Source organism: Musca autumnalis, unplaced genomic scaffold, assembly GCF_047663935.1.
Source record: "Musca autumnalis isolate F117 unplaced genomic scaffold, ASM4766393v1 scaffold_1, whole genome shotgun sequence".
In the NCBI taxonomy this organism is placed as follows: domain Eukaryota; kingdom Metazoa; phylum Arthropoda; class Insecta; order Diptera; family Muscidae; genus Musca; species Musca autumnalis.
The window spans coordinates 69,384,060-69,456,148 of NW_027411644.1; positions in this window are offsets into that span (position 1 = coordinate 69,384,060).

Consider the following 72,089-nt stretch of genomic DNA (forward strand, 5'->3'; position numbering starts at 1 on the left):
CAGAATTAATAAGCAGCACTCTAAGTAAATTTGAACCAAGAAATTATGATTTGTATCTGTGGTCCGACTCCACGATAGTATTGGCGTGGCTCAAAAAGCCTCCCTGTAATTGGAAGACCTTTGTGGCCAACAGAGTAGCGAGTATTCTAGAAATGGTAGGAAATAGGAATTGGTCGCACGTCGTTTCGAATCAAAATCCTGATGATCTAGCAACCTGGGGGCTGACTCCTGCGGATCTGGAGGGCAATAAATTATGGTGGCATGGTCCTGATTGGCTTGTTAAAGACAAATCTATGTGGCCCATGTCAACCCAACACTATGAAACGAGAGAAGAAGAAAAACAAGTCCATGTTCATGTTGCTAGATCGAAGAAAAGGTTAAACATTAAAAGGTCTAAAAATAAAAGCACAATACATAAAACATCAGCACATAAGAAGTTGCAATCTAAATGTTTCACCACTAGAAAAATAAAAAGTAAACCCTCGATCAAAAAGACTGATGTTAAACCGTTTGATATTTTTGAAAGATTTTCTTCGCTCTCAATGACCATCCATGTATTGGCTTACATCTTTAGATTCTTTCATCGCCTAAAGAAGGTAGGATCTAGTGGCTCCAAAGGAATGAGGCTATCAGCTGAAGAACTTACCTTTGCCCGAAATCGTCTTTTCTATCTATCACAAGTTCGACATTTTCCTGAGGAAATGAAATGCCTCACACAAAAGAAGAAGCTCCCACCTAGTAGTCCTTTATTGACATTAACTCCTTTTTTGGACAAAAATGGCATACTTAGGGCAAATGGGCGACTTGGTTCCACTACCAGTATAAGTTACAGTGAAAGACTCCCTATTATACTCCCATATAATAGCAAACTGGCGTTTTTGTATGTAGATTTTATCCACAAAATGGTCTTGCATGGTGGACTTAAATTAGTGTTAAACACTATAAGACTTGAATGCTGGATACTTAAAGCAAAGAACTTAGTTAAGTTCTATATAAGAAATTGTAAGGAGTGTGTCTTATATAATAAGAAGTTCCAAGGACAGATAATGGCTCCTCTGCCTGAAGAGCGAACTCGATTCAGTCGCCCGTTTACTAATACGGGTATTGACTTCGCAGGACCGTTTGAGTTGAAAAGTTTCACTGGAAGGTACTGTCGTATCACAAAAGGGTACGTATGTCTCTTTGTATGCTTCGCTACAAAGGCCATACATTTAGAAGCGGTTTCAGATCTGTCCACAACAGCATTTATGGCAGCGTTAGCTCGCTTTGTGTCTCGCCGAGGTTGTCCAAGTTAAATTTTCTCCGACAATGGCAGAAACTTTGTAGGCGCTGCAAGGCAAATTGATGCGAGTTTTCTAGCCTTAACCAAAGAAGTGAGAGAAGATGTGATAGCAAAATATGGTTATCAGAAACTTTCGTGGCACTTTATCCCCGCCGCTGCGCCTCATATGGGAGGACTATGGGAGGCGGGAGTTAAAAGTTTTAAGATGCACTTAAAGAAGGTTAGCGGTCAAATAAAGCATACGTTTGAAGAATTCTCGACTCTACTTGCCAACATTGAGGCGTGTCTTAATTCGCGGCCTTTGGCTGCTCTCTCGGACGAAGTTGAAGATTTATCGGTCCTGACTCCCGGGCATTTTCTAATAGGAGCCCCAATTTTAACTCCCGCAGAACCAGAAGAAGTGGCTCCGGTCGATAGTATTTTGAACCGTTGGCGAAAACTCAAGGCCCTTCAGCACGAGTTTTGTCGTCGATGGAAAGAGGAATACCTTAGAGAACTTAACAAAAGGAATAAATGGAAATGTCTTAAAAATGACGTACAAGAAAATGATCTAGTCGTCATTAAAAATGAGCCATTACATCCCAATGAATGGCGTCTAGGCAGAGTTATGAAGGTATTTCGTGGCTCGGATGACCGAGTAAGAGTTGCGGAGCTTAAGACGCAAAATGGTCAAATTACAGGCCCGTTCACAAGATGGTTCTACTACCACGCGATTCTTCTAATAAAAAGCAACTTTCTGACCACTAATCTACTATTTCATACCTTCATTTCCTTCACTTCATTCACAAGCTGATTCCACCCCTTTTTTATTCCACTAATAGATGTCAAATTTCAATGAACGGTATCCCTGCCCTGTATGTACCAGATTCTATGCCATACGGGACTGTACCCGTTTCTTGGTGTTAGACATTGGATGTCGACGATGGAAGGTCGAGCAACTGCGCTTATGCGTAAATTGTCTGGCGCAATCCCACCAACGCAATGCGTGTTAAAATGAGTCACGGTGCACCAGATGCCTCAGCGACCACAATTCTCTTTTGCACCCAGTCGCTCCTGGAAATATTTGGTTCCCGATGACAGCGTTGGTTCGCCTTTACCCTGACGAAACCGATTATAATAAAAGCATCAGAGTGGTCATTGATCCAACCCGGAAGACTTCGGCAATAACCCTAGATGCCGCAGAAAAATATAAATGTGAAATAAGCAGAGGCTACACATCAATCCGCCTACGTCATCGCATGTATGACCGCGATTTCGTGCATGTCCCTTGCGCCATCGAGGACACCAAATATTCCGAGACTCCAAAGGCTTCGTTGGACACCGACTGGACCAGATGCCATCCAGTTTTCCAATCGACTCTGGCTGATCCACGTTGGCATATACCGTTCCCATATAATTTGGTACTTGGATCGGAAGTGGGTTCGCAAGTGTTCAAGGGCAACGTGATTGGCCATGCCGGTCAGGTGTTGATACACCACACAGCATTTGGGCCAGTGTTCTTTGGAGAAGGTCAATGCGAACAGAATCCCCGCAAGAAAAAACAGGACAAGTAAAGGAAAAGATGAGTTGACTATTCAGTAGCCCTTAAGTTTCTGTGGCCAAATATTTATGAATTAACATTAAAATTTGTTTTTATTAATCATTGATCTCATACTTGAAGTATTTGTTTAAGTTAATATACTTTGATTAAAGTTCCTTTTTATCACATTAAAAACCATGAAATAATTTGTATTAAAAACAAAACAAAAACAAAAAAACTTGCTCATTCTAATACATTCCATTATCTAATATGTAGCTTATAGTTCTAATTGAAGTCACATTGTAGAACTTTATCTCTTAGTTTTCTACTTTTATCTTTTTATAATTTTCAATCATCAATTATCTCTTGAAGATGCACATACATATGTGCATGGGCGGCGATATGGTAGCGCGAGCTACCGTTTATAAATTACATTTGTCAACTTGAACAGTGGCCATGCGTAATCGGTTTACGCACACACCACATTAATCATGCCGGCGTCACGTAATTGGTGAACCGACAGAGTAATCTGCTTTTGAGAAAATAACTTTGGTTTTTTCATTTCTATCACTTTCTCAAAAGTTTTGGTAAGAAGAAGTTGAACGCAGCAATCGCTCCATACTGTCGCCCAAAAATATTGTTTGAAAAAAGTGTAGTGTACTAAAAGTATAAATAAACTTGTCAAATCTTTTAATATATAAAAGGCAATGTGTGTATGTTAGTATGTTTGTTTGTTTGTTTGTATGTTTGTATGTTCCGAATAGACTCAAAAACGGCTGAATAGATTTTCTTGAAAATTTCAGATAATGTACTGGGAACACCTGTGGTGAAAATAGGCTATATATTTTTTTGAATGGTCGTCGCGGAAATGAAATATCGCGGTCATGCCAAATTATTCAAAAATGTATTATTTCAGATAATATACCTAATTTTAGTAAGCGTGACTACAAAACCGCTATAACACTGGCTTCAATATGTGGGATAACGCGGTCAACGCCATATTTTGGAATACAGTAAAATCCCGATAACTTGAGATGTCACTATATAGAAATTCCGAAAAATCGATTGGGAAATCTTATGAAATTTTGTATGTGGAGTTTTTAGGTCTGAGAATATGTCGTAATCTATTTTTTTATCCCGCTAAGTGTAGTGACCGGTGGTCCTCCCCACAATTTTTTTAAGAAAACCGCGAAATTCAAGTTGCTTTTTAATATATTGTTTACAAATTGTTTGCAATGCTATGGTAATTACAGTCTTGACCCTGAATGGTCGTCGCGGAAGTGAAATATCGCGGTCATCCCAAAATTTTCAAAAATGTATTATTTCAATAAATTAGAACTGTCGTAGGCTGTTTTTATACGGCTAAGAGTAGTGACCGGTGGTCATCCCCCAAAATGTTTTTAAGAAAATCTGAAATCTTAGGTATTTTTGAACGTATTGTTTACAGATTGTTTTCCCTGAATGATCGCGGTCATCACAAAGTTTTCAAAAATGTATTATTTCAATTAATATACATAATTTTAGTAAGCGTGACACAAAAATGATATAAACACTAGCTTGAACAAGTGGGATAGCGCGGTCGTGAGCTATTTTAATACGGCTAAGTGTAGTGACCGGAGGTTCTCCTTCAAAAACATTTCTTTTTAAAAAATCTGAAGTCCATAATAGTTTTGAACGTATTGTTTACAGATTGTTTGCAATACTACTGTAATTACTGTCTTGACCCTGAATGAAATATCGCGGTCATCACAAAATTTGCAAACATTTATTATTTCAGATAATATACATAATTTTGTAAGCGTGCCTAAAAAACACTATAAACACTGAACACTAAACAATAAGTGGGATAGCGCGATCAACTCCACATTTTGGAATACAGTAAAATCCCGATAACTTGAGATGTCACAAGATCGAAATTCCAGAAAGATCGATTGGAAATCAGACAAAGTTATTGATATACAATACAATATCATCATTGAATCAGAATACCGCGATCGTGTTCGATTTTTGAAAATATTATAATTACGGATAAAATCTCAAAATGTGGGAAGTGAAACTTCATGAGCATTGATTTTAATCATTGGAATAGCTAGATAAAGATACATTTTTTAAATACAGCAAAATCTCGATAATAACAACTAAAATTTATAGAAGTACCTTTTTTATGAATTATATAAATGTTGCCATACATATCCTGAAGGAACATACATTTCGCTGAGGGGTATTTTACCACTATTGCATATAGAGCGCGAAGAAAAAGGTGTTACGTTCGATCGGGCTGAATGAGGTTAAATCCACCAAAAATAGCGAAAATCAGGCGCCACCGTTCTATGGGAGCTATATCAAAACGAGGACGTATACTGAAAATTCTCTCTGAACTATCGAAAATCGGGAGGTACTGTTTTATGGGAGCTATATCAAAACGTGAACCTATAACTGTTACATACCGAGCGCAAATAAAAAGGCGAGTCTTTTGGTCGATCCGAATATTTATGCTCTCCTCTTTAAAATATATTAAAACCAGATTTCAGCCACTTCGGTGTGATAATGATGTTAAATCCTCAAAAATAGCGAAAATCAGCCGGTACAGTTCTATGGGAGCTATATCAAAACGTGGACCTATACTAACAATTCTCTGCAGTAATAATTACGACCACAACCGAGACCAACAATCCAATATATAGCAATGCTAATTGACGTGCACCGACCATTATATGTGGGTCACAAAGTGCTTTAAACTGTCGATTTATGGTGAAGGGTATAATAAAAGAGATTTTATATCTTAAATTTGGGGCATACCATTACAATTTATGTCAAAACATTGATTTATATTATGAAGTTTCAAGAGGGATGCCTAATTATGGGTGTATTAATACTGGATAGATAACTAAAGTTTACACGGAGAACCGAAACAACGGGCCAGCAACGCGGACCGGGTCAGCTAGTAAACTAATAAAAAGGACAAAGTGTTTGTGGTCATTTTATTTCTATCGGCATTATAACAAAACCCAACGAGGTAAAGTGAAAAAGAAAAAACAAACTGGTCGTCAAACAATTACAAAAAAAGGGAAACACCGCACTGTGGTCCCAGCCCGCGACAAAAATACAAAAATCGATGTCTACAAATTATGATTGTAACTATTCAAATCTATCGTAGACACATCAAATTTTAGTATTCCGACTTTCTTTTTACAATTTCTAACGGTACTTGCTAAAGCAGAGCCACATAAGTGAGCATTTCCATTTCAGGAAATTGAGACATTGACATTTCCATTAACGTAGTGACATGTTACAAGTGATATCACAAAAAAGTAATGTGTAAAATTGCTATAGTAAGAAATGGAAGTTAAAGTTAATGGTATTGTTATTGTTTTTAATTGATAACATCATATGGATGTATATTTATTTTGTAGTTAAATTGATCTCTTTTGAAATGTATTTTTGTGAGCGTTTTTTATTTAATATTGTGAAAAGAAATAGATTTTAGTACCTTGGAACCTCGCGGATCCTCACGTTATTTTTATTTAAATGTTCGTGGAAGTGTCCAGAATTAGAAACAAATTATCTCGTCTGCCGAAAGTTGCCGAGCGGTATTCAGTTTTCATTATACTGAATATGATCGGAGTTTTGTGAATGTTTAGTATAGGATTTTTAGCGTTTTCAAGCAATCGGTGTTGTTGTTTTCCATTTTGCTTCGATCTTATTTTATAAAAAATTATGTTTTTAGGATTACAGTGTGAATGTGTGTCTTCACATTTGTATGTTTTTGAAATATGGTGTTCAAAAAACTTTGTCAATGCCAGCATGGGACGACGGTATTCGAAGAAATTATAGCAAACCTTCAGGTGGATGTTACGGGATATGCTTTCTCTAAGTTGTCAGATCGTATACACTACCTCTGCAAAGGAATTTCAAAAATCTGGATACAGAACAAGAGAAAAAAACGATAAACGTCATGATAAACGAAAGGCCAGCCGTAGATTTAAACTCCACCCAGAAAACTAAACAACGTAGGATTATTAAATTGGCAAACACGACCACCTGTGTTGTCTTGTTTACTGTTTATATATCCTGGTGCATTTTTAATCGATTTGGGAACTCTCCTAATCGAAACATCCTGTAGCTAGTATTTATTGTAATAGATGCCAACCCATCCTCGCGAACTAAAAATCTCATAAAACATCTTAGTTTCCAGATATTCCCCGTTTGAGACCTATAGGACATTGTTTACATCTAATATAATCTGGTACGCCCTTGGTCCATATGTTAACCCTCCTAGTAAGAATATTCTGTGCCTCATATTGTTGATACTTGTTACCAGTTAATTCTTGTTAAGAATAAAATTCATAAAATGTCATGATTTTCACAAAAGTTTTTTGTAAAAAATAGGCCAAATACTTAAATAAGGCAAATATCGGGAGTTAACATGATAAAGGACTATACTAAAATGTGTACATATATTGATGAATTTTTGCAAGTCTGTTTGATACAGATTATAAAATCGAAATGTCAAATTGTAGCACTTTCAGTTGGAAAAGATGGCCAAAATCGTGAAATTGTAAAGAAACGGGAGGTACGTCTGTATGGGGGATATACCAAAACATGGACCTCTATCGACGATGGACCTACGCAAGATGTTTAATACAGTATTTTTTGCTTACCTGCACAATCAAAAATTGCACGACTTCTTGTGCAGCAATCCCCAAAATGCAGGAAGCTTAAATTCGCTTACCTGCCCAACAAGGCCGATATCTTCAATATTACTTAGGTGCATATGATGCGCAGCTATAAGCAATGTAGAAATAATAAAGTGAGAGACATTTCATGTTCGGGAGAGAAAACGTTACAATTTATTATCTTTTCTTGTGTTGTATTTGTTTTGCACACTTCTTATCAATACAAAATCAGAGTAGTCGAATTTTATTCTTGTTTTAAGTTCGCAAAAAATTTAAAATTTTTTCTTGTGCAGATATATGTAAATTTTACAACCAAATTGAAGTAAAATCACCAAAATTTTGATGCAGCTATGCCGAAAATGCAGCTATTGAATGTGCACTAAAACATAATATCTTGAACGGGAACTAGAGAACAGTTGCGTATAAACAGATTTTTGGTCAGGTAACGCCAAAATGCAGCTATGAATGATGCAGGTAACCAGAAATTACTGTACCACCAAAGAACGCAAAATGTCAAATTACAGAGAATTTACTTTGAAAATATAGACAAAATCTTGAGATTAATAAAAAACTGGAAGTACTGTTATGGGGGGTCTATACCTAAAAGTGGACCAATCCTGAAGATTTTTGGGGAAAATTATCTTCTAGTCACTACGAGTTTACGGTATAATTTTCAGATCGATATCTTGATTAGAAATATTTTTGTCGCTCTCTCCCATACAAGCTAAACCACAGTGCACCGCATCGAGCTTAACAATTATTCAGGAAGTCTAATATTGTCCATAAAATTCTCTCAAACTTTAGCTCGATACCACTTTGAATATCTTACCTATTCTCTAGGTTTAAAAGTTTTTTTATTATTCTCCATCATACCTTGCTTCTAATCTACAGAGAAAAAAACAAGTTTCTACATACTCCATAGTATCTGCATGTTGCTATAATACTTAATTTTTTATATTTTTTGTTATTTACATTTCTCTGCACACACACACTCTTAATTCAAGAGTAATTATTTTTCCAACTCCCTTCACAACGGCCAGCCGCCTCTGAATATGTTGAACTCTTAAAATAGTCCGGTCAAAATAGACATGCGTATAAGGGGGAAATAGCAAAAATTCCCACAAAGCTGAATTTTGGTGGAGAGCTAGGGTTGGCCATTAGAAGCAACGTCCTAAAAGTCCCTATCGATCCCATGTGTGCAAAAAAAGTTATTCGGGGTCAAAGGTCAAATTTTGTGACTTTTTTTTGGTTTTTTGGTCATAACTCAGAAACTATATGCTTTTTCATTTCGATTCAAAGAAGAGATTTGTAGACTACTAAATTTTCTATGAAAATGATCTGTGAACCATTGACCTAGGACCTACGGTTCTTGAGATATGAGTCACGCAATATAGAAACTTTAAGTGAATTTACGGCACCTGTGTGTTAGTTGACCTGTCGCGATTATTTTACACTTATTTCGAAAACGGTAGAACCTACTAAGAAGTGTTTAAAGAAAAAGTTTTTTATTACAATATTTCCTATAAGTTTGCTCAGCACGATGTCCGCATATGAGTCACCATTCCAAAGATACAAGCCAATCAATACACAATATGCACACATTACTACGGCACCTAAGAGGAAATTGACATGAGACAGTTGTTTTTCATTTGTTTCGAAAACGCTTGGTTCGATTAAAAAGTGACTAAAGAAAAAGTTGTAGAATAGAAAATTCTCTACAATTATGGTCTTTACAGATTCTACATAAAATCTATTATTCTTGAGATACGAGTCAATCAAATCATGATATGCACACATTTCCACACCACCTGTGAGGTAGTGCACTCGGCGCGTTTTTTCAATGTGGTTTCCTCTATAGGCCTACTCCACTATCTTTCGTGACAATTTTAAAGTTTAGTATATATATTTTAGTTCTAATCATATCCTTCTACGATAAACTCTTCTTCTATTTCTTCTTCCTCTTAGAGATTTATACCACTATGCAACCAAATGGAGGTGAACATCTGGGGAAGAGATATTCCTTTTGGTGATGAAAGCCCTTGGCGAGTATATTAAGAACCACGAAGGACAGATCCGCCGTGAGTCGAACTTCCGCGTTATGGCGTGATGAAGTTTTTGCTGTCAATGAGAGCCATGCCTAAAATTTTCTGAGCGACATTTTTGCAGAATATTTCGAAGCTGAAAAAGTCATCTTGTGGTACTTTTATAGCGGCTCTTAGAATAAAGAACGAAAAGGACATTGAAGGAAGCGAGTTTGAAGATCGAAGTGCTTTACGAAAATAATCCTCATTGGATTTGTCTGCAGACATGTCATCTCAAAAATAAGCTAAAGCAACAGTGAACAAAGATATAACGCCAATTCCTGATGCCTTACAGGGTCTCTAGCAAAAACTTCATCACGCCATAACGCGGAAGTTCGACTCACGGCGGATCTGTCCTTCGTGGTTCTTAATATACTCGCCAAGGGCTTTCATCACCAAAAGGAATATCTCTTCCCCAGATGTTCACCTCCATTTTGTTGCATAGTGGTATAAATCTCCAAGAGGAAGAAGAAATAGAAGAAGAGTTTATCGTAGAAGGATATGATTAGAACTAAAATATATATACTAAACTTTAAAATTGTCACAAAAGATAGTGGAGTAGGCCTATAGAGGAAACCACATTAAAAAAACGCGCCGAGTGCACTACCTCACAGGTGGTGTGGAAATGTGTGCATATCATGATTTGATTGACTCGTGTCTCAAGAATAATAGATTTTATGTAGAATCTGTAAAGACCATAATTGTAGAGAATTTTCTATTCTACAACTTTTTCTTTAGTCACTTTTTAATCGAACCAAGCGTTTTCGAAACAAATGAAAAACAACTGTCTCATGTCAATTTCCTCTTAGGTGCCGTAGTAATGTGTGCATATTGTGTATTGATTGGCTTGTATCTTTGGAACGGTGACTCATATGCGGACATCGTGCGGAGCAAACTTATAGGAAATATTGTAATAAAAAACTTTTTCTTTAGACACTTTTTGGTGGGTTCTACCGTTTTCGAAATAAGTGTAAAATAATCGCGACAGGTCAACTAACACACAGGTGCCGTAAATTCACTTAAAGTTTCTATATTGCGTGACTCATATCTCAAGAACCGTAGGTCCTAGGTCAATGGTTCAGAGATCATTTTCATAGAAAATTTAGTAGTCTACAAATCTCTTCTTGGCATCGAAATGAAAAAACATATAGTTTCTGAGTTATGACCAAAAAACCAAAAAAAGTCCCGAAATTTGACCTTTGACCCCGAATAACTTTTTTTGCACACATGGGATCGATGGGGACTTTTAGGACGTTGCTTCTAATGGCCAACCCTAGCTCTCCACCAAAATTCAGCTTTGTGGGAATTTTTGCTATTTCAATGTCTATTTTGACCGGACTAAAAGGGTATCATTCACTCACACCCTCTTGGTCTTCTTGCAAACGATGTGTGGCGGCAATACTTAGGGTTTTGCCATCACCAGGTCATGCAGTTCTAATTTGTTTTTCTATAACTTTAACAGAAGTTATTTGTTTAGTCATTAACAAATACATGTGTGCACATACAGCTAAAAACTTGGAAGTTGTTGGCCAAGTAGGGAATTTAAAATGAAATAAATGAAGGAAGGTGGATTTTAAATGTGGTAGAATTTAATGGAAGTTAATCTGAAACATTTTGCAATTTTATGAAAATCATTATACCTAAAACAAATGTGTATACGTATTGACAGCTGTCACATGTACCAATGTTCATCAATATAGAAACATTTCTCCGATATATAGGAGACAATTGTTTCCTCCAAAAATCGTTGATATTGAGGACACAGACTTTTTGGACTGCATAAAGACAGTCTGGTTCTGGATCCCTAAATGTATTTTGGCCTTTTATATGAATAAGTATTGGTATACATACATACAGTGTCGGCCAAAACTAAGGCACCCCCTCATAATTAATTTTCGGGAAATGTAGCTTCGATCCTCGAAATACTTAAAATCGGGAGGTACCGTTATATGGGGGCAATACACAAACGTGGACCCAGGTCCACAATTTTTGGTGGAAAAGTTTTGTGACCACTAGGAGCTATAAGTTCCAAATTACAGCTAATTTAATAGGAAAATGTGGCTTAAATCCTCAAAATCCCGAAAATCGGGAGGTACCGCTATAAGGGGGCTATAAACATTAGCCGATATTGCTCATATTCATCAAAAAATTATGCAATAACTTCTGGTCAAATACAAAGTTGCTTAGATTTTAAAATTAGCAAAATAACAATTTACAGAAGAGCGGTAGGGGCGGGGTTATGTTGTCGACGACCAGCAAAAAAACCGTTCACATCGACAACAAATGTAAACGCCAGCCTTGAACTCGCCGAGTCCCATCTGTCTGTAGTGTTAAAAAATTGAAGGACTGTGCTGTTTTCTGATGAATTTAACACAAGGAAAAAAGTGTTGTCACGGCTTGTTAGTGTTCAGAGCCAAACTCATAGCTTTCCAAGACTAGGCTAAGCGTTTGTCATGAAAGCCACACAATGATTAAAAAATATTCAGCATTGTAAAAAACAAATTGCATTTGCAAGAGAAAAATTTAGATGATAGCGAAGCCGTCTCACATCCAATATGTCTGAGGCGAAACATGTCCTGTCACATAGTGTGTGGGTTCAAATCGTCGGCTTTCCTTTTTCAGTTGCATTATTGACCAACGAGAAATTAATTAGAAAATTAAAGTTTAATTTTAATGATGCAGATGGCATAATGCGCCTAATCCTAAATATTGCAAAGGCACTGTAAAACATGGGGGCTAAACATAATGGTCTGAGATTTTTTCTCGGGGCAAGGGATTGGAATTATGGATCGTTTCTTATGCTGAAGAAGAGATGCCACTTAGCTGGATATTCCAGGAATATAACGAGCCAAAACATGCATAGAAAGTGGCTAAGGAGTGATTCCAAAACAATTCGACAGAAGTTCTGCATTGGCCTGCCCTTGTGATAGACCGTTTGCTTTTGTTTTGTCCGCTTACGTTTGCGACCTAAAATGATTTTTGAATTTTAACATTTGTTTATTAAATTCTAAATTCCTTATATTTATATAATAAAGATATATATATTTAATATATAAAGATATATTTCAACAATAAACATATAAATAAATAAAAAGAAAAATACAAAAAAATTTTAACTTTGTTTACTTTAGTTTTGGCCGACACTGTATATGCATAGGGGGTGGTCTGTAGCAACCCTCCCATTCTTCATTAGTTGTCATCATTCATTTCCACATTTTCGAGAAAACATTAAAAACAATGTTTTCTCTGACACTGACCCCTTAACTTTTCATTTTCCCATGCTCTCATTTGGTAATATTCCATAATGTTACTTGACCAAAAACATCTCCACTCACGCACAAGCTGATGAGGCACATTTTAAACATTTTGTTGGAAAACGGATGTTTTTTTTTCATTTACTCTAAAAACATGACATGGACTAGATTATGCATCCTAAATTACTTATTTGGAAATAGATATAAGATTGGGGCCGCTAAATTGAAAAAATCATGTTTGATGCATGCTTCTAGGCACACCAAAGCAATTCGAAAAAATTTAGGGCCTGTTTATATACAAGGTGGCGCAAAAGTAATCTTCCTATCAGAAAATGCTATAATTTTTGCGATTGGCCCCTAATGTCAGTTCTGTTTTGACATTTGTGTAGTAAACATATGCGAAATACACGTTAATAAACAATGTTACGCTACACTGCGCCAGAACGCGGAATATTGACAAATAATCGGTCGGTGATTTTGGCACAACGTGAATTTCGTCACAGACGTTTAGCCGCTCGATTCGAAGAGACTGGCACAACACGAGATGCTGCCAGGCATGGCAGACCCCAGAGTATCCGTTCTGCAGAGAATATTGCTGCTGTAGCCGAGGATGTCACGAAAGCACCGTCGACATAGACCAGACGACGTGCCACGCAAATGGGTATCAGTTGACGGTCTTTACAGCGAATTTTGGTACAATATTTGAAGATGTTTCCGTACAAAGTCCAGACGGTGCATCAGCTGTTAAATGCTGACCGCCAATAGCGTCTAACATACGATTAATCAATCCTTAATCACCACCAAGAGGAAGATGATTTTTCATCAAAAATAATCATGAGTGATGAGGCGCTCCAGACTTCTTTTTGTGGGGCTTTTTGAAGTCGCGGGTTTATGTCAACAAGCCTCAGACTCTTTCAGCTCTTAAAGACAATATCCGCCAAGAATGATAGGACCTATCGCCGGAAGTTTTGGTCAAAGTGATGTAAAATGCCATAAAAAGGGATCAAATGACAGTAAACTGTGGCGGGGGCCATTTATCCAAAATAATAATCTCGACTTGATGTAAAAAAAATTAAAAGACCAAATAAAAATAATCCACAAGAAAAATCAAAGTTTTTCATTTTTTTTTTTAATTACAGCCAAAAAACTTCGGAAGATTACTTTTGCGCCACCTTGTATGTCGATAAGAAAAAGAATGCATAAGAAAAAAACTACCAAATTTGATTGTGTTTTTCAAATTTGTTTTTTGTGTTGAAGCAAAATCAAAGCAAATAATATTTCCAAAACTAAAGTTTCGGTGTGTTTCATGCGCACAAATTTTCGTTTCGAAATACATAAACAGGGGGTTAATATTCAAAAAGTTCTTTCAGTTCTAATGAATATGCATATAACTCTACTTTCAGGAACTCTTTCATAAACGAGATCTTCTTATGAAAAACCATTAGGTATTCCACAAGAAGACAATTAGGACTTCTCATAAAAAATTAGAAGATCTTTACAGGAGTCCAATCGGTCTTTTCAGAGAATATCACAACGGCTTTTCATTGAAACCCACTGCGTCACCTCTTAGAATATCACTTGGTCTTCCCATTGAGCAGCACGTCTTCTCAAATAAAACCACAAGGTGTTTTCATAGAAAACTACTGGGCCTCCCCATAAAAAACCTTTGGGCCTTCTTAAGGCAGATTATTAGGTTTTCTCATAGAAGATTCATAAGTCCTTCATAGAAGAGTACCAGTTCTTTTCATAGAAGATGACTGGTCTTTTCATAAAAGATCATTGGTTGTTACTATAAAACATACAAAGGTCTCCTCATAGAAGATAACTAAGTCGTCTCGTATAAAAACATTAGATGTTTTCAAAGAAGGTCTTCTCATTGAAAGACACTGGGTTTGCCCATAGAAGGATAATAGCTACTTTTATAGCATATTACTATGGCACCGCATAGGAGATCACTGGGTCTTATCACAGAATATCACAAGATCATCTCACGGAAGATCAGTAGGTCTCCTAATAGAAGATCGCGAAGTCTATTTATGGAAGATCATTGGGTCTTATCATAGAAAACCAGTTCATCTGCACAAAAGTTCATTAGTTCTTCTTAAAGAAGTCCAGTGGGTCTAATCATAGATCAAATTCATCTCAAAGAGGGCCGGTTGGTCTTCACAAAGAAGATCAGTAATTCTAGGTCTTTTCACTGAAGACCAGTAGGTTTTTTACTGAAGATCTGTAGGTCTTCTCAAGAGGACCACTTGGTCTTCTCATAGAAAATTGGTAAGTCTTTACATAGAAGATCCGTAGGTCATTTGATAGAAGATTAGTGAATCTTTTCATAGAAGATCAATAGGTTTTATCAAAGAAGACCAGTGGCTTTCTCAAAAGGACCAGTAGGTATTCTCAAAGAAGACCAATAGGTCTTTTTTTATACAAAGAAAATAAAAAGCACTAATAACTTCATTTGTCCTGTATTTTCATTTGTTCTGTTCGGACGTGTTTGAAATTCGCTCTAAAAAGTTCCTAAATATTTTGCTTTTTAAGCAATTATAAAATCAGTGAAATAAAATAATCATTCGTTGTATACACATACTGACGGCAAACGCAGTGAATTTGTGAAAAATACCTACGACAATTGGCTGTAAATTTGCATTATATTTGTTTTTGTGAGTAAACAAAACAAACCCAGCAAACCAAATGTCTGATGTCAGACACGTCTGAACAATTTCGGAATCAAAGTCGTTCAGATTTCGTTCCGATTTCTAAACGATTTTTCGGAGAGGAAATAGTTCAGATTTTGTACCGATTTCTTTCCGATTTCGGAACGAATGTCGGAAAGAGATTTCCTTTCCGAATTTCCCAAGGATTTTCTTCAGATTTCGTTACAAAATCGGACCGAAATCGATCCGATGTCGCTCCGACATTTCGTTCCGAAATTATGTCAACCACTTCATACAACTTTCGTTAAGATATCGTTACAATTTCAGATCAGATATCGGACGTATCGTCCGAATTTTGTTCCGATTTCGTTACGATGTCTGTACGATTGGTTTGCTGGGAAGTTAACAAAACTACTCCTATACACACACACAAATAAACGTCACTCTGTCACCTGTTATTGCTGTGTTATCATTACCGTCATTACTCAATCTGCTTCTTTCACCTGGTTGTTGAATTAGATAAACGCTTCTCACCACAATAGTTACCATCCATTTGTCCACATCAATTCACAGCGGGTCAAAAAAAAAAAAATAAAAATAAACAAGTGAGCCAAGGCTATAGTCGGGTCTGGGCCGACTATGTGATACCCTAAACCACTACCCCTGTTCACAGGTCAATTTTTTTGAAACGCATTTAAGTGCATCGACAGTACAACCCAAATAAAAAATGGAAAAGTGGGATGTATGCCAACCATCAATAGACTTCTTTCTCTGTTAGACCATCATCAACCCCCAAAATTTCGTGAGGATCCGATCAAATATATTACTACTTTCCTTGCCAGGTTTTGTTTTCGATATACCTCCTACAGAAGAGAGATATTAACTTTGAAATAAAACGTTGGCCTTTTTTCCAAATATTTTTTTTCACATTCCGAACCCTGAATAATATCCGAATTATCAAAAACCAAAAGGTCTTTTCCTCTGTGGGACCCCCAATAACACCCAAAATTTCGTGACGATCCAATTAAAATTGCGTCCTGTAGCGTGATTTCCAAAAAAGTGGAAAAATGGGATGTATTACCGACTATTGCGATATCTCCGTTATTTGGTCACCTACGCCGACCTAGTTTACATCATTGTAAAGATGGGATCTTCTACTTTCATAGCCAGGCTTTGCTTTTGGAAAGTCCCCAACCAAAGCTGTGATATTCGTCATTATAATTAAAATCGCAAAAATGAAAATTTGGGTTTTATTTGCGACTATTGTGATATCTTCGTTGTTTGATCACTTACGAGAACCTACTTTACATCATTAGAAAGGTGATATTTTCTACTTTTATTGTCAGATTTTGCTTTTGGTATACCCCGCATAGAAGCTGAGATATTCGCTTTGGTAAAAAACCTTGTCTTTTTATCCACATAAATTTTTTGCCCATTCCGACCCCTAAATATTATCCGACCATCACAAAAATCAATAGGCTTCTTCCCCTCCGAGACCCTCATCAACATCCAAAATTTTGTGACGATGCGATCAAAAGTGCGACCTGTAGCGTGATTACAAGGTTTAGATGGACAGACGGACAGACGGACGGACACACATAGCCAGATCAACGCAGCTCGTCGAGACATTCATTTTGGTATATATAAGTATGGGTCTACGACCATTATTTCGATGCGTTACAAACTTTTTGGCCAAAACCAACTTATAATACCCTCCCCACATAGTGGTGTAGGGTATAATAAAATAAAATAAATAATATAATACATTTTCAACAATTCAATTTGAATAATTTTACCAAGACAAAAAATACGAATATGTTTTGTTCAAAGCCTAACTGTAAAATTGATCCTGCCGATTTCAAAGAGCCGATGGTGAGATGTTGGATCTGTATTTCCTGCTATCATGCTAATTGTGTGGAACTTGCAGCTCGAACAGCGGACAACCTAAGAGAAGATAAAGGGCTTCATTGGTGCTGTAGACAATGTAAAATTTATGATGTGGAATTTTATTTATTCTTTAGGAAAACACGTACCGAATTTACCTCATTACGAAATGATCTGATATCTCTTACCAAAAAGTTTTCCAAGTATAAGGAGTTTTTCGACAAATCATCATGTTTAGAACAATTTCTTCAATCTCCTTCGGATACTCGTAAGAGAGAAAAACCATCTGATGTTTCTATGAGTGATCCTGTTTCAACTCCTCAAATTATTATTCAACTCCTTCAAAAACACAATTATTAAATGGCAATAAATTCGCAATATCTCAGTCTACACAACTTGAAAATGTATCTCAAACTCCATCGAGACCAAGTGATGCTATACCTTCTGGATCAAATCAAATACCTGAACCAACTGCAACAAAAACGCCACCGAAACAAAGGCAACTCCTCCCGCCATCCACTACTCCATATTTTACTTCTTCAAAATCGTTGAATAACACATTAAAAGTCGTACCTAATATGAAAACAATTTTTGCCGAACGTTTTGCTTCGGAAACCATGCCTGAGCAACTAACTGAGTATGTTAAATCCAAATTGAACCGTGATGTCGATGTCCAAGTTTTTAAATTCAATTATGCAATGAAGAGAAGAAAAGTATCATTTAGGGTAATTGTCCCTGCAGAAGTATTTGAAACTGTCGTGAATCCTGAATGCTGGCCATCGAAAGCAATAATTCTAGAGTATATCTACAAAGATCGCCCTATTACTGATGCCGCCGTTTTACCTCCGCAATCAAACCCTTCAAAAAACTAATTAACTTTCCATCTTTGAAACACTTAAATGTAATCTATCAAAATGTAAGAGGATTGAATACTAAATTAACTTCATTATTTATTGATAGTTTTGATTTCAATTATAATATTTTTGTATTCACCGCAACATGGCTTAAGAAAAACCTTTTTAATTCCGAAATATTGTGTAAAAAATATAATATTTTCTGACGCGATCGATCCGACACTTTAAAGAAAACTGGTGGTGGTGTACTCATTGCAGTTTCTTCTGATTTTGCTGCAGAAAAAATAAATTTATCCTTAGTTTCCGACATTGAATTTGTTGCAGTAAAAATTCGAATTGGTAACGCTTCCATATTTCTAACATGTTCGTACATTTCTCCCAATTCCAATATTGATGTTTATTTGAAACACGCAACTGCTATTAGATTAGCTTTTAGCTCGTCGAAAGCATGTGATACTTTGATTGCCCTCGGTGATTTTAATAGCCCTACAATTCAGTGGGACATTGTTACTGATATCAATTGTTTTATTCCATGTACATCAAGTAGTTCTTCAAAAGATTTCGTTGATTCTATGAATTGAGAATTATAATGTCTATTATGTCGCGTAGAACAAATTCAATGCCAAATCGTCAGTACTGCTTTGCGAACACCGATTATTGCAAGTTGAATTCCTTACTCTCAACTGTTGACTGGTCTAATATTTTATCTCAACAAGATTTTGACACCCAAATAAATACATTTTACTCAATACTTTACGATTGTATTGCTAAATCCGTTCCCAAAACTTTACCCCAACGTTCCCCATTGCCACCCTGGAATTCCATTACTTTGGCCAAATTGAAAAACAAAAAGAATAGATTCCCAGCAAAATAAATTGGAAGTAGTGCAATGTAGACTGCTTCTATCACGGCATGTTTTGATGCCGTTCAAACGGAGTCGTGAAAAAGGCACTCCAATCCTCACATTTTAACCGCATTTGGATGCAATCCAAAGAATCACATCCATTTGTCACATTTTAACAACATCCGGATGCAGTTCAATGGAGTCGTGAAAAATGCACTCCAATTCTCACATTTTAACCGCATACGGATGCGATCCAGGGATTGACATCAATTTCTCACATATTAACAGCATCCGGATGCAGTTCAAACGGAGTCATGAAAAAGGCACTCCACTACATACATTTAAAAATCAATTAAATTGCATGAAAAAAGAAAAAGGATGATTTACCAATTTTAAATATACAGGTACAGACCAATGATTTTCGGTTCCTGAACGTGGTAGAATTTACAAATTTTAATAAATAAATAAAAATAAAAATTAGTATTCCTTCGCTCTGGAACAGATCATTAATAGTGGACAAATGGTACAAATAAAAACATTTTGAACATTTATAATAATGCCTAAAATGGTAGTTATATGAATTCGTATGCTTGAATTCAAATTTTAATAGCCAGTTAAAGCAAATTCTATAGGAAATATTTATTTTATTTTAATTGAAGCCCTATTATAACACATAGGCCAGTTAAAAGATAATTACAAAGATACCACAATATATGATAGCTACTCAGAATATCGTCACCATAAATCCCCAAAGACGTAACCCACATGAAAATCAAAATTCGTTTTTTGATCGAATCTCATACGTACAGCTAAAATACACGTTCTGGCAAAATTGCATGGTTCAACGTTCAAAAATAACGATCATATTCGAGAAATTGCATTTCGGCAAATGGGATAAAATTGCAGATTTTGTGGTAATGACGGATCACAAAACGAAGTTTTTGGGTTTATTACTAACTTCCATTCATACATAATTGATAAAACCCAAAATACTCCGCCTCATAAGATTGTTATTCTATTAAACAGTTTTTCATTTTTTAACGTTTTTGCTTCTCCTGTAAAATTTTGTTTTTGTGGGTTACGTCTTCGTCTATGTATCGGTAAAACAATATGCCTAACATTCAAAATACAGAAATTCCAGAGGTACTGTACTATGGTAGCTATATCAAAACCTCGATCTATATTGACAAATTTCTGGCGAAAGTTTTTAAACTCAAAGAAGACTAATTACCAAATTTCCTATATTTCGGTAAGATAATGTGGATAAAACGTTAAAAAAACGAAAATCAAGAGGTACGCTTCTATGGGGGATATAGGAAGACGTGGACCTATACTGATAATTCTCTTCTGGAATATTTTATAACCTCATGGAAGACTTACTTAGCTGGTCCCATTACAGAACATTTATTCCATATGTGACGTAGGGATGTAAGATACAAACGGTCCTGACCGACTTTAACATGGCAAAGTCCAGGATTTGGTCCCTCTCTCATTTCAAGTGACCTCCCCGTGGTGTCACCTGGGGTAGCTTCTTTTAACGCCCGTTGAAGGTAGTGAGCTGAAATGTGTCGCGCGTTCACCCATAAGAATATTAAAAACTTGGGTTTGGCGGTCGGGCTAGTAACCCACCCCTAGAAAAAAGCAGCCTACTATGAAAAACCAAAAAAAAGACAAACAAACCGCATGGAAGACTAAATATCAAATTTCCGTCATTTCGGTGGAATAGTGACGTCACAACCTTCAGCATTACGCAAATCGGGAGGTACCGTTCTATGGGGGCTATATCGAAACGTGAGCCTCTCCCGAGAATTTCAGTCGCTATATGAAGGCGTGGACCTTTACCTTTACATTTCAGGTGGAATCTTTTGTACCCCGAATGCTGGCTAAATACCAAATTTCAGCAATTTCGATGGATTATTGTGGCCATAACCTTCAAAATACCGAAAATCGGGAAGTGCCGTTATATGGGGGCTATATGAAGGCGTGGACCTATACCGACAAATTTTATATGGCAATTTTTTTACGAAGGCGAATTGTAGCCATTTCGGATGATAATTGTGGGTACAATCTTGAAAATACCGAAAATCGGGAGGTACCGTTCTATGGGAGCTATATGAAGGCTTGGACCTATCCTGAGAAAATTCTGGGGTAAAGTTGTATACCCCCAACGAAGACAAAGTAGCAAATTTTAGCCATTTCGGTGCGAAAATGAAGCTTAAACCTTCAAAATAGCGAAAATCGGGTGGTACCGTTCTATGGGGGCTATATCAAAACGTGGACCGATATAGCCCATTTGCAATACCAAACATCCTACGAGTAATAGAAACTTCTATGCCAAATTACAAAGCTCTATCTTAATAATTGCGAGCTGTATATTTATTTTAACAGACAGACAGACGGTCATTGTTAAATCGACTTAGAATTTTACCCTGTTCAAAAATATATATACTTTATAGGGTCTCCGATGAATATTTCGATGTGTTACAAACGGAATGACAAATTTAATTATACCCTCCATACAATGGTGGAGGGTATAAAAACCTATGAATGTTTTGTCTCCCCAGCCAATAAAAATTAAATAAATGAAAAAGTTAAACCCATAGTAGTATTGACAACTATTTAATGTAAAATTACATCATAATAAGACACAATCAGTCTGTTCCAGAACTGCAAGAATCTATTAATTTTTACTATTTTTTCCGATAACATAAAGGAAAAAACGTTATCGTAGTAAAAAATAGTAGCTTCTTGCAGGTTCTGGAACAGAGCAAATATTTTCCATCTTATTTTGAATGAATTACAGCCTGTTCATGTATTTCGAAACGAAAGTGTGTGCGCAAGAAACACACTCAAAATTCAGTTTTTAAAGTATTTTATCTTTGCTTTTTGCCTGAAAACAAATTTGAAAAACACACTCAAGTTTGGCAGTATTTCTTGCGCATTCATTTTTTTATCGACATACATAAACAGGCCCAAATTATATACTTTGACCATGATACAATAAGAAGGTAGCATTATCAGCCCAGCTGATGGTAACATAATGTGTCAATTGCATTGAATTTATGTCAATTTTTGACATTTTATGTTACCAAAAACGGCAGATGCTTCTACCTTCTTTTTGTATCATGACTTTGACTATAAATTTGGTCTCAGAGTAGTGGAATTAGTGTGCAATATTTTTGAGATCATCGTGTGGAAAAGATTTCTACCGATTATTTTATGAAAGTAGAGATGGCTTTTGTTTTCAGAACCAGGATGGATTAATTAATATTAATTAAAAAAATTACAACCCACTTGTATGTAACAACTCGAAGAACTGCATATATTGTTTCAAACAGTATAATATATCTAAAAATTCGACGATTTGTATATACTTATACTGAGAATATGGACTGAGATATACCCTTTAGCCCCGGACCTAAAGAAAATAAATAACACACAATATTTCTGACGTCTATATACACAGCACCCCGGTTAACTACCTTTCATAAAATTCCAAAAATTGGGGTAGTTATGCGGGAAAGGCAGTTACGGAAATCTCGCATATCTACCTCATGTGGGTAGTTACAAAAATCTCAGCTGAACCTTACAAAAAATTACAACAATTAAAAAAATAATAAGTCAAAAAATAAAACCAAGTCTAAGAGTATAATGTAAGTTATATTATTTAATCAATAAGAAGTTTATTCATCTGTGATCATAACACCATAACATAACACTGGACATCTTCATCACAATTCACGTAGTCAGCGAAACTGTTTCAGAAATATACCATTGCGTGTAATAAACCGGGAAAAGTATTAATAAATGTTCTGTTTGGGAAAATATTTGACAGGTAAATATCCGAATTGGGTAGTTATAGAAAAGTAATTAACCGGGACAGTTTGAACTCATTTATATGAACAACTTTTGGGGATTTAGATTATGAGGCAATTAAACGGGAAAGGCAGTTAAGCAGAGAGGTAAATAACCGGGGTGAAGTGTAATATGATGTAAAACGTTCCAACTTGGTTCCTCCCTTCGAGAGTTATATTATGTACTACTCAGTTTAGTTTGTGTCTGCAGGATTTTTTGGAGCTTTTGGCCCATTGTCTCAAGAAGTAAGGACATGCCGCAGCGAATACAAGTTGTTACGAAAATAAGTAAAACGATTCGAGAACAGGCCTTAAATTGTATTTATCCCAAATTTTGTGTGAGGTATTCGAAGGAGTGGACCTATGTAATCCATATTCGAACCGTATCTATTTTTTGTAGAGATTTTACAATATGAATAATGGACCAAATCGTTTCTAGAGTTATCGGGCGCAACATTTTAGAGAAGAATTTTGAACTTTTTAGGGGGGAAGTATCTAAAGGATTGGACCGATATGGCCCTTCAAACTAAGTTTGGACAAAATAGTACGAAAGCCAAATCGGTTCGTTCGATTATTTGGATGAGGCACATTTTTGTCGTATGAATGTGTATATACCCTCGTTAGCATAAATGGGCCGGTTCCGAAACGTCAGTTGCTTTGCAGTCGTGCATGAAACTAGGGTTTTTTCGTGCATGGCTGCAAAGCAACTGACGATACGGAAGTCAGCCATGCTGAAGGTATAAAACATTTAATACACAACTATTGATAACATCACGTCATTTTAGGTATATTCTTCAACGACCATTTAATATTTTATCGATTTTTATGCGCAAGATGCAGTTTACCCTAGTTTTTCTAACACATAAACTCTAATTCTTTAGAGCTACAATATTGCTAACGAATTCAAAGCCAAATTCCATACTCGTCTCTGAGATAGAGCTTGGATCAGAAAAGAATAGTTTAGTCGTAATTATATATAAATGCATCCTAGAAATTGTTTGCATTTTCAGTGCCGCCGAGCGTTATTGGTACTTTGTCTAAGTTGCACGAATTAAAATTAAATGCATCTTTAAAAATGTGTAGGTTTCTTTAGAGTTTTACTAAAAGTCATTTATTGATTTCTTGCAATCAGTAGCTGTTCTGACAGTAAATGACAAGAGTCCAAATCAACTCGAACGTAGTCAGTCCATGGTGCTTGGTATAGTCGAAGCTGAAAAATATAACTTTTAGTTTGTGACTGCCATGCCACAAACAATGCAAACAACATCTGCTGTGAAAGAGAAGAATAATACTGGTTAATATTGGCTACACTATAAGAAATATTGATACTGACCGTGATGTTTGTTACACCGCTCAAAAATCGCTTTACAAATCTTGAGATTTTGCTCCATATCATTCATTGTTATGACTACAAGAATGTATTTTCGTTCCGAGGATTATATACCCCATAAATGTACAGATTCATTTACAATGAGATCTCATTGTCTTAGTTTTTCCAAAACGAACATATGTATCTGTCAATCAAAAAATTGTCAGAAGCCAAATGTAGTGTAGTTTTAGACACCTAAGAAGAAGAAAACAATTAAAGCACATCAGTTTTTGAAAATAAATTGTAAAAACTTACTTTTTTCATTTCAAATTCTTCTTGAATCCACTAATATTTATTTTGTTATTCTGCAACCGATTTTTTTCTTTGACATATGACATGAAATAGACAAATACTCACCCATATAATAACCACGTAACCATCATGATTACCAAGTAGTGGTTAAAGCTTTATAATAAGGTTACCTTATTTGCATACCATTAATAAGGTAACAAATTGCAGAAAATAAATGTGTAAATAAATTTATTTTTTAAGTTCGTCAAACATCACCTCTTATACAATTTGTGTTGTAAAACGGTATAAATTAATTTACTTTGGAATTTCATTTTAATATGATCGTTTTTTTTTTTTTTGCTGCGAACATTTTTGTTGCAGCTACCTTATTAATGTTTTTGTATTTGGGTACACATATGTATTTGGTTACTCGAAAAGATTTCTATTTGCATCTTTGCATCACAAAAAAATAAAAGCGCGGATTTAGTAACACAAAAGTGCAAACAAATTTATTAAAATTTCAATTTAATTTAATAAAGGTAAATATGAGTTCCAAAAGCACATATAGAAGAAATGTGAAAAAAGAGAAGGAAAGAATTGCTCAAATACTGCAAAAATCGAGGGAAAACAATCCACATGCTGAAATTGAAAATTCAATTCAATATGACGAACCAATGCAGGAGGAATTGGAACAGCTTCCGGAACCATGTACTATCCCTTTACAAGAAAAATTAAGGGAATGGTACACAGTCTTTTAAAAATATTCAAAGAAGAAAATTTGAATGTCCCTGCCAGCGTTAATGGCTTACTGGAGCAAAACGAGAAATGTGTAAAAAGGACAGTGGCTCCTGGTGAATACGTACACATAGGTCTGCAAAATCAGCTGGACAAGGTGGCAAGTGTTCTGCAAGGCAATTCTATTGAATTGGATGTGGGAGTTGACGGCTTGCCCCTCTATAAAAGCTCAGCCGTAGGTTTGTGGCCAATTTTATGTAAAATTGTAAATGAACCACAGGTTGGAGTTTTTTTAGTCGGTACATACGTTGGAAAAAAGAAACCTTTGAGTGTTGATTGCTATATGCACGATTTTATTGAAGAAATTCGGAGTATTAATGCTGAAGGCAAGTACTCGGTTTCCATTCATGCTTTTATATGTGACACTCCAGCAAAATCATTTATATGTGGAACAAAAGGACATAATGCCTTAAATGGATGTCATCGATGCCATCAAAGAGGAGTACGTGTGAGAAATCGAACTGCATTTTCTTCATCCGTAGGCCCAGCAAGAACCGACGAAGAGTTCAAATTGAGAAGGGACGTCGATTTCCACAATCCTGTCAGTTTGCAGTGTGAATCCAAAATTGAGTCACTGGGTATAAAAATGGTTACTCAGTTTCCATTGGATTCTATGCATCTATTAGATCTGGGTGTCACTAAAAAGATACTTTCATTACTGAGAACTAATAATTGTAATCAAAATATTGATGCTATAAAGAAATCCGCTATGTCCAGAGCTCTGGTATCGTTTGCTCCATACATAACATCAGATTTTTGTAGGAAACCAAGGTCGCTTGACGAACTAGGAAGATGGAAGGCAGCGGAGTTCCGACAACTAGCGCTTTATACAGGCATTGTTCTTTTAAAAGATTACGTAGATGTGGAATTTTATGAGCATTTCTGTTTGCTTTCTGTTGGATACAGAATATTCACCGAATCGAGAAAAAGAGCATCAATATCCTCAACAAACGCTGCACAAATGTTTCAGAAATTTGTGGAGGACTTTCATATATTCTACGGGGAGGAATACTTGTCATACAATGTGCACAATATGCTCCACATTGCGGAATGTTTTAACGAATACGGAAACCTAATGAATTTTGCTGCGTATGACTTCGAAAATTTTCTGAACTCCTTAAAGAAAAGCGTCAAAGTACCGAAACATATCCCGCAGCAAATTTTTAACAAATATTGCAACAAGAGTACAATTATATCATCTCCAGAAAACGAGTTTATTGTTAAAAAAGGCCAAGTCAGGTCCATGTACTTAAATGGATTTCTTTATAAAACAACGTCACCGGACAACTTGTGTTGTGTGAACAATTCCTCATATGTTGTTATTACAAAAATATACGAAAACGGTTACATTGAAGGAAAGGTGTTTTTGAATTTAAAGCCCTTTTTTGATATACCAATAAACTCATTGAATGTTGGCATATCCTTAAGCGAAAACCTTGAAACTACCAGCAATGAGCAGTCCTTTGATGGTACAAATATTTCCAAGATAATGATGATTCCTTACAGTAATGGAGGCGTTTTTTTCCAATACTTCATTAATTTTTTGTATATCGTCTAGGAACATGAGTCAATCAAATCAAAAAGTACAATCGAAAACAACAAGTCAAATGCTTCAAACCCTATCGGAAAAGCTCGACATATTAACAGGTGAATAATCTCATCATTATCGTATACCAATGTTAATAAAATGTATAATTGTTTCATTCCAGAAACTGTAAATACGTTACACAAAAAAGTAGACGAGTTACGTGCGGAAAATAATAGAACATTCCAGAAAGAAATTAAAGGTAAATTTGATATATCTAAAAGTTTAAAAATAGTTTAATTTATGTAAAACGGCACATTCAAGGCTTACAGGTTGAAAATTTTGAAGACAAATAGTACGGAACACAACGCATGTATCTCCCCATAACAATTTATTTTGCGAAGTTCTGGAACACATCTCATGTATTTCAATACATAGTCCCAATTTACATTAGGCGAGTTTACTTGCGGCAATTGCCAGTTTGTGGGTGAGAGAGGGTGTTGAGAGGCAAAGGGTTACCATATACCTCACCTCTCTCTCCATCAAACTGACAATTGCCGCAAGTAAACTCGCCTAATGTAAATTGGGACATAAGGCCATGTTTGTATTATAGCCTTTTGCAGGGTTAACATTCTTAATGAGGATTTATTTGACGTATACGCAAAGGAGTTGACATTTGAAACAGAGTGGGTTTGTTAAATCCGGTTATATAAACGTACTATAACTTGGCGTTTACACCAGACCATGACACAATTACCCAGGTTGTGGTATCGTGAAATTTTGAATATGTTATGTCAACATTTTCTTTATGTTGTTGGGGAAACTGCAACAAAAATAATTATTTTATAAAGGGTTTTGACATTTCGTATTCGAATAGCTGGTGTGATACCACCATGGTACAATTACCAGGTAGCCGCATCGGCAATTGTTGGTAACATAATGGGTACTTTGCACGATATGTTTTTTACATATGAGTTGTCACTTCTCCCATACACAATGTATATGCAAAGACAACTCATATGTAAAAAAACATATCGTGTAAAGTACCCATAAGATGTCAAAATTTGACATCTATTCAATGCAATTGACAGATTATATTACCATCAGCTGACATGATAATGCTACCTGTATTATTGTACCATGGATACCACTACCTTGCTAATTGTGCCATGCACCAGACATTTTGTCAAATACAACTCTTGCCAAACACAACTCTATTTTACTAAGGCATAAATCTGTCTGCTGAAGTGGTATGTTGTCTAAGAAGGTGAAAAACTGACAACCATGTTGTCTAACAAAGTGAAAACTGCACAGTGACATATTGGCTGACTTCAATATCGTCAGCTGGTTTTCGAATGACTGCAAATGTTTGAAGTAATATGTTTCTTGAAGCCGTAGTACTTAACAACTGCGAAGTTACGTGTTTCAAAACGTCAAAAATATTCATTTTTACCGCAGGTAAAAGGGAAACATGTATCATTTTAATTTGTCATACATTTAGTTGTGCATTTTCGTGAAACAATGCATGAGTGTGCAACTGAAATATTTTGACAAAGTTTAAAGAACACAAAGCAACTGACGATACGGAAGTCAGCCAATTTTTGAATGGAAACATTTTTTATTTGAAAGTCATGTTTGTCTATACACTGACCTTTAAACTCTTTATAAAATGTACAGTTTGTCAGACAAATGTTTTCAAGCCTCATAAACGGTCAGTTTTCTTTTTCTGCAAAAATTTGTTGGTTGATTGATCGCATATATAAATTAAAAACTCAAGTAGTACTTATTTATTTACATTTGGTCTGTTCCAGCATTGCAATAGAGGCGAATTTAGGAAGGCGATCCAAAAGGCGAATTCGACCTTCATTTGCTGCCAAAACATATTTTGTAATAAAATTAAATAACAAATATTTTTTTTTTTTAAGTTCGTGAAGAATATTTATCGTTTTCTTCATTCTTTGGTGGATTCCAAGGCATGTTTAAGAATATGATCCAAAAGACGAATTCATGCCGTAGTCCTCATTTTCTGTCAAAAGTTTTTGCGCTTAGACTCCACAAAACTGAAAAGAAAACGTTTAAATATTCTTCACGACATTGTACGCATATTCTTGATAGAAGGAAATGTTTGTTATTTATTTTTGATTAAAATAATATGTACCATGATGGATTCCTCGCAAGAACATTTTTGACAGTAAATGAACAGTAAGATCCGAATTCGCCTTCGGGCTAACTTTACTAAATGAACGAGACTGCAACATAAAGGAAATATTATCGTATTCACAATACTCACTACTTTGATAAATATTCTTAAAATACTTTTGTTGTTAGTACTAACAATCGCTTAGGAAAATATGCCAGAGTGGGGAGTACGCGGTTATGGGTAAATGGAAATTCTATTTTGCTAATAATTTCGATAGGTAACGACATTTTTCGGTAAGCTACCACCAAAATTAAGTTGTCGCTAACCGCTACAAATGCCTCAAGCGTTTTCAACTTTTATTTCAACTTTTCATTTATAATTTTGCGCTTTAATTTTACCGATTTTTGTCGGTAACGGCAAAAACAGTCACAGAATTCCACAAGAGATTTGAGACCTAGGTGCCCTTGTTTACTATTAATATAAAAATACGTATACCTATATATTTTTTATTGCAGATGTAAAAGCCCAGACGTCAGTAGTTTTGGATGTTTTAGCAGAAAACACAACCGCAATTAAAAATAATTTAAAAAATGCATCACCTTCGTTTTCTACTGTGTTTCCCATAAAAACATTGGAACAATTTACATCGCTGGAAAAAGCCATAGACGAAGGAAACGAAAAAGAATACGTACGATTTTTATTTGAAGCATATCGTCACCATAAATGCCCGAAGACGTAAACGACATGAAAATCGAAATTCGTTTTTTGACGTAATCTGATACATAAAGCTAAAACACATGCTCTGGCAAAATTTCAAGCTTCTACGTTCAAAAACAACGATGCTATTCAAGAAATGGCATTTCGGAAAATGGTATAATATTGCAGATTTTGTTGTAATGGAGGATCTCAAAACTAAGCACTTCAGCGGTTTTGGTTTCACTACTAATTCCCCTTCGTATATGATCGATAATATCCCATATACTCGCCTTCATAAGATTAATATTCCATAAAACAGTTTTTAATTTCATACCGTTTTTTGCTTCTCCTGTAAAGTTTTGATTTTGTGGGTTACGTCTTCGGGCATTTATGGTGACGATATGTACTCCAATATTATATTTAATACAATTTTTCGTATTTCAGATTGCGTCTGTACGAGCTGTTTGTGGAACCAGAGGTTTAAAAAGGACCATAACAGACTTAGTGATTCCAGAAGTTCTTGTGAAATTTAACGTCGATGGAACACACAACAAAATGCGGCTATTAAATTTTCCAAAGATTATGCGTATCTTCTTTGGTAAGGAACTTTTAATCCAAAAATTTTTTTGTTCCGAAAAATATTTTTTTCAAATTTTAGCTGGTTCATATGTTAATGGAAATTCTGATAAGTCCTTCAAGGAACAATTAAGAATTGGGCTTCGCCTTGCTAAAAACAAATTTAGCAAGGATAAATGCAAGTCCAAAAGACCGGAAAGAGAACCAGGAAACGAAGTCGAAAACGATCATTTAGATGCTGTTGACGAATCTGACGATTTTTTTCAATCTCAGTACTTACGCTTAATAAATTCAAAATAAATTAGTTAAGAGTGAATAATGAACATTTAAAAATATTTCTTATATACGCTTTGATCTCCAAACAAAGGCTGTTAATTCATAATGAAACCATCATAGATGACTCTGTTTTTATAGATATATAAGTACTTTTGTTTTTATAGATAAAACATTCGACATATTTACCAAGTTAATCATACTATTTCATTAATTAATCCGATTAAATTAATAATAAATGAATTCTAATAAATTAATTTTACGTTTTATATATTCCAAAAAATTCGTGAAAATTTCATGCCTAACAGGTAATTAAAATGCAGTTCCAAAGAGCTAGTTAAAATGCGCTTCCAAAGAGGTAGAGGTAGAGATAATGCAGTGCCAAAGGGTTAGTTAAAATGCAGTGCAAAAGGGTCAGTTAAAATGCAGTGCCAAAGGGGTAGTTAAAATGCAGTGCAAAAGGGTTAGTTAAAATGCAATGCCAAAGGGTCAGTTAAAATGCAGTGCTAAAGGGGTAGTTAAAATGCAGTGCAAAAGGGTCAGTTAAAATGCAGTGCCAAAGGGGTAGTTAAAATGCAGTGCAAAAGGGTTAGTTAAAATGCAATGCCAAAGGGTCAGTTAAAATGCAGAGCCAAAGGGTTAGTTAAAATGCAGTGCTTTGGAGTGCATCTTTCAGTAGTCACGCTCTTGTAAAAATCATCAGTGAAAATGCATAATTTGATGCACATCCAGATCACTTGTACATATCATTTAACTGCATCTTTGGAGGCAAAAATTTTGCTGGGTTATTTAAGAAATATAAAAAATCTGGATCATCCGTTAATTTTTCTGGCTATTCCGTCGCAAGATCTGAATAAAATATTAAAAATAAAAGAGCGTATGAAATGTATATCTTATCAATGAAAGAAAAATTGAAACGAAATCCAAAATCCTTTTATAACTTTATAAACTCTAAAAGACGATCCGGTACATACCCAAATTCCTATAAATATTCATCTGTAGTTGCAGATGATGATGTCACAATGAGTAATGTGTTCGCTGATTTCTTTGCTACAACATACTCAAAAAAGATATATGACCAATCTACTAATTATCGTTACAAAATCAACGAATATTCTGTAATAAATGTGTCTACATTTAGTACAGCTACTGTTTTACAAAATCTAAAAAACCATAAAAAATACATATAGTCCGGGGCCGGATGGAATAAAAGCAAATATACTTAAGCACTGTGCAAATAATCTTGCCATTCCACTTTCTAAATTGTTTAATAAAACGTTACATCTAGGTTATTTACCACCTGTTTGGAAGGAGTCGTATATAATACCATTATTTAAATCCGGCAGTAAGAGCAACGTATCAAATTATAGAGGTATCGCTAAACTTAGTGCCATACCGAAACTTCTAGAAAAAATTATTACTGACACTTTGTCCGTGTGGAGTTATTTTTTTCCTTTTCTCTCCCATCGGACGCCTCCCCAGGTGGTGGATAGGGGAACGCTCATCAGATATGGCGGGTACCGCAAAAATAAAATATGCGGGGCGAACCAAAAGAAAAAAAGGCAGCGTCTGATCAACAGTTGGCGGCGGCAAACAGCGTCTGAACTCCAGGAGGAGCGGCTGAATATGTAGAAGGAAAACTATAAACCCTCCAGATGGCAAGGGGAACCCGCTGAAGTACCTCTCTCCCTAAAAACTATACAATTATCAATTATGAATGATGAAATAAATACGCGGCCCTTAGTCTCCGGCAACACAAGGGTGCTAAGAATCCCCGGAGGTAAAAAACAACATTTAAGAATTGCTACATGGAATGTAAGGAGTCTCTATGAAGCAGGAAAACTAGCCAACACTATTATGGAAATGAACAGATTAAACATCGATATACTCGGAATAAGTGAGACCTGGTGGCCACAAAGCGGCGAATTTAGCTCCCAAAACATGAAAATATACTTCTCTGGCAACTCCAGCGAAAATCACAGAAACGGTGTCGGGATTATAGTAAAAAGTAACATAGCGCAATGCGTAAAGGGATCTATCTTCAAATCGGATCGGACTATGCTACTTAAAATTAAATGTAAATTAATTGACATGAACATAATCCAAGTATACGCACCTACTGCGGACAAAGGTAATCATGAAATTGAAGCTTTTTACGAGGAAATTGAAGACTTACTAAGAATGACAAAGAGGCACGAAATTACAATAATTCAAGGCGATTTTAACGCTAAAATAGGAGCAGAAAAGTGCCAAGGCGTAACAGGAAACTATGGCCTAGGCGAAAGAAATGACAGGGGTGATAGACTAATTCAGTTCTGTCAAGAACATAAAATGATGGTAACAAACACAATGTTCTGCCTTCCCCCAAGACGACTATACACATGGAAATCGCCACAGGATAGAAGGGACAATATTGTGAGAAACCAAATAGATTTTATATTAATTAATGCCAGATTCGGATCCTCGGTTAAGAAATGCTCAACAAATCCAGGCGCTGATGTTCCTTCAGATCACAATCTTCTGATGATGCAGTTGCGCACAAAAATTGTTGCAAATACAAAAAAGAATATCCGTCGTAAACTCAATGTGGCAAAACTTGAAAATACCACCTTGAAAGCAAATCTTCGAGATAATATAAATCGAGAACTAAGAAATATAAATACTGAAAACATTGACGACTTGTGGAACGCACTAAGGACAACGCTCAAACCCCTAGCAGATAATGCCCTCGGATACGGCAAAAAATCTACACAGAAGGAATGGATGACACAGGATATTCTCAACATGATGGAAGAGAGACGAAACCATAAAAACAAGAACTTTGAACTGTATTGGGAACTAAACAGGGAAATTCAAGTCGCTATACGCATGGCAAAAATCAATCATATAAATAAGCAATGTCAGGAGATTGAACGATTGAAAAGCCTTCACGACGACTTTAATCTCCATAAAAAGTTAAAAGAAATGGCTGGTGTATACCGCAAAACTCATTCAAAAGTACTATATAATGATAATAATGATCCTGTGTTTGATACAGAAGAAAAGAAGACTATTTGGAGAGATTATATAAAACAAATTTTTACAGATGAAAATCGAACAACTCTTGAACAACGGACTCAACAATCTCTTACAGGAAATCCCATCAGTCGAAGAGAAGTTGAAACAGCAATAAATACTCTGAGAGATAGGAAAGCTTGTGGCCCTGACGAGATTCCCTCGGAAATCCTTAAATTAATAGATGACGAAAACATCGCACTTTTAACAAAATTATTTAACCATGTATATGATACAGGTCGATACCCACAAGACTGGTTAAAATCTACATTTATTACCATTCCGAAAAAATGCAACGCAAAATATTGTAACGAACACAGACTTATAAGTCTCATGAGCCATGCCCTAAAAATTTTTCTACGGATAATTCACTCTAGAATATACTCAAAGTGCGAAAAAGCCATGGGAACATCTCAGTTTGGATTTAAGGAAGGTATGGGAACCCGAGAAGCACTTTTTTCTATACAAACGTTGGTCCAGAAATGTAAAAACGCACAAAAAGACGTATTACTATGCTTCATAGATTACGAAAAAGCTTTTGATACAGTGTTACACGATAAGTTGATTGACATCCTCATCTCCATTGGCCTAGACCAGAAAGAAGTCCATTGTATCAAAAGTCTATATTGGCATCAAAGTGCACAAATAGAAGTGGACGGGGAAATGACAGATAGAATTGACATATCTAAGGGAGTGAGACAAGGGTGCATATTGTCACCTTTGCTATTCAATATCTACTCAGAAATTTTTCATGAATCCATAAACAAAATCCCAATCGGCATTCATATAAACGGAACATTTCTGAACAACATAAGATATGCTGATGATACAACCTTACTGGCGCATAGCATATCTGGACTCCAGAACCTTGTGAATAAACTCGCAATACACAGCGAAAAATACGGTCTGAAAATTAACATCCGCAAAACAAAATTCATGGTTATAAGCAAGAAGAATGAACACAATAATACAACATTAAAAATTCACAATACCTATGTTGACAGAGTTAAAAGTTTCAAATACCTGGGAGTTACAATAACTGAACAGTGGCAGTCCTCGCAAGAAATAAGATGCAGAATTGAACAGGCCAGAGAAGCATTTTCAAAATATAAGAGAGTACTTACGAGTCATGACATTAATCTTGAAACAAAGATTCGTTTTATCAAAACATATGTCTGGTCAGTGTTATTATATGCAACGGAAGTATGGACAATTAAAAGTGCTGATATAAGAAGACTGGAAGCTTTTGAGATATGGATTTATAGGAGAGTACTCAAAATTCCCTGGACAGCCCATATGACAAATACCGATGTACTGAGAAGGATGCACTGCGAAAGAGAACTTATCTCAGTAATAAAAAGACGAAAGACTGCATACCTGGGGCATATAATGCGAAATCAAAAATATAAATTGCTACAAAATATAATCCACATAAAGATAGAAGGAAGACCTGTTAGAGGAAGAAAGGAGACAACATGGATGGATAATATTACAGAATGGACGGGCATCCGAGATACTACAACCCTATTATCAAAGGCTAGAGATAGAAATGCGTTTGCAGACATACTAAGCAATCTTTAAACAAATATTATATATACGTATTTATTAAAACAAATCTATTTATAATTGTATTGGTCGCTAACATTCGGAAAACGAATTGGCAAATAAAGAAGAAGTCCTTTGATGTTTCTAATATTCTATCTAACTGTCAGCACGGATTTCGGAAATCTTGTTCAACGATTACAAATATATTAGAATTGGCCACTATTGTTAATGATGGGTTTAGATCTCGATTACAGACTGATGTTGTATACACCGATTTTACTAAAGCTTTCGATAAAGTTAATGGGTATTCAGAGTATGATTAACTTTATCGAAAGCACATTTACTGCATTGGTTAGTAGTTCTTTTTATTGAAGATCAGTTGGTCTTTACAACGATTACAAGAGAGGGAAGATCAGTAGGTCTTCCCAAGAAGACCGGTTTCCTCAAAGAAGATCAATAGGGCCTCTCACAGAAAATCAATATGTCTTTAAATAGAAGATCATTAGGTCTTTTGATAGAAGATCAGGAAGTCTTTTGATAGAAGACAGGAGGTCCGTTTATAGAGGATCAGTTGGTCTTCTCAGGTGGGACTTTTCATAGAATATTAGTAGGTATTCTCATACAAGACCAGTACGTATTTTGTTCTCACAGAAGACCAATTGGTCAATATGACCTCTCGAAGAATATAAATCACAAATATCAGTAGGAAGACCATTTGGTCTTCTCAAAGAGTATCTTATAGTACAATATCACTAGATCTTGTCATAGAGGACAACTGAGTCTTCTCATAGAAGGCTATTTTCTCGTAGAAGGTCACTATGTTTTCTCATCGGATACGCTTCTACTTGTTTTTGGCAGAGCCGGTAATCATTTCCCGATACTTTCCAGCAGTCAACTATTGAGCTCACTCTTTGACGGTCACAATCCCAGCAACGTCTACACTCAGTTCTTTGGTCGATTTTGGCTGGCGGATTATCCTAATCTATTGTCTTTATAAGACTGTGTTTTTCCCGGACGCCACATGATCCCGGTGGTAGAATCCTTCGCAATCGTTATTGGATGTCAAGGCGAATGAGTGGCACTAGTCATTTTATGTACCCCATTTATTCTGATAAGGCGTTTCGAAAGATTCTCTCTCTTCTTCGGTGTACCTGTTGTGTCGCATTAAAGTCTGCATGCTCAGTGTATATGCCTTAAATGGGTTACGGTTTCGTCTCCTAATTGCTCAAAGTATTGTGACGGTAAGAAGAGTCGAAGGAAATCTTCCTGGGAGGGTTTCCAAGTAGTCCATTGTTGATTGTTGTTTCTACAACATACAAATTCATTTTTTTAATTAGAATTGCGTCCATTATCTGCGAAAATACATCTAGGTTCATCTTATACATGATGACCAACTCATCCAGTCGAAAGGGCAGCGCCCTTCGGTGTATTGATATGCCATTCTCGCACCTGGTCTGCCAATGCTGCGGGATCCCTGTCTGATGGCAGTACTGGGATGAGGTTAGAATGTCTTTGGTTAGGTTGTTGCAACAATTCCATAGACCTAAAGCGACGTGGGTTCAGTCTGGACGATAGCAGACATTTTGAGGGGTTTAGAAATTTGGACTCCTGCTATCATTGGTTGGATCGAATCGAACTCAACGAAGATATTCTAGATTCTCCTAGCCAAGCCAATTTCCCAAACAATACTATTAATCAGTTATTCTCTCTTAGGTCCCTGCCCGGGCGCCACTGTATTGAATTCTGGACCTACTGTAAAATACAAGAGAATATCACTTAGTTATCTTATAGAAAAGACCTAAAAAAGCTAGATGGACACTAGGCTTTCACATAGGAGATTATTAGGACTTCTGATGGACGAACATTCAGAAACCGATAGGCGGTCCCTTAGAAGACCAGAAAAAAGGCTTTTAAGCCTTCATATGGAACAATATTTCTCACAGAATACCGGAAATTCTTCCCCTAAAGGACCACTGAGTCTTTTAATATCACCACGACCCCTCTTAATATCCACCTACTTTTTCGTACAACAACAAAAGCACATCTATTTAAGCCAACATGCTGCCAAGTGTTCTACTGCAAACAACCAGCAGTGGATGAGATGATCCACTACTACAGATATGTACATGTAGCTTCAACAATAGCGCCACATCCTGACAAACTTGCTGGTATCTCTGACTAATTGTTCGACATTTGTTGCAGTGCAAAAAAGTTAATTAAATGCAAGATTATGGCTAACAAGTAAAACGATAACTAGACAGAAGACAAGACAAGACAAGAAAAGACGATGAAGCCTTGCAATGTTGACAGCAGAAAGAGGAGAGAGAATACGGAGAGTTGAAAAACACAACAGAACAAAAATAATATTATTAGAAACAAATGAATAAAGTAGACTAGAAGACAACGTTAAAAATAATGAAAATTACAATAACAAGGAACTGCAACAACAGCAACATTCATTTGCAGTTAAGTCAACAGGACACCATGGAATATACGATATTCCTTAGTAGCAAAAAACACAAATTGTTATGGAATTACTACTGTCTTCTTTTTATGCGAACTAAACCAGTTGCTTGGAAGCATAATAATTAAAGCTTGACAGAGAGAGAATAGAAGTTATTCCGGGTGGAGGATGGAGCATTGGTTCATTATTTGTGTATTTTTATACCCTACACCACTATGTGGGGAGGGTATTATAAGTTGGTTTTGGCCCAAAAGTTTGTAACGCATCGAAATAATGGTCGTAGACCCATACTTATATATACCAAAATGAATGTCTCGACGAGCTGAGTCGATCTGGCTATGTGTGTCCGTCCGTCAGTCCGTCCGTCCGTCTGTCCGTCTGTCCATATAAACCTTGTAATCACGCTATAGGTCGCAATTTTGATCGGATCGTCACGAAATTTTGGATGTTGATGGGGGTCCCGGAGGGGAAGAAGCCTATTGATTTTGGTGATGGTCGGATAATATCTAGGGGTCGGAATGGGCAAAAAACTTATGTGGATATAAAGACAACGTTTTTTTCCAAAGCGAATATCTTAGCTTCTATATAAAGCAAAACCTGACAATAAAAGTAGAAAATATTACCTTTCTAATGATGTAAAGTAGGTTCTCGTAGGTGATCAAACAACGAAGATATCACAATAGTCGCAAATAAAACCCAACTATTCATTTTTGCGATTTTAATTATAATGACGATTATCACAGCTTTGGTTAGGGACTTTCCAAAAGCAAAGCCTGGCTATGAAAGTAGAAGATCCCATCTTTACAACGATGTAAACTAGGTCGGCGTAGGTGACCAAATAACGGAGATTTCACAATAGTCGGTAAACATCCCATTTTTCCACTTTTTTGGAAATCACGCTACAGGTCGCAATTTTGATCCGATCGTCACGAAATTTTGAGGGTTAATGGGGGTCACACAGATGAAGAAGCCTATTGATTTTGGTGATGGTCGGATAATATTTAGGGGTGGTAATGGGCAAAAAACTTGTTTGGAGAAAGAGACAACGTTTTTTTCCTAAGCGAATATCTCAAAATATATCAAAAGCAAAACCTGCTAATGAAAGTAGAAAATATCACCTTTGCAACGTAGGTTGTCGTAGGTGGTCAAACAACGAAGATATCGCAATAGCCGCTAATAGAACACAACTTTTCATTTTTGCGATTTTAATAATAATGACGAATATAAGAGCTTTGGTTCGGGACCTTCCAAAAGCAAAGTCTGACAATGAAAGTAAAAAATCCCATCATTACAATGATGTAAAACAGGTTGGCGTAGGTATCCAAATAACGGAGATATCGCAATAGTCGGTAATACATCCATTTTTCCACTTTTTTGGAAATCACGCTACAGGTCGCAATTTTAATTGGATCGTCACGAAATTTTGGGTGTTATTGGGGGTCCCACAGAGGAAAAACCCTTTGATTTTTGATAATGGGCGGATATTATTCACGGGTCGGAATGTGAAAAAAAAATATTTGGAAAAAAGACCAACGTTTTATTTCAAAGTTAATATCTCCCTTCTGTAGGAGGTATATCGAAAGCAAAACCTGGCAAGGAAAGTAGAAAATATCACCTTTACAACGATGTGAAGTAGGTTGTCATAGGTAGTCAAACAACAGAGATATCGCAATAGTCGGTAATGCGTCCCTTTTTCCATTTTTGTGCAATCACACTACGAAATTTTGATCGGATCCTCACGAAATTTTGGGGGTTGATGGGGGTCTAACAGAGAAAGAAGCCTATTGATGGTTGGCATACATCCCACTTTTCCATTTTTTATTTGGGTTGTACTGTCGATGCACTTAAATGCGTTTCAATAAAATTTACCTGTGTTAATGAAGACATTCAGAGCAATGGCGCTAAGCTATCCCAATTTTAATATTTTGAATTTTATTAGTCAAAAGCTTACGAACGGGGGTAGTGGTGTAGGGTATTACATAGTCGGCCCCGACCCGACTATAGCCTTGGCTCACTTGTTATTATTAGTTATGCGAATATCAAACAATCCGACTTCCCTTGGGCCAAATGATGGGTTTCCTTTTCCTGTAGACAAACGTCGTTGTTGTCAATGTGCTACTACTTCACTATTCCCTTTTGGTTTCCTCCCTCTGATGACTTTAATGTTCAGATGTTAATATCTGCTGTTGATGGCTCTTGCTGGACTTTGGCAAACATTTTACAAATGAAGTTGGCACAAAATGTAATTTTTGAAAAATTAAAGAAAAAATAAACAGAAATAACTTCATAGCTCTGTTGCAACTCCCATAAGAATGGTACATATTTAAAAGCAGTCATTACAATTTTATGAGACAGAGTGTTAAACAATGTTGTTATTGTCGTTGTTCTCTCTGTGTGTGTCGGTTGATATTTTTAAATAATGAAGAAGGATTTCTTTTAATACATTTCGTTTTTTTATGTTTCACGTCAATCATAAATAAGTAAAGGACAAGGAACAGAATTCAAATGTTTAAATTTTCCAGTATGGTGGTGTATAAGTCGTGGCAGTAGTAATACGCAACCATATACGGAAGAAATATTCTTAAGTCCTTTGTTAATAAGGGCGATGAAATTTTTAAAATAATTGAAGCAATTTACGCATTGAACATACTAATGTATGATAACATCTATTGATTTGCTATGAATAGATGTCCATGATCATTTAGAACGAAAGAAGGGAAGACTTTCTTGCCCCATATGAAAATACCTACGGCTCTTCTATGAGAGGATAAAACGATGATCTATGAGAACAACTACAATCCATTTTGTCTTGTATGAACCCCTCCTTGTTTTCCATAAGAAAATCTTCTGGTTTTATATGAGTGAAACATGGATTCTATAAGTATACCTAATTTCCCTATGTACTTAATGGTCTTCTCTCAGGAGATTTTCTAGTCATCTATGATAACTCTTCCTGAGGGTCATATTGATCTACTATTCGGATAACTAATGTCAAACTATGATCTGATCTACTTGTCTACTATGAGAAGACCTAGAGGTTTTCCATGAGAATATCTCCAGGCCGTCTGTGAAAAGACTAAAAGTTTTCTAAAAAAGATCTACAGATTTTTTATGAGAAGACTCACGGGTCTTCTATCAGAAATCTTTGGGTCTTCAGTGAGAAAACCCCTGGGTGATCTATGATAATTTCAAGTTGTTTTCTATGAATAGATGGACTTGTGTTCTTTAAGAAGATCATCGGATCATATATGAGAAGACCTTCGTGTCTTCAAGAGAAGACCTACAAGTCTTTTGTCAGAAGACCTACTTTTTTATAAAGACCATGGGGTATCCCATATATTTCCTAGACATACAAGGCAAATAAAAAAATATCAACAGGTCTTCTAAGAGAACACCTACAGATCTTCCCTGAGAAGTCCTATTGATCTTCTGTGTCTTATATAAGAAGATCTATGCGAGAAGGCCTTCTTAAGATCTGGAGTTATTTTCACAGAAGGTCTGGCAGATTTTTTATAGATGATTTGAGATGTTCTTCTCATAATTAATCTGAAAGTCGTCATATAAATGACATGGAGGTTCTGTCATAAAAGACCTGGAGGTATTCTCATGGATGTTAGGGGGGTCTTCACATAAAAGACGAACTACAGGTTTTCTCCTAGAGAAACTGGAGGGTTTCTATAAGAAGCCGACCTGGAGGTCTGCTCATAGAAACCTGGAAGTTTTCTGGAGAACGCTTTATAGAAGACCCTGGGGTTTTCTCTTAAAATACTCGGAGGACTTCTTATAAAAGTCTTTGTTGTTTTCTCATAAAAGAAGACACTCATAGAAGACTCGAAGTTCCTCTCACAGCAAACTCAAAGGGATTCTCATAAAAGACTCGGACGCCTTCTCCTACTAGACTCGGAGCTCTTCATATAGAAGACCTGGGGGTCTTCTCATACAATACTTGTAGATCTTCTCATAGAAGAGTTGAAGATATTTTCATGGAAGAGCTGAAGATCTTCTCATGGAAGGCTTGTAGATCTTCTCATAGAAGACCTGGAGGTCTTCTCATAGAAGACCTGGAGGTCTTCTCATAGAAGAACTGAAGGTCGCCTCATAGAAGACTTCTCATAGAAGACCTGGAGGTCTTCTCATAGAAGACCTGGAGGTCTTCTTATAGAAAACCTGGAGGTCTTCTCATAGAAGACCTGGAGGTCTTCTCATAGAAGACCTGGAGGTCGCCTCATGGAAGACCTCATAGAAGACTTCTCATAGAAGACCTGGAGGTCTTCTCATAGAAGACCTGGAGGTCTTCTCATAGAAGACCTGAAGGTCTTCTCATAGAAGACCTGGAGGTCTTCTCATAGAAGACCTGGAGGTCTTCTTATAGAAGACATGGAGGTCTTCTTATAGAAGACCTGGAGGTCTTCTCATAGAAGACCTATAAGTCTTCTCATAGAAGACCGGGAGGTCTTCTAATAGAAGACCTGGAGGTCTTCTCATAGAAGACCTGGAAGTCTTCTCATAGAAGACGTGGAGGTCTTCTCATAGAAGACGTGGAGGTCATCTCATAGAAGACCTGGAGGTCATCTCATAGAAGACCTGGAGGTCTTCTCATAGAAAACCTGGAGGTCTTCTCATAGAAGACCTGGAGGTCTTCTCATAGAAGACCTGGAGGTCTTCTCATAGAAGACCTGGAGGTCTTCTCATAGAAGACCTGGAGGTCTTCTCATAGAAGACCTGGAGGTCTTCTCATAGAAGACCTGGAGGTCTTCTCATAGAAGACCTGGAAGTCTTCTCATAGAAGACCTGGAAGTCTTCTCATAGAAGACATGGAGGTCTTCTTATAGAAGACATGGGGGTCTTCTTATAGAAGACATGGAGGTCTCCTCATAGAAGACCTGGAGGTCTTCTTATAGAAGACCTGGAGGTCTTCTCATAGAAGACCTGGAGGTCTTCTCATAGAAGACCTGGAGGTCTTCTCATAGAAGACCTGGAAGTCTTCTCATAGAAGACCCGGAAGTCTTCTCATAGAAGACATGGAGGTCTTCTTATAGAAGACAAGGAGGTCTTCTTATAGAAGACATGGAGGTCTCCTCATAGAAGACCTGGAGGTCTTCTTATAGAAGACCTGGAGGTCTTCTTATAGAAGACCTGGAGGTCTTCTTATAGAAGACCTGGAGGTCTTCTTATAGAAGACCTGGAGGTCTTCTTATACAAGACCTGTAGGTCTTCTTATAGAAGACCTGGAGGTCTTCTTATAGAAGACCTGGAAGTCTTCTCATAGAAGACCTGGAGGTCTTCTCATAGAAGACCTGGAGGTCTTCTCATAGAAGACCTGGAGGTCTTCTCTTAGAAGACCTGGAGGTCTTCTCATAGAAGACCTGGAAGTCTTCTCATAGAAGACCTGGAAGTCTTCTCATAGAAGACATGGAGGTCTTCTTATAGAAGACATGGAGGTCTTCTTATAGAAGACATGGAGGTCTTCTTGTAGAAGACATGGAGGTCTCCTCATAGAAGACCTGGAGGTCTTCTTATAGAAGACCTGGAGGTCTTCTCATAGTCCTCGTCAGGGTGTTCATACATAACTTCTTTTAAAAAAATTCCGGCATTTCTCAGAGGAAATGAAAAGTCATGCCTTCCGTCGCCAGGTCTTCTTTGAGGAGACTTTTATGAGAAAATTCCAGGTATTTTATGAGAAGTTCTACATGTTCTTTATGAGAAGACCTCCACGACTACTTTGAGAATACCTACAGATTGTATCTGCAGTATTTCTAAGTGTTTATTTATGTTTCAGTTGCAAAGCTATAGAAATAAAATGTATCCAAATTGTGGGCATTCAAGCAGCTCCATGCTAAGGCAGTTACCGACTGACTTACGTGTCCACTGGGAACTTATAAAGATGTACTTGGCCAGCATCTCCAGACAACTATGGATTGCCCATGAGTTATTCACCAGCATGGATGGACAGGGTGGCAGGACATTACCTTTTTGTCTATTTAACATTCTTATCTCTAGTCCGATGTGATGTTGCTTGTGGTGGTAGCTTTAACTGGCATTGTGCATTATGTCTTCAGGTTTTCTTGGTTCTGTTGTTGTTTCTTATTTTGCTGTGGTCATGTCAAGAGCCTGTGTCCAATGTCCTGTTCACTTAACCATGTTAATTAGACATACAGGGTGTATGGTAAAATACTACTCCTACAATAGTCAATTTCGTAGTTATCTTCTGGATTTTTTGCAGCCTTTCCACTAGTTTTGCCATAGGTTACGACAAAGATAGACCATAACAAACGAAAGCGAACATACAACCACAAAAAGGCGGTGAACACATATCTACTTTTATGCCCACCCTCTTCTTTATTCGTAGCAAGTCCTAAATATGAAATGTTGTAAACTAATTTTATATGTTCACCAGGTCCAACTAGAACAGTAAACCAAAGAACTGAATGTTGTCAACATCTACGAAGAAGGATTCTTTGTAGGCTGGCAGGCAGACTTTCGTTGCATAGAAAATGGGCCATATCATTCGCTGCTAATGATATTGTTTTGGGATTATTTTTAGTCTAAACGTGAAAACAAGACAACCATCCCAAAAGCAAATCTTCTTGTTTTTTTTTGTTTGTCATCTAACGGAAATGCAAATGAGTCGAAGGGTTTTGCTTGTTCGTTTTATCACATATTATGAAAATGGAAAACAATTTTGTATTAATTTCAATATCTTATCACTAAAGTGAATTGAATTTTTATCCGCATTTATGCAATGGTTCGGCAGTGATGAGGGTTTAACGACTTTGGGTTATGACATGCCCTTTGACATTTCATTAAAGATGTGGGATTAAATGAGTCTGCATAAAGGTTTTTGAAAACGTTACGAATACTTCTCTAGAACGAAGTTATTCTTAAGTCTCAAGTTGAAATTCTCATACAAAATTATATCTCTACAACGTAGTAATTAGTCGGTTCCCAAGTGCTACGTTAAGAGAAGTTCGACTGTAATTGCAATTTAAGAGATGTTGTAGAAGAGCCATAGATCTTCACAAGAAAACAGTTCTTCTCATAAAATACGTGGCAAATGGTTTTCTCATAAATAAATGATCGGCAAAAAAACTTTCAGGAGAAAGGGAGCCTAAGGGCGGAACTGTAGAACTTTTGAGCATTTGGTATTGAATTAAAAGGTCCATTAATATTGCCATCGAACTTAATTTAAACAGAAATACCGCTCCCTTCATCGTTATTTGGCAGTACTTCAATTTCCCTAACAGATTGTTTGTATCTTTTTCACTTCTCCTCCCATTTCGATGGATGAATGTTAAACGGCACTTGACATTATTGTTGTTGTTGATAAATGTCCTTTCCCGTTTGTTGAAGCAACAGCAGAGTGGTGTATAAACAAGTTTTCCAAAATATTTTTATTATACCCTACACCACTATGTGGGGAGGGTATTATAAGTTGGTTTTGGCCAAAAAGTTTGTAACGCATCGAAATAATGGTCGTAGACCCATACTTATATATACCAAAATGAATGTCTCGACGAGCTGAGTCGATCTGGCTATGTGCGTCCGTCCGTCTGTCCGCCTGTCCATCTAAACCTTGTAATCACGCTACAGGTCGCAATTTTGATCGGATCGTCACGAAATTTTGGATATTGATGGGGGTCCCGGAGGGGAAGAAGCCTATTGATTTTGGTGATGGTCGGGTAATATTTAGGGGTCGGAAAGGGCAAAAAACTTAGGTGGATAAAAAGACAACGTTTTTTTCCAAAGCAAATATCTCAGCTTCTATATGTAAACTAGGTCGGCGTAGGTAACCAAATAACGGAGTTTTCGCAATAGTCGGTAATACATCCCATTTATCCATTTTTTTTGGAAATCACGCTACAGGTCCCATTTTTTATCGAATCGTCACGAAATTTTGAGGGTTAATAGGGGTCTCACAGAGGAAGAAGCCTATTGATTTTGGTGATGGTCGGATAATAGTTAGGGGTCGGAATGGGCAAAAAACTTATTTGGAGAAAGGTCAACGTTTTATTTCAAAGCCAATATCTCTGTTTCTTTAAGAGGTATATCAAAAGCAAAACCTGGCAAGGAAAGTAGAAAATATCACCTTTAAAACCATGTAAAGCAGGTTGTCGTAGGTGGTCAAATAGCAGAGATATGGCAATAGTCGATAATGCATCCCATTTTCCGATTTTTTTGCAATCACGCTACAGGTCGCAATTTTGTTAAGATCGTCACGAATTTTTGGGGGTTGATGGGGGCCCCACAGAGGAAGATGCCGATTGATTTTGGTGATAGTCGGATAATATTTAGGGATCGGAATGGGGAAAAACTCATGTGGAGACAAATTCAAAATTTTATTCTTTGTGAATATATCGATTTCTAGTAATTGTCTTCTGCTTTTTCTTCGCAATTTTCCAGTAATTTTTGTTGACACGCTTACTTCCCGCGCACTCTCTCCGTCACACTCTCTCACTTTGGCTTCTGCATGAAGTGTTTAAATCAAAAATAATATTTCAAAGTTTATGAAATATTTGCATACATATTTTGTCATGGATTATTTTTGTGTGTTGTTGGTCTCTTCTTTTGGCGGTAGGTTTTGTACTCCGAAAATGAAAAAGAAAAAAACACATAAATCTAACTAAGCAAGTGCTTGCCAAGGTTTCCCGAGTGTTTTTGAAAATTGTGAATATGGAGAAGCTTGTAATAAGGAACAAGTAAAAAGTCGTTAAGTTCGGCCGGGCCGAACTTTTTATACCCTCCACCATAAAATAGTCTTAATTAAAATGGAATAATTAGGGTCTTTTCACAATTTTAGGTGGAACAACTTTTCGACAATGGATAGACTCCTACTGCCTCCCACTATTGCTTAAATTACACTGTGAACACAAATGTTGGGGCAGAGATAATTCCTTTTGGAGATGAAAGCCCTTGGTATGTGTATCTTAAAAACCCCGAAGGACAGATGCGCCGTGAGTCGAATTTCCGCGTTATGGCGTGATGAAGTTTTTCCAAGAGACCCTGTAAGCCATCATGAATTAGCATTATATCTTTGTTTGTTGTTTTTGTAGAGCACTTAAGCAACAGTGAAGAAAGATACAACGCTAATTCCTGATGGCCCAGGGTCTCATCACGCCATAACGCGGAAGTTCGACTCACGGCGGATCTGTCCTTCGGGGTTCATAATATACTCACCAAGGCCTTTCTTCCCCAAGAGGAATTTTCCGTGCCCCAGACTTTCATCTCCATTTTGTTGCACATCTATATATATAAAAAAGGATGATGTTAGTTACTACGCTTATAACTCAGGAATGGCTGAACAGATTTTGACAATTCGCACCAATTCGGAATGGTCTCATGGCAGAAAAGGATAAAACCTAAAAAATCCGCGAAAATTTGCGAAAAATTTGCAAACATATTTTTTCAAGAAAGTAAAATTTTCCACAAATTTCTAACGAGCTTCGGGTTTGGAGTATACCTTGACACTTATTTGGACAGTTTTTGGCGAAAATTATATATGCACCAAGTGTGAGGGTCCATTGTACGCCTCTGTTTTGTCAATTTTTGAAAGTTGTATAGAATTTTTTATTCCGAATCAAATGGATTTTCATTTATTTTAGTTTTGAGTTTGTAACGATTAGATTAGTCTCCCTTGTCCCATCTGGGATGTTTGTGGAACAATTATTAATTATTATAAAGATTAGTGGTGGTTTCGGTCAGATTCCGGTTGCAAAGATGAAGATGGTAACGCCAAACAGTTTTGAGGAAAAGGGTACAAATCCACAAAATTGGTGGGTTATTTGAAAAATCAAGAGCTCTGATGTAATTTTATTGGGAGTGAGGTTGTGGCATATATGTATACTTTTAAAATGTAAGTAAAAACATCTTCGAAAGATCAACTTCCGATTTATGCGGTATAAAATTTAAGCTGTACCAGATATATATTGATACTATTCAGACCCTAACATGATACTAAAAAATGATATCCCCCTGAAAAGGAATATGAATTCAATCAGTTTAGTTCCCGCAGAGCTGGAAAGCAATTACAAATTTGCTAATATTGCTAAAATTCTCAAAATGTGGAAAATCGGGAGGTACCGTTATATGGGGGCTATACCAAAACACGGACCTATGTTGACGATGTTTGGTGGAGATATTTAATGACCACTGAGAACCTCAAATGGCAAATTACAGCAAGTTCGGTTAAAAATTGTAGCTAAAATTCTCAAAATACCGAAAATCGGGAGGTACCGATATATGGGGGCTATACCAAAACATGGCCCTATGTTGGCGATGTTTCGTGGAGATGTTTCATGACCACTGAGAACCTCAAATGTCAAATTGCAGATAGTTCGGTTAAAAATTGTGGCAAAAATTCTCAAAATACCGAAAATCGGGAGGTACCGTTATATGGGGACTATAGCAAAACATGGACCTATGCCCATATCCTTTGGGATATAAGTTTGTTGATCACTAGGAACCCTAAGTGCCAAATTATAGCTAATTCGGTCTGCAAATGTGGCGAAGAACGTCAAAATACCTCAAATCCGGAGGTACCGTTATATGGGGGCTATACCAAAGAGTGGACCGATATAGTCCATCTTCGAACTTGACCTGCCTATGGAAAAAAGACCCTCGGGTGCAAAATTTCAGCACTCTATCTCAATTATTGCGGACGCTAGAGTGATTACAACAGACGGACGGACGGACAGACGGACATGGCTAGATCGTCTTAGAATATTATACTGATCAAGAATATATATACTTTATAGGGTCGCAAATGATTAGTTCGATGTGTTACAAACGGAATGACAAACTTAATATACCCTCCATACTATGGTGGAGGGTATAAAAACTAACGGCACACACCTTCACACAGCAGATGCTGTGGAGGGAGAGTAATAATGATGGCGAACAGCGATTGGTGTAATATTAGAGAAGAAAGAATCCAATAAAGTCATAAACTTTCTTAAGAGAAATTATGTTGCCTATAGAAGACTACGAGAGTTCTTCTGTTGCCTTAAGAAAACCTCAAGAGATGTTCTGTTGTCTACAGTATACTCCAACAGGTCTGCTTTGGCTTAAAGTAGATCCCAAGATGTCTTCTGTTGTCTGTAGTATACCTCAAAAGGACTTCTGCTGTCTTTAGAAGACCTCAAAAAGTTGTCTCTATAGAACACCTCAAGAGTTATTCTGTTCCCTATGGAAGACCTCATGAGTAGACAGCAGAAATTTATGCTGCCCCTACTTTTGGTCCAATTCAGGTCAAATTTTGGGACTGGGCTTCTGATTAAATTGCAATCGAAACATATGACATGCGCAAAATGCAACAAATATTTCAATAATAGGTACAAAAAATTTTGTGTGTAAAATTGTTCTGTTTAAAATTCTCTTCAGACAAGTCAATAAAATAGAGAAATGTATAACCACAGCCACAACCTTCAAAATACCGAAAATCGGGAGGTATCGTTCTATGGGGGCTATATGAAGGCCTGAACCTAAACCGACAAATTTTAGGTGAAAATTTGGTATTAAGTCTTCTTCGGGGCTAAACAACCAAGACTTAGTACCAAATTTCAGCCGTTTCAGAGGGGTATTGAGGCCACAAACTTCAAAATACCGGAAAACCGGAGGTACCGTTCTATGGGGGCTATATGAAGACGTGGACTTATACCGACAAACTTTAGGTGGAAAGTTTTATACCCCCAAGGAAGACTTAATACCAAATTTCAGCCATTTCGGAGGGATATTGAGGTCACAACCTTCAAAATACCAGAAATCCGGAGGTACCGTTCTATGGGGGCTATATGAAGACGTGGACCTATACCGAAAGGTGGAAGTTTTTGCATCCCCAACGAAGACTAAATACCAAATTTCAATATTTTCGGTTGGATATTGAAGCCACAACTGTCAAAATGCCGAAAATCTGGAGGTACCGTTCTATGGGGGCTATATAAAGACGTGGGCCGATACTGACAAATTTCAGGTGGAAAGTTTTATACTCCCAACGAAGACTAAAAAACAAATTTCAGCCATTTCAGTGTGCTGTTGAGGCCACAACCTTCAAAATATAGGAAATCGGGATGTACCGTTCTATGGGGGCTATATGAAAACGTGGACCTATGCGGACAAATTTCAGGTGTAAAATTTCTTCTGTTGCTTTACTTCAATTGGTTTTCTGTTGCCTATAGAAGACCTCAAGAAGTCTACCGTTGCATATAAAAGACCTCAATAATTTTTCTGTTGCCCAAAGAAGATCTCAACAGATCTGCTCTTGCCTGTAGGAGATCTCAAGAGGTCTTCTGTTGTCTGTAGAACATCGCAAGGGGTTTTCTGTTACATATAGATCACCTCAAATGGTCATATTGTCCTATAGAAGAACTCAAGAGGTCTTCTGCAGCCTATAGAAGAACTCAGGCGATTTGTTGAACACAGAGGGCTTTGATAGGTCTTCTGTTGCCTATAAATTATCTTAGAAAGTCTTATGTTGCGTATAAAAGACTTTAGAGTAATTCTGTTGCCTAAAGAACACTTTAAGAAGTCTTGTATTTCGTATAGAAGATATCAGGAGGTCTGATCTTGCTAATAGAAACATTTAGGTGTTCTTTTATTGTCTATAGAATACTTCAAGGGGCCTTCTGTGGTATAGAAGACTGCCAGAGGTCTTCTGTTGAGACCTCAAGAGGTTATATGTTGGATCCATGAGGCCTATTGTCAATGTCGAGAAGTCTTCTGTTGTCTGTAGCCTACTTTAAAGTCTTCGGTTGTCTATTCAAGAGTCCTTCTGTTGCCTATGGAAGACCTCATGAGGTCTCCTGTTGCCTATAAAAGAGCTCAAGATATATATAGAAGACCTGAAGCGGTCTTCAGTTGCCTATAGAGGAGCGCAAGAGGTCTTTTGTTGCCTATAGAAGACAAGAGGTCTTCAGTTCCTTATAGAATACTTCAATTGGTTATCTCTTGCCTATAGACGACCTCAATAAGTCTACTGTTGCATATATAGAAGACCTCAATACTTTTTCTGTTACCTAAAGAAGACCTCAAGAGGTCTTCTGTTGCCTTTAGAACATCGCAAGAGGTCTTCTGTTGCATATAGATCACCTCAAAAGGTCATATTGTCCTATAGAAGGACTCAGGAGGTCTTCTGTAGCCTATAGAAGAACTCAAGAGATCTGTTGAACATATAGGACTTTGATAGGTATTATGTTGCCTATAAAATATCTTAGGAAGTCTTGTGTTGCTTATAAAGACTTCAGAGTAAGTCTGTTGCCTATAGAAAACTTTAAGAAGTCTTGTATTGCTTATAGAAGATATCAGGAGGTCTAATCTTGTCTATAGAAACATTTAGGTGTCTTTTGTTGTCTATAGAATAGCTCAAGGGGCCTTCTGTGGTATAAAAGACTACCAGAGGTATTCTGTTGAGACCTCAAGATAATTAGTTGCTGTTGCCTATGGAAGACCTTACGAGATCTTATATTGTCTATATATGACCTCAACAGGGCTACTGATATCTAGAGAATACTCAAGAAATTCTTCTGTTGTCTGTAAATGACCTCAAGTGATCTTCTCTTGCCTATAAAAGACCTCAAGAGGTCTTTAGTTGTCTACACAAGACTTCAACAGGGATACAGCTGTCTAGAGGATACCTTGAGTGGTCTTCTTTTTCCTACAGAAGATCTCATGAGATCCTCTGTTGCCTATAGAATGCCTCAAGAGGTGTTTTGTTGGCCATAGAGCATTTCAAGAGGTTTTTTGTTGTCTATAACAGACACGAAAAGGTCTTCTGTTGCCTATAGAACACCTCAAGCGGCCTTTAGATGATTATGATTAAAGTTATGCAACACATTTTTGAAAAAAAAATAAAAATTTTGTAGAAACGTTTTAAAGGCTGTTTCATTCATTATTTTGAAGAAATCAATCAAATAAAATAATTCAAAATACCGACACATTTTATTTTCTCAAAAAAACAAAACACACTTATTCCAATGCAAAGACATAAATACAACTAAGACTAGACAAAATGCATGCAACAAAAAATGTTTACGAAACTTTGTGTAGAAACATTACCCTTAACAGGTTGCAGTTAATTCAAAATCGCAACCAAGGAGGAACATTTCATGTAATGATATCAGAAACGAAATTTATGAATTCAAGGATCTATTCAAGAATAATTCTATGTCAATTACATCGGTAAATTCGGTTAAATACGTAAAAATGTATAAAAGAAAAAACATGTAATATCACCATATCGTAATATAACATTATGTTAGATTCAAAAGCCATTCACTGAAGAATGATAGCAAAAAAATGTCTTATCTTGTTGTATTTATGTCTTTGTCCAATGTTTGTATGTATATGTGGATTTTCCCAGCAAAATGTTCGATGCCAAAAATGCCATTCAATCATGGGTGCAAGTGATCTGGCATGTCATCTTTTTAGCATCTTCATCGATGAATTTTATATGAGCGTGGACCCCAAAAGATGCTACTCATTTTTGGATCTAAAGCATGTCATTTACACCAATGCTTTGACATGTAATTTTCACCAATGCTTTGGCATGTCATTTTCACCAATGCTTTGGCATGTCTTTTTAACCAACCCTTTGCAATGACATTGTCATTACGATGAGAGTTTTAACAACGTTGGTTGTGATTTCGAGTCTCCGACAACATCATCCTTTGCATGGGATCAAATGCTGATGAAAAGATCGGATCTTTCACGACTTCCTTTGCATTGGTTCAAATGCTAATGAAAAGATCGGATCTTTCACGACTTCATTTCAACCAATGCAAAAGATGCCATGAAATCACGTATTCGCATGGAACCCCTTCCTTCAAATTTTGCTGGGTTGTTTTTATTTCTCGGGTGACGTAGGGGATGGAAGATACCAAGGAACGGTCCTGACCGGTTTTAACATGGCAAAGCCCAGGATTTATCTTGGTCCCTCTTTCATCCCAAGTGGACACTGACCTCCCCGTGGTGTCACCTGGGGAACTGCCTTTAACACCCGTTAAAGGTAGTGAGCTAACATGTGCCGCGCGTTCACCCATAAGAACGTTAAAAACTTGGGTTTGGGCGTCGGGTTAGTAACCCTCCCCTAGAAAAAACAGCCTACTATGAAAAAACGAAAGAAAAGAAAAACAAACCCCTCTAAAGTTGACGAACCCCGCAAACGTTTTAAGGACCATGATCTGCGAATCTGCACCTGGAATGTTCGCACTCTTTATAGAGAAGGTGCAGTCTTCGCATTGGCAGACGTACTTGAAAAGTACAAGACCGATATTACTGCCATACAGGAAATACGATGGATTGGGAAAGGCGTCACAACAACACCTAAAGGTGACGCACTGTATTATAGCTGCCATGACGTAAAGCATGAGTTTGGTTGTGGATTCGTAGTTAGTCGGAGACTAAAACATCTTGTATCCAGCTTCACTCCAGTGAATGAAAAACTTGCTGCAATTCGAATAAAAGCTAAATTCTTCAACATCAGCTTTATTTGCGCTCTTGCTCCCACTGAAGAAAAGGTCGAACAAACCAAAGATATATTTTACGAGTGCTTAGAAGAAACATATGACCGTTGCCCTGCCCATGACATTAAAATCATTCTAGGCGATTTTAATGCCAAAATTGGAAAGGAGAATATCTTTGGCCCAACAGTCGGGAAATTCAGTCTCCACAGTGAAACATCTGACAATGGTATGAGACTGATAGACTTTGCAGCTGCAAAAAACATGGTAGTTAGCAGTACCAGATTTAATCATCTCGATATTCATAAGGGCACCTGGCTGTCTCCAGATCAGAAAACAAGAAACCAAATTGATCATGTTGTGATAGATGGAAGACATTCATCGAGCGTGTTGGATGTACGATCGTTCCGAGGCGCAAACATTGATTCGGACCACTACCTTGTTGCAGCAAAGGTACGCACCCGCTTAAACGTAGCAAACAAAGTACGAGCAGACACAACACGAAAGTTAGACATCGGTAAGCTGCAATCACAACAGATAGCCACAGCATATTCCACTCAACTAGCCCAATTGCTTAATCAAAGCCCTCCTCATCCCGATAGCATATCAGCGCAATGGCAAAGCATTGCCCACTCCATGCAAACAGCCGCAAAATCCATACTTGGATACCAGAGACCTCCACCAAGGAATCCATGGTATGATGAGGAGTGTCGTGCTGCCACCGAAGAGAAAAATGCGGCATATAAGGCTACTTTACAATCCGTAGCAACGCGTAGCGCACGAGAGAGATACAGGAAGAAAAGGAGAGAGGAGAAACGTCTTTTCCGCAGGAAAAAGAGAGAGATGGAAAAGCGGGAGTGTGAAAAAATCGAGATGTACAGGAGCCAGAATGAAGTCCGAAAATTCTACCAAAGAGTCAAGCATCAAACTGATGGCTTTGGTACAGGCACATCCTCCTGTAGAGACCAGCAAGGTAATTTGGTAACTGATACAGATAGTATACTCAGGATATGGAAAGAACATTTTTCAAATCTGTTGGTATCCAATAGCAGCGAAGAAGACGAAGATACCACAGTCCCAATCCCAGAAGATGGTATTGAATGTATACTGCCCAGCCAAGATGAGGTAAAGACAGCAATAAATCGGCTGAAGAATAATAAGGCAGCAGGGGCCGATGGCTTACCAGCCGAGCTGTTCAAAACCGGAGGCGACACGCTGATAAGGTGTATTCATCAGCTAGTTAGCACCATCTGGCAGGAAGAACGAGTACCCGACGATTGGAACCTGAGTATCCTGTGCCCCGTCCACAAGAAGGGAGATAAGACTGTATGCTCTAACTATAGGGGCATAAGTCTACTCCCTATTGCCTACAAGATCGTGTCAGGGATATTGTGCGAACGACTAAAGCCAATGGTCAACGAGATTATTGGACCATACCAATGCGGCTTTAGACCTGGCAAGTCCACCATTGACCAGATATTTACCCTACGGCAAATCCTGGAGAAGACCCAAGAGATGCAGATCGACACCTACCACCTTTTTGTCGATTATAAAGCAGCCTTCGACAGTCCGCTGCGCTCAAAGGTATTCCAAGCCATGTCTGAATTTGGTATTCCCGCAAAGCTCATCCGGCTTTGTAAAATGACTTTAACTGACACGAGGTCCTCAGTTAAAATAGGAAAGAACCTCTCCGAAGAGTTTGGTACCAAAAGAGGTTTCAGACAAGGAGACAGCCTTTCGTGTGACCTCTTCAACATCCTCCTAGAAAAGGTTATACGAGAGGCAAACGTCAAAAGAAGTGGCACAATCTACACCAATAGTCACATGTTACTTGCTTATGCTGATGATATAGACATCATGGGTCGATCAGTAAAAGAAGTAACTGATACCTTTATAAAGGTCGAAGGAGAATCTGCTAAAGTGGGTCTGGCGGTAAACGGTGAGAAGACCAAGTTGATGGTGTCGACGCGCAATGCGTCCATTGAGCTTGGACCGACTGTGGAAGTTGGTTCCTATAATATTGAGGTAGTAAAAGACTTCGTCTACCTCGGCACCTCCGTCAACACAACAAACGACATCAGTTGTGAAATAAAAAGAAGAATTGTATTGGCCAACAGATGCTACTTTGGATTAAGTAAGCAGTTTAAAAACAAAGCCACATCTCGTCAAACAAAAATAACGCTCTACAAAACACTGATACTACCCGTGCTGATGTATGGCTCCGAAGCCTGGGTACTTGCGCAAGCAGACATGGCAGTGCTTGGTGTGTTTGAGAGAAAAATTCTTCGAAAGATCTACGGACCAATCTGCGTTGACGGTGAATATCGACGTCGCATGAACCACGAGCTGTATCTGCTATACAACGACATCAATATTGTTAAACGTATCGAGATGCAGCGATTGCGTTGGCTAGGCCATATCATAAGAATGAGCGATGATGAACCCGCTAAAAAGGCGTATGAATACATGCCACATGGCGGTGCACGCAGAATTGGCAGGCCAAGGAATAGATGGCGCAAACAAGTGGATGTTGAGATGAAAAGGCGCGGTATTCCAGAGAGCAAAGCAACAAATAGAGAGGAATGGAGATCTCTTCTTAGTTCGGCCTATAGAACAAATGTTCTGTAATGGGCCAGCTAAGTAAGTAAGTAAGTAAGTTTTTATTTCTCATTTGGCTCTCATCTATGGAACATAGTTGTACAAATGTACATTCAAATTAGTAGTATTTCGCATAGGATTCGTAACGGCAGTCGCACGATAGTTTGCGAAATACATTAGGGCATTTGTGGACGGAAGTGAGTGACTGCTTTCCTTTCGTACAAGTTTTCGTGCGACATACATGAACAGTCTGTAAGGTAAGAGGACTCCTGTTGCGTCTTAAGCTCGTCGAGAGGTCTTTTGTTGCCTATAGAAGACCCCAAGGTTTTTCTGTTGTCTGTAGAAGACCAAAGGAGGTTTTCTGTGTTGTGCAAGAGGTCTCCTCTTGTGTGTTAAAGTCCCCGACAGTTCTTTTGTTGCCTAATTAAGACCACAAAGATCTGTGTCTGTGGAAGATCAATGGAGGTCTTCTGTGTTTTAAAGATGATCTCCACAGCTCTTCTGTTGACCTCAAGAAGTCATATGTTGTTTTTAGAAGACAATATGTCTTCAGACCTGAGGAGGTCTTTTGTTGCCTAGAAAAGACCTGTATTGGAATTCTGTAACTAGTGTTGCGAGTAACCGACAAAAATCCATAAAATAAAAATACCTTTAATTTCGGTAATTAACGAAATTTTTCGCTATGCTAGCGACCAAAATGTAGTAGTCGTTATGTCCTACCGATATCAATAGTGCTGTCAACTATAATTACAACTTTTCATTCATAATTCTAAGTTTTATTTATATCGATTTTTGTCGGTAACTCTAAAAATGAGTTACAGAATTCCACTACTGAAGAGGTCTTTTATTGTCTATAGAAGATCTTAAAAAAGGTTTGCTGTTGTCTGCAGAAAACTTCAAATGATCTTTTGTTAGAAGAAGACCTTAGAAGACCTTCTGCTGTTCATAGAAGATTTCATGAAATTTGTTCGTTGCCTATAGAAGACTTCAAGGCTTGTCTGCAAAGACATAGAATTGTAAAGACTGGAAAAGGTGCATAATGCAAAAATGTTTATGAAACAAAGTATATAAACATTTTATCAACAGCAGGGGTATGTTAATGTTAAAAACTCCATTAAAGCGCATTTCGGCTTATACGAATTGTAGGAAAGCAAAACGTTGGACTTAGGATTGTATTCCATAGCAGTTTCCAGTTCATTGAATATGAACTAAGCGGTTAAAAACGCCTGAAATTGTTAACTACTTAACAGAATGTTGTTATGATATCGTAACAACAGAGCTTAACTCCATCTATTGACAAATGTTAACAATTGACTTTTCCCATCTTAGTATATTAACATCTTTGTTGTCTGAAGACAACCTTAAGAAGTCTTCTGTTGTCTATGAAAGACCTCCGAACTGACATACCCTCTTAACAAAGATTGTTTGCCTAAAATTATTCAAGCCAACAACACTGTTTCCCTGTTACTTTCCTCGTTTTGTGACATATGGGGTTCTAGTGTAATATCTCAAAGAAAAGAAGTTATTATTCCAATATATGGCCCAAATATGAATGTACTCGTGTATGTGTGTATATCCTAAATGAGAAGGAGAACGTTTGTGGAAGGATGTGGATATGTTAGGAAACAAAGTAAACCCCAAACAGAGGAAGTCATGTTTGATGCATATGTAGAGAAAAATAACAACCAATGTGCAAGTGAAGCTATTAACTCTTTTATTTTCCCCTTTTTTCCTATCTAATTTTCATCTTTCTACTCTACGAGGGGTGCATCATAATACTTTTGTGATCCAACAACAACTCATCTCAATTCGTTGTGCAAACATATCCTAGAAGGATGCAAACAATAGAAGATTACATGCATTAGAAATGTTTATGGCTTGGGGCAGAAGAGAGAGGATGAGAGCAGGATCAGCAGCAATAGGACTTAATGTGGGCCGATGTATTTGTGTGTGTTTCAACTTCTGTATGTGAATGTGCATTGCAAATATTCGTTTACAAAGTGTTTAAAATTGTGTCATCTTTCAATGTTGATGGTATATCACACATAAATCTCTGCATTCTGTCCATCATAAAGAACGAAACGAAAGGAAAAGAATAATAGAGATGAGGATGTTGCTGTTTAAAGACTGTCTTACAGCTCCATCTGTTTTGCATTAGATAGAAGTTCAGGAACTTGTTTCATGGCTTTCAAAGAAGTAAGCTTTTTGGGAGCAATAAATATTACCTTTATCTCCTAGTTTGGGTGTTTCAGAGCAAACAAGAAAAAATGTTATCATAATGAGATTTTATAAACACATTCACAATCACTGCTACACAATGGCATGCAATTGCTTCGCACATTTGTCTTGCAGGGGAAAATTTTTAAAATTAGGATTTCAATTTTGTCGTTACATACAAAAGGATGGGGATATTTTTTCAAAGGATACTAAGAATTCTAACAACAACAAAAGAAACATGGACAGGCAATTACCAATGAATGTTAAGAGGAACAATGTTGAGAGTTATTATTTAAATAAAGGGAATGTTTTTTGTCTTCAGATGTCCTTTTTCTGCAGATGTGACATGCAGGGTTATCAATTGAAACTTCAAACTTGGTTCCAAAAACCGGCCAGAAAATCAGAAATTCTATAAAGCCTCCGACTAATAGTCGTGCTTCGGACCAACAATCGTGATCTTTTAAGGCAATTTGCAAAGGACAACTTCCGCCAATTAGTCGTGGATTTAATCAGGTAAATTTGGTCGATTTTTAAGGCTAATAGTCGTGGCTTTTATGGCAATTTTCAAAGGCAGTTGATGTTTTTAAGAAAATTTGCAAAGCCCAGCCTCCGAACAATTAAGGCAAATTTTCAAAGTCCAGCCTACAGTCAATGATCGTGGATTTTAAAGGCAATTTTCAAAGGCAAGCTTTCGGTTATTAGTTGTGGATTTTTAAAGTAATTTTAAAGGCCACCATCCGGCCAATAGACGTAGATTTTTAAGGCAATTTTCAAAGGCTGGCCAAAAGTCGTGGACTTTTAAGGAAGCTTTCAAAGGTCAGGTTCAGGCCAATAGTCGTTGCTCTATAAGACCAGTGACCAGCCTTATGCTATTAGTTGTGGATTTTAAGGCAATTTTCAAAGGCCATTGGCAGGCCAATAGACGTGGATTTTTATGGCAATTTTGAAAGACCAGCCGCCATCCAATGGTTATGGATTTTTAATGCAATTTTCTACGGTCAGCTTCACGGAAATAGTCGTGGATTTTAAGGCACTTTTCCGAGGATAGCTTCCTGCCAATATTCCTGGATTTTTAAGGAAATCTTCATATGCCAGGGTCGGCCAATAGTCGAGGATTTTAAAACAATATTCAAAGACCAGCCTTCCATCAATAGATGTGGGTTTTTAAGGCAATTTCAAAGGGCCAGTCTCCGCCAAATAGTCGTGGATTTTTAAGACAATTTTCAAAGGTCTGCTTCCGCCCAATTGTTGTGGATTTTTAGAATAATTTTCTATTACCAGCCTCTAGTCAATACTTGTATTCTTCAAAGGCCAGCCTCAGACCAATTGCCGAGGATTTTTAAACCAATTTTTTTGGATTTTTAGGGTAATTTTTAAAGCCTCCGGCCAATAGACGTGGATTTTTAAGGTAATTTTCAAAGGCTAGCCTCCGGTCAATAGACGAGGATTTTTTAAAAATTTTTAAAGGGCAACCTACAGCCAATCTTCAATTGTTTTAAGAAAATTTGCAAAGCCCAGTCTCCGACTAATTAAGGCAAATTTTCAAAATCCAGCCTCAGGCCAATGGGCTTGGATTTTAAAGGCAATTTAAGGCAATTGTCAAAGGTAGCCTTAGGTCAATTGTTGTGGGTCTTTAAATCAATTTTCAAAGGCCATTGGCAGGCCAATGGTCGTGGATTTGTATGGCAATTTTGAAAGACCAGCCTGCGGCCAATAGTTATGGATTTTTAATGCAATTTTCTACGGTCAGCTTTAGGCCAATAGTCGTGGATTTTTAATGCACTTTTCTTAGGCTAGTTTCCTGCTAATATTCGTGAATTTTTAAGGAAATCTTCATATGCCAGTTACGGTCAATAGTCTAGGATTTTAAGACAATTTTCAAGAGTCAGCCTTCGATCACTAAACGTGGGTTTTTAATGCAGTTATCAAAGGCCAGTCTCAGCCCAGTAGTCATGGATTTTTAAGACAATTTTCTAATGCCTACCTCCGACAAATTGTCGTAGATGTTTAGAATAATTTTCTATTGCCAGCCTCCAGTCAATACTCGTAATATTCAAAGGCTAGCCACAGACCAATTGCCGTGGATTTTTAAACCAATTTTCAAAAGCAAGTTTTCGGTTATTAGTTGTGGATTTTTAGGGTAATTTTCAAATGCCTACCTCCGAAAAATTGTCGTAGATGTTTAGAATAATTTTCTATTGCCAGCCTCCAGTCAATACCCTTAATCTTCAAAGGCTAGCCACAGACCAATTGCCGTGGATTTTTAAACCAATTTACAAAAGCAAGTTTTCGTTTATTAGTTGTAGATTTTTAGGGTAATTTTCAAAGCCTCCAGCCAATAGACGTGAATTTTAAGGCAATTTTTAAAGGCCAGCCTCCTATCAATAGTCGAGGATTTTTTAAGAAATTTCAAAGGGCAACCTCCACTCAATAGTCGATGTTTTTAAGAGAATTTGAAAAGCCCAGTCTCCGACCAATTAAGACAAATTTTCAAGGTCCAGCCTCCGGCCAATTGTAGTGGATTTTTAATGAAATTTTCAAAAGCCAGCCTCAGGTCAATTTTTGTGGATTTTTAAAGCAAATTTCCAGATCCAGTCTAAGCCCAACAATAGTGGATTTTTAAGGTAATTTGCAAAAGCCGGTTTCAGGACAATTTTGTTAGATTTATAAGACAAATTTTCGAGCGTCAGCCTCAGCCCATTAATACTGACCTTTAAGCCAATTTTCGAAGATCAGTCTCCGCTCAATTGTCGTAGTCATCCTAAGCCCAATAGTAGAAGATTTTTAAGTTAATTTTCAAAGGCCAATTTCCGACCAAATGTCAGGGATTTATTGACCAATTTTTGGTCGGAAATGTTATTCGTTTACTCTTGAAGTCCTCTTCCTAAGTCCGCATGTGTGTTTAGGTGTGGCTGCACCTGTCAATCATTGGTACAGGACAAAAATTACTTAAAGAAAAAACAGAAGAAGCAACAGCAGCAACAGCAGTAGCAAATGTTGACAATGACATCTTAAGGCGATTTTCAATAGCCATGGCAATTTTTAGTGGTGGATTTTTAATTAAAATTTCAATGGTTAGCCTTTATCCAATAATCACGGATTTCTAAGGCCAGTCTCAGCCCAATATTCGTGGATTATTAAGGAAATATTTTAAAGTCAGGCAGTTTTCCATGGGCTACCGTCCAATAGTCGTGAATTTCTAAGATCAGACTTTTAGTCGTAGATTTTTTCAAAGGTCAGACTCCTTCAAAGTTTTTAGGGCAACCGTCGTGTATTCTTAAGACAATTTTAAAAAGTCGGGTTCGGTCCAAACTAAACACCTGCATGGATACAACTGAATACATCAGTTCCGACATTTTTCAACATTGAGTGAGTATGGATATGAAGAATGTAGTTTCAGTTACAAGTTGATACTGATACTTTTTCAAACAGGTATGATATGAGTTGGTATAGACAGAAAGAAAGGAACATATTTGTTTATATCTGGTTTGTAAAAACTGATATAAATGGATATTGGTGTGATACAATAAGTACTTATTGTATGTTGCCCAAACAAAATAGGAATTGAAAAAGAAAAATTCCCACAGAGCTGAATTTTGATGGAGATGTACATTTGTCATTAAAATAACGTCTTAAAATACTCTGTTGGTCTTATGCGTGGAAAAAAATTATTCATGATCATAGGTCATATTTTTATTTTTGTTTTTTAGTTTTAAAAAAACGGTTTAGTTAGTCAAAAACGGTGATCCTTACCAAAAGTGACTAAAACAAAAGACAAAGATCGTAAAATTCTTGATAAGATATCGCTTTCCTAAAAGTCTCGTAATAATGATATGCACATATAAAGCAGATATAACATATTTGACTCGAAAGTCAGGATACAAAATCTGGTTAGACCTGGTTCAATTGGGCCGACTACTACAAACCAAAAATGTGAATTTCGAATTTCTTCAGAATCATGGACCAATAACAAATTCTGCATGATGTAATGCAGGGTATATAAAGTTTGTCACTCTGTTTGTAACACCTCGAAATAATAATTTAAGATCATATAATATGTATATATTCTTGATCAGCGTTCTTCTACACAGATATAGTCATAACTGTCCTTCTGTGCAAATCACTTTAGTGTCCGAAGTATGTAGGTGGATAATACTTTGGTAAATGTATTGTAGGTCCATTCAACTTGGACCAAATTGACGAGCCATTTTAAGGCCTTTTGAAGGTATTATATATCATCGTTTTTATATAGGCACATATAAATCGAAGCGTTACTATAAAAATGATGATGGTGGTAGTCCTATTGGACTGCCAATTCGTTTATTTTGTGTTTTCAAAGTCTAAAAACGCTTCTACAAAAACTAGTTTATATAGGTCCACATCCCATATAACAGTACCACCATGTTTGACATTTTTCACGTTTTATCAATATTTTCAAAATACTTGGCCGTAATTTGGCATTAACGATTCTCAGTGATTAAAAACTTTTCCACCAAATATGCAACTGCTAACAAAACAAATATACCATTGACATATATGTTATGGTGAGAAATGTATTTGTATTTTAAATCTAGTTAAAAAATAACCACAAAAAATGCTTCAACAATTGGTTTGAACGCGTGAAAATGTGTATAAATCAAGCTGGAGAATTCTTTGGAATATAATAAGTTTTATATTTTATAAATATCCGTGTTTTCATTATTAGGGCGGAAGTAGCCCTCGTACATTCTACTCGCTGAAACCAGAAAAACATTCAAATTGATGCGTTCAGTTGTAACTGTTCATGTCTTTAATATATGTATCCCCTAAAAAAATTGTGGAAAATTTTGTTTTTTGAAATGTTCCTTAGAAGTAATTCACACAAGCCTGTTACACCTATAGTATCTGTTGGTATCTGTAGTATTTGAAAAATATCTGTTGTACAACAGATACTTGAGAACGAAAAAACAAATAAAGTTCTAACTCGTTCATATACAACACAGAACTGTTTCTATCAGTTATGTTATTGTGAGTATACACAACCCAAACAATATCATAACTGTTACACTCATTCCCACATTTATATCATATTATATCTGTTATGTATATGATATATCTGTTTTGTTGATACAAACAGTTATACCATTGCACGTGTTTAGTCAAACTCAACTCAACTTCAAACGTCGTTGATTTTTAAGATCAGGCTAAGTCCAATTGTTGCGACTTCTCAAGGCAAATTTAAGAGCCAGCTTTAGAACGGTCTTGGCATCTCTGAACGCCACATTCTCCTCAGTAATTGGAATGACGACATTCTGGACATTCTTCAATGCTGTCACCGATCTCTATTCACATGCTGGTCAAATGAATGGGACATAGAAGTATATATTAACAAACCAGCGAGATAAGCATTTACACTTTAACAGCCTCTGTTAATACATTGGCAGCTTATGTTAAGTTTATAAAGGCCTTTCTTAATTTATGTTGCAACAGTATCTGTTAATGTTACGAAAGTCTCTGTTTATCTGTTAAGGTTTTCTTAATGTATTAACAGCTTCTGTTAATGTATTAACAGCCTCTGTTAATGTATTAACAGCCTCTGTTAATGTATTGACAGAGTCTGTCAATGTACTAACAGCCTCTTTTAATGTATTAACAGCATCTGTTAATATGTTAACAACTTCTGTTAATGTATTAACAACCTCTTTCATTGTATTAACAACCTCTGTTAGTGTATAAACAGTTTCTGTTAATGTATTAACAGTCTCTTTTAATGTATCAGCAACCTCTATTAACGTTTTAACAGCATATGTTAATGTATTAACAGCCTCTGTTAATACATGAACAGTTTCTGTTAATGTATAAACAAACTCTGTTAATGTATTTACAGCCTATTTTAATATATTGACAGCCTATGTTCATGTATTAAGTAATGATTCAGATAATGTCTTAACGTCAACGGAGAGTTACTAACACACTCTGTTGCTGTATTAACATCCTCTGTTACTATAATTATAGCACCTTTTAATGTACACTGTGTGTAATTTTTTGAGTCATGATTTATTAACAATATTCTGACACCGCAGCGAGATAGAAGACCAAAAATAAGAAGATACGTGTCCCGGCGTTTTTCCCTATCACTTCAACTTTCGCGGTTATGGGCCCCAAAAACCTGAGGCCTTGATGTCAAAATGGATCATTTTGTCATGCACATATTTGCTAAACCTCCATGAATTTGGGTTTACTCGTAGAAGAAAAGTTGTAGCTTTCGTCTTAAAGAATAATAACTGTGAACACATAAAATCCATTCAACTTCATCTTCAAGGCCAAAATCGTCAAGGTCAAATTTCCCTTTAAATTTTTTCTCGGATTTTAGTCTACAGATGTCAAACCGATCAAAATTGAAGCAAACAACTAACTAGAAAAATGTACGTTAGATCTTAGTTAACAACTTTCTAGAACACATGAACTCTGTGGAAATGGTTCTTAATGGTCAAAATAGCAAATCAAATGCGACTTTTATCCTCTTTTCTCGGTTCCTGCCCCTAGATACTAAACCGTTAAAAATTCAAGAAAACAATGGACCACAATAATGTAGCGAAGATATCAGCAAACAACTTTGTGGAACATACGAAATATCAATGACCGGTTCTTAAATGTGAAAATAGCCAAAAACTTTTGAAAATATTCGATTTTTATACTTCGTTCTCGGATTCCGGTCCACAGATGCCGAACCGCCCAAAAATTAAGGATATAGTCAACTACAAGCATGTACCTAAGGTTTCAATAAACAACTTTCTAGAACATAAAAAATACTAGGAACGGTCCTTCAAGCTGAAATTCACAAATAAATTAAATTATTTTTAACGTTTCCCCAGATCAGGTCTGGAAATATCATATTGTAAAAATTCAAGGAAATTTGAAAGATTTGTTATTTACGGACCTGAACAGGAAAGAATGATCTAAAATAATCGAATTTTGAGCGTGAAGAACCGTTCCTAGAATCGTATTATGTTCCAGAAAGTTGTTTATTAAAATCTTAGGGACATGTTTGTAGTTGACTATATCCTTAATTTTTGGGCGGTTCGGCATCTGTGGACCGGAATCGGAGAAAAAAAGTATAAAAATCGAATATTTTCAAAAATTTTTGGCTATTTTCACATTTAAGAGCCGGTCATAGACATTTCGTATGTTCCACAAAGTTGTTTGCTGATATCTTTGCTAAATTATTGTGGTCCAATGTTTTCTTGAATTTTTAACGGTTTAGTATCTAGGGAGCAGGAACCGAGAAAAGAGGATAATAATCGCATTTGATTTGCTATTTTGACCATTAAAAACCATTTCTACAGAGTTCGTATGTTCTAGAAAGTTGTTAACTAAGATCTAACGTATATTTTTCTAGTTGGTTGTTTGCTTCAGTTTTGATCGGTTTGACATCTGTAGACTAAAATCTCAGACAAAAAATAAAAGGGAAATTGTTCACGTTCGTGAGGCGCCGTTAAGCCGAGGGTAGAGGGCGGCGAGACCGATGTGGTAATTCTGTAAGACGGATATTTTTTCGACATGGCAACACTGGTCTATTTTATGCTAAATTGCTACATTGTTGCTGTTTTTGGATATACTACAGAAGTTGCATTTTTGATATACGAGCGCGCACTCATATTCGCTGTTTATAAATCATATTTGCTTTTTAAGTCTTTTTACAAATATCATTCGAATTGAATTTGTGATTATTTTAGTAAATAAAAATAACATTGTGTTAACTCAAAGCCGATATCGTTCGTAAACCGAAAATAGTGATTTTTATTTCTTTCTTTTTGTGTGCCTTTTTCCATTTTCGTTGGCTCCAATATTGCTCCACCGAGCCGCTACATTTTTTGTTGTTGGGATTTTGCCCAAATTGTTTTGACGATAAACATAGTCCTTCGAGCCGGATAAAGAGCAACGAGGAGAAAATTGGCAATTACTCGGATAAAGGTATTTATTTGAATATATTTTAAGATAAATTTCAACTTTAATCTTGAAATTTTATTAAAATAAAAATTCATTAAATTTGCAATAATATTGCATTGTTGACCGACCACCTAAGTATTCTAAAGCGTGGTTGGCAACGCGGATCAATTGATCGTCGTTGGCATAGAAAAGCACAAACAACTATCACTGTTGTGCTTCTTCTTTTTCTCGTTCTTTTTAGTTTTGTTTTGATTTTTATTCCTTCGGGGATATGAGTGGTGGAAAATTATTTATTAATGTTTTAATGAATAATAAAATAATTGAATTAGTGACAGCCTAATAAAAAATAAATAATTGTTTGGAATAGTGTGATCCTAATTTGGTGCAAATAAATATAGAGATCAACGTTTTTCGAAGCTTTTTTCTTGTGTCTCTTTCTATTGTGGAAATTGTTATTGCAGTGGACAGACAATTATTTTCAATAATATTTTGCAGAAAAAATCTTTATAGTTTTAATTGGATTATTTTTTTGGAATAAAAATTTAATATTTTACACATTTTAAATTGTTTTGGTGCAATTTGGAAGTCTTGTTTTTTTGCCGGGATTTTCGCTACTCATATTTTTGATATTCACAAAGGAGACTTGCGATAATTTTCGCTACTCATATTTTTGATATTCACAAAGGAGACTTGCGATAAAAAGGTGTGTCGCGTAGCTCTAATGATTTTGGAATTTTTGTGTTGAAATATTACATTTTCAGTGATTTGTGCGAAGAATATTCACATTAAATCGTTTATTTGGGTTTTTTGAATTATTTTTCGCTTACACACATATTTCATACATCCTTTTTGGTTTATTTATGTTGCTGCCTATTGGCCTTTGCTTTCGACAGGTGCAATATAAGTGAAAAGGAGACATGTCATAAAAAGGTGACTCCTCCTCTACTTAACAGCAGCTCATTCTTGTTGTTCAAAATTAAATTTTCCGTTTTATTTTTTTGGCTTCTAAAAAAATGTTGTTGTTTTGCAAAAACATTTTGCGGTAAATAAAACTTATTTTGTTTGAGATTATTTGCTTGTAAAACGCTTAAAAAGGTATTTTGTCAGAATTTTGAAACTTTTTGCAGCAAAATGTCACAGCCAAAAATTATTGTGAAATTTAGAAAGCTTGCCTCTCTATTCCTAGATTTTGAGAAGGAATACAATGCCATTCTTCCGACCAACCATACTATGTTCACCATAGAACTTCGGAAGGAAGAATTTAAGGGGCTTTGGCAGAAAGTTAGATCGACTTATGAACAGTTGTGTGTTGAGTGTGACGGAACAGATGAAGAAACGGAAGCGTCAGCACTGTTTAGGCAATGTAGAGAAGCCTGCATCGTCTGCGCCGCTCAAATGGGTGAGTTATCGCAGATATTTTTAAATCAATCCGCTCTGACGTCCACACAGCTCACAACAAACCAGGCAACATACTCTTTGGAAAATAGAATTTCCGATCATCGTTTGCGCTTACCGCCATGTACTACGTCCTTTAGGGACATGTTCACTGCGGTGTATATTGACTGTAAATCTGTCACCCCTGTTGAAAAGTTATTCTATTTGCGGCAAAGTACACAGGGTGAAGCATTGGAGATAGTCAAAAAGTCTCCACTTACTAATGATGGGTTCGAAAATGCGTGGGCGAACCTCAAAGACAGGTATGAGAACAAGCGAATTTTGGTGAATAGCCAATTGAAGATCTTGTTTAATCTGGTGGCTGTAAGAAACGAGTCGGCTAGTGAGATTAAACGTCTCCAAAGGGATATTAATAATTGTATTACATCCCTTAAGTTGCACCAAATAAATGTGGACAATTGGGATCCTATTTTTGTATTTCTTGTTCCACTAAGTTGCCTGCCAACACATTATCGCTATGGGAGCAAACAGTCAGTAGAAAGACTGAAATATCTAAGTGGTCGGATTTAGATAACTTTTTAACTGCAAGGTTTCAGTCGTTAGAGACTGTATATGATTTGATGAGTACAGAGTCTCCAGTAATAGACGACGAACTTACCTCCAGTAGGAGATTTGACCGGCATGGTTCGAAAGTGAAAAGATCTTGTTTTGTTTTTTCAGATGACCACGTTTTGAAATATTGCCCAATATTTTTAAAGATGAACCAGAAAGAGAAGTTTAGTGCTGTTAAGAAGAACAGTTTATGTATAAGATGTTTTGGCCAAAATCATTTATTGAAAGATTGTCAGAATAGCTCCACTTGTTCCAAATGCCATGGAAAACATCACACTATGTTGCATCGGGAATCAAAGTCGAATTCGGATTCCAGTGATGACGATGATGTTAGGCCAAGTACCAGTCAACAGGCGAGGGTACAAAATTGTTTTGCCAATACTCGTAGCCAGGTTTTGTTGGGTACAGCCATTGTTAACATTGACGTTAATGGTGCTATATTTTCGGCTAGAGCATTGATCGACTCTGGGTCCCAAGCAACGTTCATTTCGGAAAGGTTGCAGCGAAAACTAAACCTTCCTGTAGAAAACGTCAATGCCAGGATATCAGGATTAAATAATGCTTCTGCTGGATCATCGATGAAGCAATGTAAATTCGTTTTAAAATCCACATGTTGAGAATATTGCAATGCGAGTTTCTGCTTAAGTTTTGCCTCATTTGACTGAAAAACTGCCGAGTTTTTCTGTTGCCGTGCCAAATTCATTTTCGTTGGGTAACTTACCGTTGGCAGACCCAAAGTTTGAGTAAAGTAGCGAAGTTGATATTTTGATTGGAGGCGATATATATCCACAGATATTATTAGATGGTGTACGAAGAAACGTATTGAGGTCATTGGTGGTCCAGGAAACAATCTTTGGTTGGGTACTTACAGGGCCAATTTCTGATTCAAATTCTCTGGTGTCATGTTGCACTTTCGTAAATAATGGCCTTCCTTAAATTCGTAAATACAGTCCACAAATCAAGAGTTTCGAAAAAGACAGTTGTATATGGTTTCCAGATATACGATCAGTTGATATATTGCAGAATTTAAAGGGAAATGGACCTAGTTCGTCCGCACCTCAATCAATGAAAGGACCCAGTTCGTCCTATTCATATTCCAGGCAAGGACCTCGTTCGTCCAAAGCCTTTGGAAATAATGGACCTCATTCGTCCAAACTGAAATCGAATAATTTTTTGAAAGTTAATTCTCAAAATAAATAGTGGTAATCGTGGCGAAGAGCCACATCATTTATTTTAATTTCTTTTGTTTTTTGTTCTAGTCTTTTCAGAACTTGTGATTCCGAAAGACTGAACGGAGGCCGGAATGTTCACGTTCGTGAAGCGCCGTTAAGCCGAGAATAGAGGGCGGCGAGACCGATGTGGTAATTCTGTAAGACGGATATTTTTTCGACATGGCAACACTGGTCTATTTTATGCTAAATTGCTACATTGTTGCTGTTTTTGGATATACTAGAGAAGTTGCATTTTTGATATACGAGCGCGCAATCATATTCGCTGTTTATAAATCATATTTGCTTTTTAAGTGTTTTTACAAATATCATTCGAATTGAATTTGTGATTATTTTAGTAAATAAAAATAACAATGTGTTAACTCAAAGCCGATATCGTTCGTAAACCGAAAATAGTGATTTTTATTTCTATCTTTTTGTGTGCCTTTTTCCATTTTCGTTGGTTCCAATATTGCTCCACCGAGCCGCTACATTTTTTGTTGTTGGGATTTTGCCCAAATTGTTTTGACGATAAACAGAAATATTACCTTGACGATTTTGACCTGAAGGTGAGGTTTAATGGATTTTATGTATTCACAGTTATTATTCTTTAAGATGAGGGCTACAACTTTTCTTCTGCGAGTAAACCCAAGTTCATGGCGGTTTAGAAGATATGTGCCTGACAAAATGATCCCTTTTGATATCAAGGCCTCAGGTCTTTTGGGACCCATAACCGCGAAAGTTGAAGTGATTGGGTAAAACGCCGGGACACGTGTCTTCATATTTTTGGTCTTCTATCCCGCTGCGGTGCCAGAATATGGTTAGTAATTTTCGTGTCGCACAGTGGCATTAACACGCCTCAAATAATGAATAATGTATTAAGAGCATCTGTTAATGTACTAACAGTCTCTGTTAATGTATTAACAGACTCTAGATGTATTAAGCGACTCTATTAGAGTACTATAATATAATTGTTCCACAAACATCCCAACAGGAGCATGTCAATGAATGCGCCCCGATCCATATTAGCTAAATGATATGGGATCTAGTATTTATCGCCGAGTCTCAACGGCTTGTCTTAAGACACCACTTATAGAGAAGTTCTACATGGCTGAAATATTCAGGAAATGTCACAAACGTTACAGTGAGAGGTATTTTGCCACCGTTGAAAATTTGATGTTGCCTTTAAAAAAATCCACACTTTTGGCTTTGGTGGTATTTGCAAAATATTCTTTAAAAATCCACGTTTATGGTTTTTGTTGTCTTTGCAAAATATTCTTTAAAAATCCACGTTTATGGTTTTTGTTGTCTTTGCAAAATATTCTTTAAAAATCCACGTTTATGGTTTTTGTTGTCTTTGCAAAATATTCTTTAAAAATCCACGTTTATGGTTTTTGTTGTCTTTGCAAAATATTCTTTAAAAATCCACGTTTATGGTTTTTGTTGTCTTTGCAAAATATTCTTTTAAAATCCACGTTTATGGTTTTTGTGGTCTTTGCAAAATATTCTTTAAAAATCCAAGTTTATGGTTTTAGTGATCTTTGCAAAATATTCTTTAAAAATCCACGTTTGTGGCTCTAGTGATCTTCGAAAAATATTCTTTAAAGAAAAGTCCACGTTTGTGACCCTAGTGGTCTACGAAAAATATTCTTTGAAAAATCCATGTGGTCTTTGAAAAATATTCTTTGAAAAATCCATGTGGTCTTTGAAAAATATTCTTTGAAAAATCCATGTGGTCTTTGAAAAATATTCTTTGAAAAATCCACGTGGTCTTTGAAGAATATTCTTTAAAAAATCCACGTTTGTGGCCCTGATGGTCTTCGAAAAATATTCTATGAAAAAGTCAAGTTTGTGGTTCTGGTGGTCTTTGAAAAATATTCTTTAAAAAATTCACGTTTATGGTTATGGGTGTCTTTGCAAAATATTCTTTAAAAATCCACGTTTGTGGCCCTGGAGGTCTTTGCAAAATATTCTTTAAAAATCCACGTTTGTGGCCCTGATGGTCTTCGAAAAATATTCTTTAAAAAATCCACGTTTGTGGCTATGTTGGTCTTATAAAAAAATATTCTTAAAAAAAATCGAGGTTTGTGGCTTTGGTGATCCTAAATATTCTTAAAAAATCCAACAGGGTCCTCGCAAAATATATTCGTTTGTGGCTTCGTTGGCCCTCGAAAATATTCCTTAGAAATCCACGTTTGGGGCCCCGTTAGCTTTCAAAAAAATATTCCTTACAAATCCAAGTTTGGGGCCCCGTTAGCCTTCAAAAAAATATTCTTTTATAAATCCACATTTAGGGCCGTGGTGGTGTTCAAAAATATTGTTTAAAAAATTAACTTTTGTGGACCTGATGATACTTGAAAAAATCTCTAAAAATCCATATATCCTCGTGGTGCAATTAAAAATTCAGTTTTTGAGGCACTGTTTATCTTGTAATGCCGTCTTCTAGATAAAAGAAAATAACACTTGATAGTTGAATCGAAGACTTTCAATGACTAGTGTAATTTAGATATTCTCTTGTTATGCTACATACATAACAACATGCCTACTCATGTACTCTTGTTATTTGTATAACACTTAGGGCATGTTAACTTCTAGTTCATCCTTCCACCCTTACCTAACATTATGTTAAACGTAACATTAACCTTACATATTACAAGTAATTCTCTCTTAATGGCTTTTGTTTTGATTGCCTTTTGCTCTGCATCATTCTCTAATGGTAAGATCAGTCATTCGATCGCTTTCTGTAAGTGTAATCAACAATTTGTATATTGGAAATGAAAATAATAAAACATAAATAATGTTCTCATAAAGTGATTAAAAAATCAATAAATAGTGACAAAAATCGGAAAATATAGGTAAATCCTTTAAGATATTAAATTTTATCAACTTCTTAAATTCAGCATTATCAACTGAAAATGTTGGAAAAAAAGTAGTTTGAAAGCTACTGCAATAATTCGATATAAAGAAAGAATACTACCAATAATGCTACATATCGCCTTAAACATTTATCGATCGTTTCATATGGTTAGGTTAGAGTTTTCTCCTTTTACCTCGAGTTAGACAAACTTCCTTTCTGATTGAGACTCCGTAAGAAAAACACCAAAGCTTTAA